The sequence below is a fragment of the Manacus candei genome, unplaced genomic scaffold, assembly GCF_025592945.1.
Source record: "Manacus candei isolate 608988 ecotype Guabito, Panama unplaced genomic scaffold, ASM2559294v1 h1tg000014l, whole genome shotgun sequence".
In the NCBI taxonomy this organism is placed as follows: Eukaryota; Metazoa; Chordata; class Aves; order Passeriformes; family Pipridae; genus Manacus; species Manacus candei.
In genome coordinates, this window is record NW_026138062.1 from 7,994,787 (window position 1) to 8,066,875 (window position 72,089).

At 35.2% G+C, this 72,089-nt stretch overlaps 1 long non-coding RNA gene across 1 annotated transcript; it reads right to left on the reverse strand.

Moving 5' to 3' along the window:
• Positions 1 to 35,729: 35,729 nt before the first annotated feature.
• Positions 35,730 to 50,951, reverse strand: LOC127467613 (uncharacterized). Its single transcript, XR_007903220.1, has 3 exons — positions 50,689 to 50,951; positions 49,620 to 49,679; positions 35,730 to 35,834 (listed from the first exon to the last, which is right to left on the reverse strand). It is a non-coding gene; the product is annotated as an uncharacterized LOC127467613 (long non-coding RNA).
• Positions 50,952 to 72,089: the final 21,138 nt, after the last annotated feature.

A 72,089-nucleotide genomic window follows, 5' to 3' on the forward strand; every position in this document is an offset into this window, starting at 1 on the left:
TTTCTGTGTTGCAGACTGCAGGGCTAGAGCCCCTGTTTCCTACTTTTTCTAAACAGTAAAGGAAAGTTTGCATAGAAGAGCTGCACAGAATCTGTTTGGCATATTTGAAATGGATGACTTTTTGAGTCTGACAGTTTCTGTGCAGTTCTTCTATGTAATTTTCTCTTAAACATTGTCAGAGCAGTAGGAGCCAAGGTCTCCAAACTCACAGTATCTAAGGCACTAAAAGCAAATAATCAAAAAGGCTTTTCCAATCTGTTCCTATTGAAAGAATAGTTAACTCTTCTAGAATGGCTGTAGCATATAAAAGCAGTAGATAGCACAATAAATTCTTCATTGATAGATGCTTGATGACAATGAAATTATGTAAAACTATCTCCTGCTGTGCTATACATACACAAGGAATGTTTGTACATGAAGAGCAGAAAAAGTAAGGTTATAAAGTATGGTAAAATAAATACACAGCTTCTAAGAAGCTAAATGAATCAAAGCAATGTAAACTCTGAGCATTTGACAATTTGATCTCTCTATCACCCTGAGCAGCATAGATAGAGGGGAGGTTTAGGAAAAAAATGAAAATCTGTAAAGGAACATTATAGCATTTGTTCACACTATGAGTTGTCAACAATCATGCATAATTTAAGATTGCAGCCTCTAACAATTTAACCATGCTTTTCTCTGCTCGAGGAGCTGGATTTTCTGTGTCCCTGATGAGATTATATTGCCCCTAGCAGCATCTTGTAAATAACCCATACTATCCCTCCACAGAGCCCAGATTTAGATTTCACAGATTACTGCCCTAAATTACAAGTGCTGGTCTGCCCTACTGTCATAGCAACATTATGTGATCCAAGTTTGTTAATTAAAGAAACATTGTGAAAATACAAATAGCATCAAAATCCCCTTTGGCATGTTGGCATATAATGTTAAAATTATTAAACACTATATCAAAATGTTCTTAAAATGTAGCAATCCCTTTAGTCTTTTTTCTCTTCTTTCTGAGGAAAATGTAGTTTATGTAATACTCAATACTATGCACAATGTTGTCTTGGTGTTAAAAGAGAGTGATTCCAAATGTCAAGGGGATTTTTGCAAGGAAACATTACATTTATGTGAAAGAAATGGGAAACAATTGAGGATTTCAGCAGACAGATGACTGGTACATTTTATATAATTCACAAAAGAAAGAAACAAACGAAAACCTAACCAAAGGCAAGCCACCCTGATCCTAAACACTTGTCTTATTTTTAACCTTGAGACTTTTTGTCTGTTTTTTTTTTTTTTTTTTTTAGTGGGAAGGATATACTATTATAAAAAGAGGAGTCCTTTGTGAATGGATTTTTTGTTGTTGCTGTTGAATGAAACTGAAGTATACAATATGACATGCTCTAAGAGTTCAGTCCTTAAACTGCCACAATAGTGAACAATTTTCTCTTTGCATCATGATTTTTTTTTCATTAGAAATGTTTTTCTCATGTGCAACATGTTGGCAAACTTTGGAGTAGAGGGTTGGTCGAAATATTAGATTAAAAACCATGAAAATTCAATTAAATTTGTGCTTACACAACAATATTTAGGACATCAAATTAAAATAGTACTACTACCATTAAATTAAGAAACCTGAAGCAATTAAGAAAGATGTCATTTTTGAGTGATCTTGTGATTGGAAACCAGTAGAAATTGAGAAATCAGTATTATGAAAAGGACAAATTTCAGTCTCACATATGGAAGTAGATTCATAATTACTGTATTTATTAGTGACATTATTTTTTAATGCTGTGTTCTTATAATGAGCTCAGAAGCTTTGCTATTTCATAGAAATATTCACTTATTCAAAAACAAATACCAAACAGGTAAATGTGAGCTCACACAATCTCACACAATACCAAAGAGCCGTGCTGTGACAGAAATACTATTTTAAGGCTTTCTTGCTTCCTGCTCTGTACTACATACTAAAATAATTACTTTTCTGGAAAAAAATCTGAAATTATATAAACTATTTTGTAATCCCCCCACACACAGTTTCTCAGAATGTGTACCAGTTTCTGCCTGCTGGCTGAGGTATCAAAGTCCTTGAAAGGAATTATCAACATCAAGATGTCCCACATTTTCTCCAGGATGTACTATACATTAGCACAGCCTGAAAAATTTCTCCTTAAATCATCTTAGGTTGTAAAACCCAGGCCACATTCTGCTTATGTTAATCACGAAACCCAGTCTGATAATTATTTTATTGAAATCACTACAGCATTCAATACTGTAGAAGGCACAGTGACCTGGAGTGTTGTGTGCCCCTTTTGTTTAGTAACTCAGCAAATACTCCAACTCATTCAGGCTGCAGGATGACACAGCTCATTCACTCAATGTGAAAATGAAAGTCTGACCCAGCATCTCGTAGGTGGATGCTTAAGTCAGAAGCTTATAAAATTGATTATAGTTGAAGAGCCAGAAGATTGTTCTCTCTTATGCTACCTTGTTGAAATACCTTCACTTTTCATGGGCCAGAGAACAAGACTATGACTGTATATTCCAGGAGCTAAAATATGTCTTCTCTTGTCCAGAAAAAGGACACAGGAATGTTATGTTGTTAAATAAGAGAGATAAGGATATATCTCTGGCTTTCAAGGATACGTAACATAGATTATCTTATGTTCACATTTCTGTTCAGATGCTCCATTTTCTAACAGGTGTGTCTCAGTGGCCCAAAGAAGGTCAGAAAGCAAGCTAATGACTGTGCAGTGTCAGCAATCATGGCACTCAAGCTCACTTTCTCTCTCTTACTTAATAGCATAAATATACCCTCAGATTCCCTATAAGGCTCAAAAGCATTTTAAACCAATCTTTATTAAATATTCAGCAAAGTAAGTATTTTCCATAAAACTGGGTATTAAATCTCCTAAGATATATGGATATATTCTCCCTCTGGTAAATGTAATAATTCTTAACAAATATTTGATAAGAAGGTTTGGATGCAAGTCAGTCCAAGCATTCCTCTGAGATGCTGAATATTCAAGTCCCAGTCAACTACAGAAGTAAGACCTTACCCTGGCTTTGCCACAACCACAGCTGAGTGCTCTGACCCTTAGAACATACACATAATCTTTTTCTAGCTTACACCTGAGAAGTGAGTGATCAAAATGCCTCTGTCTCAGTAGAAACAACTATAGCTCCAAGTTTTGTTTATAACCCTGATTGAGAAAGACAGAACTGATGCTTCCTACTCTTCAACTTTTCCATTGGAGAGGCTGTGTGGCCAATTACTTAGATAGAATATTTCTAAATTTTGCACTTAACAAGCCACTTCCACATCAAAATGTATTTCAGATATCCACAGTTTAATAGGTCTTTTCATTTAAGAACCACTGACCTGTTAAACGTTGTTGTTTCAGGATCCTAGTGGTTAAATTCTCTGTCAGCTACACTCCCCCCAAACTATTAGTTATATTATTTTTTCCCTATAGCAGAAGAAAAATATTTAATAATGTTTTTCAGTGTTCCAACAATGTTTTGATTTAATTTTTCTAGTGGTTTCTCAAAAAAATTTGAAATTCCTTTTGTACCAGACACCAAAACCAATTTGAGTTTTTCCACACCCCCTCCCCCTGCAGAATACACTGTTAATTACCAGGAGAATTAAACTACAGGACATTAATGTGGGAAATGACTACTGAACACTTTTGTGTTAATCAATTCAGAATAAGTAATGAATCCCTTAATCTCCAAAAGACTAATTTAACAACAAGGACATAGCCAAAAACATGCTGGTCTAGGGACCACTGACTTGGACTGATATACCTTGTTTTGCATCAGTGAAATCTAGACCCTGTAATACCAGAGAGAAATCACAAGGCATTTGTACACCAGCAGAGTGCAAAGAGTTTCAAAAGACAAGGATTATTCTTCATTTAACACCACCCCTGGCTATGCCTGCATGTATATTTCAGCTAATGCAGCTTCTTTACAGCTCTTCTTCAGTTAATGTATTCTGATTGAACCAATCTACAACTAAGATAGTAAGAAGTGATTCTCCTATGATTAACTGAGTTCAGAATATCACAGTCAGCATAAAGTATACTCCATAGAAAGTTTTTCCTCACAATTTTATCTTGTTTAATGCTTTTCAGTGTTTTTTTTAATTCAAGTATTGGCAATTGAAATTGTCATGAATTTTCTTGACAAAAAAATAGTGTTAAAAAGTTTGCACAAACAAATCAGGAGAACTTAATATTTTAAATGGATTAAAAAAATAAATTAATATTTTTAGAAGGCTATCTTTGCTTCTACCTAATGTTGGAGAACATATTATTGAATTCACTTTCATAATTAATTGTCCCTAGTAAATAATTTAATTCTTTTTCTACAATTTGATAGTAAAAAAAAAATGATTTAGCCATCTGTGTGCCCAGGTGGTTAAGAAGGCCAATGGAATCCTGGCCTATATCAAAAATAATGTGGTCAGCAGGACTAGGGAGAGAATTTTTCCTCTGTACTCGGCACTGGTGAGGCCACACCTTGAGTACTGTGTGCAGTTCTGGGCACCTTATTTTAGGAAGGATGTTGAGGTGCTGGAGTGAGTCCAGAGGAGGGCAGCAAAGCTGGTGAAGGTTCTGAAGCACAAGTACTATGAGGAGAGGCTTAAGGAGCTGGTGGAGTTTAACCTGGAGGAGAGGAGGCTGAGGAGTGACCTCATCACTCTCTACAACTACCTGAAAGGAGGTTGTATCCCAATGGGGTTTGGCCTCTTCTCCCAGGCAACTAATGACAAGACAAGAGGACATAGTTATAACCTGTGCCAGAGGAGGTTTAGGTTGGATATTAGGAATTTCTTCACAAAAAGGGTGATGAGATATTGCAATGGGCTGCCCCAGTGATTTCAGTGGTCTTTTCCAACCTAATTGATTGGACAAGAAATTGAAAATAATTTTACCTCATTACATTGCAAGATACTAGAACTTAAAAACCCCCCAAAATGTGTTATCACTGAATACATTTTATAATTGCCAGAGTTGTATCATCTTGTCCTTTATTTTTTTCCATTTAGCTTTCCAGTTCCAAAAAAACCCAGCATTTATATCAACATCCTTATTGTCAGATCTACATATTTTTTCTATTTTTACAGAACAGAAATATATACCTTCAGCATTGAGCTGTCATATTTGTGATGTTATGCAACTTCCATAAACAAATTCATACCTTATGACATGATGCTCAGCAGCTGACGAGGGGAAGGTGTGCCTGGAGGCCATTGCTCAAGCATTGGCTGCATTTGGTTGGTTGGTGGTGAACTATTATTTTCATTTGCGTTACTTGTCTTTCTTGGGTTTTATTTCTTTCTCTTGGTATGGACAATTTTTATATTTCAAAGCTAGCTTTGAATCTCTGTCTCTGGAATTTTTATTTCTAGATGCAACAAATAGCTGAGATGAGCAAGCTGTTGGGCTTTGTAACACATCCAATGAGTTTTTGCTGGCCAGGAAGGTGTCAGTCAGGCTGGGATGGGTCAGGCCCTATTACTCTTTGAAAGAGGATAATCCTCAGTATTGCTGAGTTTCCATCTTCTGATTTTCTGTTTTTCCCTTAAAATTTTTGATTTTTTTCATGTTAGTCTTTATCCTCTTCAGCTGCTTAAGTACCCACACTTCAACAGTGTCACCATAGCTTGCAATTTTACATTTTCTTATCTTGCATGGCTCTAGTCTAGGTACTTTCTCCCAGCTTAGCAGTTTTCCCAGATGTCTGAGCCAAGGTTATACTGTTGTGCTATATGAAGACAAGGTCACAAACAGCTGAATCTCTGACAGGAGGTTTGCAATTTCATTTTCTTCAGAATAAATAATAAAGAAACCTTAACCTCTAACTTAATAAAACCCAATTAATCTGGGAGAGGGAAAGGATCTCCAGGGAGATTAAGTCATATGATAATTAAAAAGCTCAGAAAATGCTTCATTCCTGACTTCAAGCACTGAAGTAAATGACTTGCATTTATCTGAAAGAAACCCACCTGGTAATCACTTATGATGGAAATCTAAGACATTTTCAGGTGTACATAAAAATTGAAAGATCCCACTGAGGCAATTCACTATTGAAAATAAAAAAACCCAAGTCAAAAAAAAAACCACCAAAGCAAGTAAGAGCAACAACACCATACACATACACAGAAAAAAGCTCCTCACTCTAAACATACCTGAAATAACTTTGTCTAGAGTTTATTTACCTAATGTACTTGAGAAATGAGAAAGGATAGGATAAAATAGATATAAACACTTAATTAATGAAGACAAAAGTTTTAAAATATGACTTTTAAAGTTCTTCTCTAACAGGTGTTCCTTTTCTTAAATACAGAAAATTACAAAAATAAGAAAGGAAATTATTTTTTCACACAGGATGAAATTAATTTCATGTAACTTCCACTGTTGTAAAAGCTGATTTTCCCAAAAGGGGCCTTGGTGGAATTTTCATCGCTCAGTCAGCAGAAGACAACATAAAATTGTATTGTTGAGTTCTTTTTGCAAGGCAAAAAAAAAAATAAATGTATTGTAGGGTGAATTAAGGTAAAAGCTTATGGATAGGCTGAAGAGTTTAGACAAGGAATCTAAATTATGTGAAACATTCTGACTTGTAATAAAAAAATAGAAAAATTATGCAACTAATCTAAAAGGAAGCATTTGAGGAGTTCAGTGCTCCTGGCTATGCAAATAACTTCAGAACCATATGTATTTTCCAACTACAGTGAAGAACTGCAAACAGCCACAAACAGTAGACTATAAATTACTCACGACTACTAGACTAGTTGTATGGACTACTCCTCAAATTTCCAATGGTTCATGTCCTTACTGGGGTCATGAGTTTACTTTCCTTCGTGTTTACTACTTGTCACCATTCCAAATTTCCCTTTTTCTGTGAGAGCCTGAAAGTTTTGGAACAGGCCTTAAATATCAGTGCTAGGGCTTGTTTAGAATTATATTTTAAAATACACTTTTTCTAGTAATAAAATAAGGACAAGACATTTATTCTCTTATATCAGACAAGTTTTTTTCAGTTTATACTTTATTCCATAGCACACTTCAGGCACAGAACCTTCATTCATAATTTTTGATTTGCAGAATATAGGTTGGAGACAGTCAAATGTGGTCTATTTAAAATTGCCCCATGGTCTTTATTAAGGTAATTTGACTTAGCTGAGAAATTATCCCCACATTATTAAAAAATCCAATAAAATAAATATAATTTACTAAACTGTGAGAAGATATTATTCCATTAGGAACTTGGATGTCTCAGACTGTGAAACAGAAGATCCTATTTAGCCCCTTGATTAGATAATATGATAATCTGTTAATATTTCAATGTTGTATAGTTGAGAACTAGTGACTCTAGATGAATCTATTCGTTGATTGTCTATTAGCCAAATGAGAAAAGTGTGACATTCAAACATAATAGGAAAATTGAAAAATATTGAATATAAAATTTTAATAACTCCAACAATAAGTAGATTTTTGGGAGGGGGGTAGGGTGTTGACTCCTACTGCCCATCAATGGCCACTTCACTGACTCTGGGACTGTCAACCAGCATTTTTATTCTAAATAGTATTCAGAATATTAGTGTGATATTAGTGATTGGATCAGTAGCTCCTTCCCAAGAAATCTGAGTCAAGCTAGATTCTCAGAAGAATCTAAATAGGCCTGAGAATGACATGAAAAGAAGAGCAAACTGGCAGCTTCATTCAGCTGGAAGCTTACAGAGGTGAGAAGTGGGGTCTCCAGAAAACCGACAACTACTACGGTTAGATATCTGACTGAATCTCTCCTCAGTGTGACAAAAGGAAAATGCAAAACCTGCTGAGCAAGAAGTAAGTTGAGTGACAAACGACTGAAAAAGTTCTGCTGTCTTGAAAACAGTAACCTTCATCTCTGCAATCTTTCCAACCTAGTGCTGAAGTCTCAAGTTAGATTGTACCATTTCTACATAGTCTGTAGGTCTTAGTTAAATTGTACCTTAGTTTTGGCACCATCATGGATGTCACTTTCTCCAACTCTCTCATAATTTCCACAGCTTCATTTTTGAATCCAGAAACCTTTTCACTTCAGTAATCTTAAGAGAAATTATTGCAATTAGAACAGCTCAGCTGCTGCCAATCATAGTACAGGTTGCAGTGGACTTTTTCATTATTTCAGTGTTTAAACAGTAGATTGGAATGTGATTGGAATATTTGGGGCTGGAAGTGGGATTAGAGGGGTTTTGTTGTGGATTTTGGAGTATTTGTTTTTTGGCTTGTGTATGGGGGGGGTTACCTTTTTTTTTTTCTTTTCACTAGCTAATCACTTTAGAACAAGAAAGCATATTTGGAGTGAATCATCTAATTGTCTGTTGGTCTGGGCTTGGTTCTCATCATGGCACAGTCTTAACACCATGAACAGGGTTTCCTCTGTGTGTAATGAACTAGAAGCACACCAAATATGTTCCACACTGAAGTGGACATTGAGTCTACAGCAGGAGATGAGAGGTTGGTGGGAAGCTAATAGTGTACTTACTGTGATAAAATGGATATAAAAAAGCAGCTTTTCACCTCACACAATCACTCCTATTGCTTTGCACAATGTGCTTATATAAATGAGTTGTAAGACATAAACGTTCCTCAGCAGAGCAGAAGTCCATAATGCACTCAAAACATTTCTGATCTCCTGTGACATTGAGCACATTCACATTGCTGAGGGGAATGAGCTCAAACACAGGAACTCTGATTGTTCAAAAACTTTAGCTGCAAATTTACGTCCTACTTCTGGTTTTGATGAATACAAGTAGGGCCACAGAGACAGCTCTGCTGTGTAGGGAACCAGCCTTAGACAATGTGGTTGTGAGTCAATTGCTGCCAAATGGCCTCAGGGCAAAGACTCAATCCCTGGTCTTCTTTTATTTAGCAGAATAGAAAGAGTTATAGAGATTGTGAGTAGGAAGTGAGCTACATGTCTAGCCCAAAAATGACTCTGCTGCTCCCTTGTGCTGTTAAGTCTATTTGTAGACCTTTGTGCAGAAAATTCAGGATTTTTTTTCTCACATTTGAATATTATTTATGAAGATGAGTTTATAGATCAGGGAGAAACAAACAAGAGCAACAAACAAGAGCAAGAAATGCTTTTATATGCAGCTCTTAAAAGGAGTGTCCACAAAGTTTCTTGCAGTTTTTTTCCTATTTACAAAACACATTCTATATTTCACAGAAAGAAAGGTGCAACTCACTTTCAATCCTTCCAATTCCATCCTCAAATCCTATATGTAGTGGCATTTAGTAACCTCTTCTTCATGGAGCAGCATAGGGCAATCAGTTCTTTGGAAAGCACACACCCATTACTCCTCATTGTAAGTAACCTTTTTATCATGTACACAGCCTTTTCTCATTATTTTTCTATCTAGAAGAAGCTTTTACTACTTGCACAGAAAAGTTTTCTCTCTGACCTGTTCTAACAAGCTAGCGGAGAGAGGGCTGGCAATCCTGTAAAACCCATGAGGCAGTGTCTGTTCCATGTTTGTAGAAAGAAGGGAGATGAGGTCAAGAAAACATTAGCTATAGACAAGTGCTAGCAGATGCATGTAGTCCTTGTTGGGTAGAGACACATACTGTGACTGGATAAATATAAAATGAGATTTTAGCTGCAGAGCAACCTGCTGTTGGAGTACAACTGGAGATAGTCAGAAAATGCCGTGTTTTTACCAGAGAAAAGCTAAGCAGGTGATAGGGCTGTGGACCCACTGGTCCTACCTGAATGTCTTTGATTATGGCAGTGGTCATGAGACCAACTCTGACTCCTGCCCACGGGCATATAGTCTTTCAATGCTGAGGATGCTTCAAAGGAATTTCTCTAATATCCATTTGTTTGATTTTTTTTCTTGGAGATATTCTGGCACTACATGTGACTTGTTAAAGAGGGTGGTGGTTAACTCCTGATGTGGGTGCACCCCACTGCTAATGTTGACACCTCATGTCTTCGTGGAAAAGCTGCATGGCGACACATGAAGACAGTCTTCAAAGTAGAGCTATCTAATTGTACTGTTCAAACAGGATCTGTTGAAATATTGACCAATGGGCTATATTCTTGGTGAAAAAAACAAGAATATTGTAGGTCACTGAAAGCAAAAGAATTGCCTTTTCTACCTGTTTAGTCTCACTAGACACTAATTCTTTTACTTTTTTTTCTGCTAAGTATGGGCAAAAGGAGAGAAAGAACCATCTTCTTTTGTGAAAAAACATCAGCAAAGAGAGGGTATATGTGTCTGGAGGCATCACATAGTGAGGTGGGGAGAGAGAGAGAAGAGAAAAAAAAAACATAATCCCTGTGTCCTAATCCCTGTTTGAACCAGTTCTCCTCTTCTCCTAGGAGAAAGAGCAAAAGCAAATGGAATAGGAGCTAATGCCTCACTTCTCTGTGTCAACAAAACAGTAGTATCTGGAACAGTTTATAGGCAATAGTTACATAAATCAGCAATCTGAGGAAATTCACAACACAAATATATATCCACTCTCTTGTTACATCACTAATATTTCAATGTATTTTAAACAAAATTGGCATTAGATTTGATATTTAGACTTGCTGCAAATACATATTCACACCCTAAAAATTCTATAAACATTAAAATACATACTTGACAATCAGAATATCATTCTTATTTATGGGAAATCAAGAAACAACCATATGCAAGTTAGAAATATACATTCATCTTTGATAACATAGATTTTAATGTCATTTCTGTATGCCAGAATGCTAATTACTAGTAAAATTTGTTATTTTTACATGTCTCAGAAGGAAAATTAAAATATAAGTCCTACCTTCAGGGAATAATCAGAGAGAAAAATAGCGCAATATGCGATAGGTTAATTTTATTATTTTTTTTAAATTAGCTCATGATATATACCTCTTGTATGACCAGTTTTCAGTTTTTAAGAAATTAAGTTATTTTGTATCCCAGTCATAAATACACACTTGATTCAAGGTCTGAGGATCAATAGTTCTCTATGAGATTGTTCTTTTGGAATTCCAGCCTTTCCTGGCAATATAGGAAGTGTTCTGGTTTATTTTGGAACTTGGGTTTTTCTTTTAGAAAGGTAGTTCTTAGCAGGTTTAATACAGATGGAGTCAATTTGGTTTTTCTTGTACAAAACAATAGAACACTTCTGGCACACTGAAATGTTTTGACCATCCAGAGGTAGTATTTGAATACTGCTTTAAGATTAAGTTAGGTAACAATTCACCATTAATTATAAAAGGTGACCTGAGAGATAAATCTTCATGTTTTATAAAAGCCTTTAGGGACTTGTTCATCAAAGTTCCAACTGCAGGAAATCAGCCTGCCTTAGCTACCTTCTACAATAATGCACATATTTAACACCTACTCACACATGGTTTATTGAGTTTTACTTAAGGAAACAATTTACATGTGTTATGTCTCAGGAATAGTATTGCTGTAATTGTACTTCAAAACAACACCACAATTAACTGAACTGTTCAAGATAACCAAGCTGGAATAACTGATGGTTATAAGTTGCAAAGTGAGCTCCATAACAGAAATCATTAAAAAGAAATATTTCCACTCTATTGTTTCATTAGTCTCAAATAGCTCAATCTGTTCATATTGTAAAGCTCAAGTACAGGAAAGGGGATGTTCTTTACTTAAAGTGAGATACCTAGTTTATTGGTCATTCACAATCTTAAGCATAGTTAAACTAATGATATAAACAATGAGGGTGCTCTATGAGCTTATAAAACATAGAGAAATTGTCCCCTACACACTTTTATGGCCGACATGTTTCTTGACTCACGTAGCTGTCTGTACAGCAGTTTTACTTCAATATATTGGGATAAACCCAATATATTTCTTTAATTTTTGATCCCAATCATCTTTTTTATCAGTGTTATCTAGCCCTCTCTCTAGGTGTAGGAGACACATTCCACTGTTGGTGAACATCACTACTCACATTGTAATTCTTTTTTCTTGATTGTGCACACACTGTGGGCTACACTGTAGTTTTGCTAAATGGTTCTGTGCTAAATGGTTCCCTTTCTTGGTATTTAAGAGGCTGGCACATCCCTGGTCTTGTCCTTGCATGCCGTATGGACGTAGTCATCATACATGTGCCACTAAGGCTTGAGAAACTTGTAATTAATAAGCAACATTAGATGCTAACATTTCTAGATTTTAAATTTCGATGCTGTGAGATGTCCTTGCTCTCTGACTTCTTTATACCTGAAGAAGTATTTCTGGAGGGGCATATAACTGGAGGGGCAGCACTTTCAAACCTATAACATGAGTTGTTACCTTTTTCTCTGTTAGCAGACTCACGTGAAAAGAGAATAATAGAGAAAAATAAAACTAAATAAAATAAAATAAAATCTTTGAATGATGGTAGGAAGAAGATGGCATTTGTAAAAACTTTCACATTATATATCTAAAGTTGTAAAAGAAGGAAGGTAAAGAACAAGGAAATGGGAAGGGAGAAAAAAAGACTGAAAAAAAAAGACTAAAAAAAAAGAAAAAAAAAAAAACAGAAGAAAAGATAGAATAAAAATAGGAGAAAAAAAACAATCCATAGCCAAACAATGCACTGTGTTCTCCCAGAGAAAACAAAGAACGTATTGCCTTCAGAAAAAAATATAAGGACATCTGCCTACAAAACCAGTATGAGCATGGAGAAAAAATGAACCAGCATACTTGGGAGGGGAAGGGGTGGGAGGGGAGGGCAGGGCAGGGTGGGGAAGGGAAGGCTTGGGAAGGTTTGGGAAGGTTTGGGAAGGGAAGGGAATAAGCTCTTAAATCAATAATTCATATGCCATAACTGGAGTAGGGCCATGTTTATAAAATAAGCAGGAAACACCCTCTCCTTCAGGGGAAGTATATTATGATAATTGTCTAGAAACATGGTAGAATTGCCACCACACACCTATTAAATGCTTTATAAATCTCCTTACATTACAGATATGTCTTTTCTGGCTGCAGGAGGATCAGTCAAGAATTGGACTCTGGCATTACTATAATTGATAAGTAAAAGGTAATATTAAGAGCTGTGAGATTAATTTCGGTACATTCAGTAAATATTCAATGCAATACAGAACTGTTATAGAATCACAGGACTGAATTTGTATTTATTTGGAAATAATTCTTGAAAAGCTGATGAAAGACACTACATTTACATTGCATCAGTGCACTACAATTTTAGGTAAAGAAAATAGTGTTTAAGCAGAAATTCCTGTCAATCCTTACAGCAACATTATATGAAAATAAAACACTAAAGTATAGTTTTTAGTGGCCCACTTTCAATTTAGTCAGAATATGCAATGATTTAGCAAATATTAGCATATAGAACCCCTTATACTAGCTTTTTCAAAGAGTAAAGCAGCATCCTCCCCAGAGAACGATCCTCCTTTGCTTCTCTGCAGTGCTGCTTTTATTGTTTATTATTATTAGTCTACTTCCTCAGACTTAATTACTAAATGTTATTAAAATAAATAACACAAGGAAAAGAAAAATGCTTGCAGATAGATGGGAATACTGGTGCTTTATTTTTCTTCCTTTAATGGACTACTCCTTTCAACGGTATTTCTACCTCATTTTTCAGTGGTATGAAAAAATCTTATGTTGGTCAAACTATTCAAAGAAGAAAGCTGGTGTTGTCTAAACTTGATTTTAATAATCTTTTTGAGTACTGCTGGTATAAATGACTCATAGAAGGCTTCTACTTTGATTCACATTCATACGTAACTTTGGGAAACTTATTTTATTTGACTGTTTTGTTGATTAGATAACTCACAAAAAGGTGTGAAAAAAATCTACATTTCTTAAAAACACACTCCAAGCATATTATTAGAACATCAAACACAGGGTCTAACATCATCCCAGTTTCCAACAAGGATGGGAAAAATGTCTCCAGAAACTACAGGCCTGTCAGTCTCACTTCAGTGCCTGACAAAATTGTGGAGAAGATTATTCTGGTACACCTGAAAACACCTGAAGGACGACGCAGTCATTGTCACAGCCGGCACAGCTTCATAAGAGGAAAGTCCTGCTTGTCAAATCTAATTTCCTTTTACAACCAAGTAACCCACCTAGCTGATCAAGGGAAGGCAGTTGATGCATTCTTTTTTGGATTTCAGTAAAGTTTTTATACTGTCTCTTACAGAGTCCTTCTGGACAAAATATTCAGCATAGAGTTGGTGCAGCAATTGGCTCACAGGTCGAGCACAGAGGGTAACATCAGACTGGCAACCTGTCACTATTGGGGTTCCACAGGGCTCTGTCTTAGGTCCTGTGCCCTTCAACATCTTCATAAATGACTTGGATGCAGGACTTGATTCATATTAAGTAAATTTGCTGATGAGACTAAATTGAGAGGAACTGCTGACTCCCTCAAAGGCAGGGAGGCCCTGCAGAGAGACCTCGACAAATTAGAGCACTGGGCAATCACCAACCATATGAAGTTCAACAAGGGAAAGTGCTGGATCCTGCACCTGGGAAGGAGCAACACTCAATGTATGCATTGACTGGGGAATGAGAAACTGGAGAGCAGCACCACAGAAAGGGACCTGGGGGTCCTGGTCAAAGGCAAGTTGAATCTGAGTCAGCAGTGCCCTGGCAGCCAGGAGGGCCAACAATGTCCTGGGGGCATTAGGCAAAGCTTCACCAGCCTGTCAAGGGCTTGTCCCACGCTGCTCTGCACTGGTGCGGCCTCACCTTGAATATTGTGTGCAGTTTTGGGCACCACAATATAGGAAAGATATTAAACTGTTAGAGAGTGCTCAAAGGAGGACAACAAAGATGGTGAAGGGCCTTGAGGAGAAGCCATAGAACAGGTAGTTGAGGTCACTTGTCTTGTTCGGTCTGGACACCTCATAACTGTCTACAACTTCCTCATGAAGGGAAGTGGAGGGTCAGCCACTGATCTCTTCTCTGTGGTGACCAGTAATAGAACTCAGGAGAATGGCATTAAGCTGTGTCAGGGAGGGTTTAGGATGGATAGTAGGAAACTGTTCTTCATCTCAGAGGGTGGTTGGGCATTGGAACAAGCTCCCCATGGAAATGGTCACAGCACAAAGCCTTCCAGAGTCCAAGTGTTTGGCATATGGTGTGATTCTCGGGGTTCCAATTCCTGTTCAGGGCAAGGAGTTAGACTTCAATGATTCTTGTGGGTCCCTTCCAACTCAAAATATTCTATGACGCTATTATTCTGTGGTTTATACATTTGTAATTTTTTCCCTGTAAAATTCTTTGGACTTTTACCTGAAATGCTTTAACAGAATGAAACTGTATTACAGTAAAGTATCTTTCTTCATCTTGCCAAAAATTGTATAGTGTCACAGACACTTCCATAAGAGCTCTTAGATTGAAGTCAATGGGCAGCATAGAATCATAGAACCATAGAATCATTTAGGCTGGAAATGATCCTTAAGATCATCAAGTCCAACCATTAACCTAGCACTGTCAAGTCCTCCACTAAACTGCATCTCTAAGTGCCACATCTACACATCTTTCAAATACATCCAGGGTTGAGGACTCAAACACTTGCCTGGACAACCTGTTCCAGTGCTTGATAACCCTTTCAGCGAGAAATTTTTTACAAAATCTAATCTAAACCTGCCCGGTACAACTTGAGGTCGTTTCCTCTCATACTGTCACTTGTCACTTGGGAAAAGAGACTGACATTCACCATGCTACAACCTCCTTTCACATAACTTAAGGGAGCAATCAGGTCTCCCCTGAGAATCCTTTTCCACAGGCTAAAATCCCAGCTCCCTCAGCCGCTTCTCACAAGACTCATGCTCCAGACCCTTCATCAGCTTTGCTGCCCTTGCCTGGACACGTTCCAGCACCTCAATATCCTTGCTGTAGTGAGGAGTTCAACACTGTACACAGGATTCAAGGTGCAGCCTCACCAGTGCTGAGTACAGTGATACAATCACTGCCCTGGTGCAGCTGGCTACAATATTTTTCATACAAGCCAGGATGCCATTCTCCTTCTTGGCCACCTGGGCACACTGCTGGCTCCTGTTCAGTGGCCGTCGACCAACACCCCTGGGTCCTTTTCCACCAGGCAGTTTTCCAGCCACTCTGCTGCCCGCCTGTAGTGCTACACGGGGTTGTTGTGACACAGGTGAAGGACCCAGAACTTGGCCTTGTTGAACATCATACCATTGACTTTGGCACATTGATCCAACCTGTCTAGATCCCTCTATAAAACCTTTCTACCCTCCAGATCAACACATCCAGAAGATCGATATGTGCTCCCAAGGTACACTCAATCCCCTCGTTCAGGTCAGTGATAAAATTATTAATCAAGATAGGCCTTTGTACTGAACGCTGGGGTACATCACTTGGGAATAGTGACTGACTGGCTGTCAGTTGGATATAACTCCCTTCACCACCACGTTCTGGGCCCAGCAAACCAGCAAAGAGTACACCAGTCCAAGCCATGAGCAGCCAGCTGGTCCAGAGAATGCTGAGAGAAATGGTGTCAGAGCCTCTACTCAAATCCAGGTAGACAACCTTTCCCTCATCCACTAGGCAGGACAAATTGTCATAGAAACAGATCAGGTTGTTCGGATAGGACCTACCTTTCCTAAACCCATGCTGACTGATCCTGATTGCATGGTTGTCCTGTACATGCCATGTGATGACACTCAAGAAGACCTACTCCATGACCTTCCCAAGCATCAAGGTCACACTGACTGACCTGTAGTTCCCCAGATCCTAAAAACTCCTATGCATAGTAATTAATTTTGATTATAATGCTTGGTTATGTCTAGGTCGGAATTTCAGTGTTTCAGTGTTTTTTTAAGTGATAATACAATGCAAACTATAGTGCTATTTTCTTGTTATTTGGGTGCTCTGGAATAATCGTGTAAAAGTAGTTCTTATAAAAGTAGTACTTCCATAGGTTTGTTGGATTTGTAAATATTGTCTCATTTTCTTAAATTTTTTAATGTTAATTTTTTTTTTTGTTATTGTTTTTGTTTATGTTAATGTTTTAACCGCAGAAGCCGGCTGAAAGATGAACTAAGCTACAAAATACTGCATTTTGACAGCTGGTGTCATGCTTATATATTAATGTGATCTGAGAGATAGAGCTACTACAGGGTTTCTTTATGATTTTGACCCAGAGAAATAAAAAAAACTTTATCTGTTAGCTATAACTTAGCTATAGAAGTACTTTTAAAGTATATGATCGAAGGACATCAGCATACAGCCTGCTAGCATACATAACACACTTAGGTGCACATGTTCTAAGGTAAACAACATGAAATCTGGCATCAACTAGGAACAAAGGTGAGAAAAATAACCACAGCTCTGTCTGGGTGAATAGTATTGAAATGTAAGATTATTGAAGATACAATAAAATCCGAGATTCACACTTGAAAAAAAAAGCCGGACCACTTAGTTTCCTATGTATTCAATAGAAGTGTTTCTTCTGGCTTTTCTTGTATCTTAAAGAATTTCACAAACTCAGATGAATTTTCCCTTAGACACTATTTTATTTCTTTCTTTACTTGGAATGTTAGTCTCAGACTCATGCTGCTAACTTTTAAATATTTAGAATTAGGTAAATTGAATCATACCTTTAAAGATTTGTTTCTCTACTGGAAAGAGAGGAACAAGTAATACCAATTCCTGTATTGATTCACCATATATGGTTATTTAACATCCATGGATTTGAGGCCTGGATTAAATTAAGAATTTGGGGGTTTCTCTATGACAACCAAATTGAGGTAAACACCTCTGCAAAGCAATTCAAATCTTAATTAATTAGTCATCTTATTTCTCTGCTAAGTACAGAATGAGTCTGAAATGATTAGACTCTCAAATGTAGTGCATTGAAATAGAATAATTCTCTACTCTTCATATACACACACACACACAGAGAGATATAAGCTGTGTGTATATATATATATATGCATATTCATATGTATGTGTGTATCTATATGTGCTTGTATATGTATCTCTAAATTTTCTAATCTTTTCTAATCATTTGGGGGATGACCAGTTCTGTGTCTCCCAACCAGACAGAAAGGGTCAGTAGAGGCAGATATACAGACTGGCTTCTGCTGCCACATCATCCTGCAGCCTGGACAATCTAGACTACATAACTTATCAAGGAGTCTATGTTATGGTAGATAGTGACATGCCATAACAAATAAAACCCTATCAATTCCAGATAAGAAACCTGAAGGTTTTTAATAACGTATTTCCATTTGGGGCCTAACAGGAAAAATATTTTGGACGGTTCATTTCTGCATACACTAGCTACAAAAAAACCCTCATGTACCAGTGGTTTTTTTTAAAAAAGAACACATTACTAAAGAAAAATGAAAGACTGTGAAGTATTTCAAAGCTTTACTTATACTGATAATATATATAAAAGTCACATAAACCTTCATTGAAGTTTTGTGTTTTAAGAAAAATTAGTTCTGTGTACTATATTTGTAATATTTCAGTTTAAGGAGAACACACCATTAAAGCAAGTTTAACTTATATGAACTTAAAAATAAATCAAAACACAGGAGATAAACCCCAAAACACTGAATTGTAGTTATGCAATCCATGTCTCCTCTTGCAGCCCTTGTCTCCTTCTGCTTTTGCCAGCAGTTACAGTAATACCTAAGTCTTATTTAGAGAGCTATCTATATTTAAGTAGGGATATTACCCGCTCTTGCTAGTACAAGGCTGATTTATCAGTACATATTTTGTTTCAGTACACTCATGAAGCCTTTTTTCCACTAATGAATCCTACAGACACAGAATACAAATTAGGTAAAAGTTTTGCAATGAAATGTAAAAACTATTTAAACAGAGTAAAAATGCATACTGAATAAATAGCAGAAAACCAGATCTGTCACTGAAACGTTCAAGCCTCTTATATGGAAAATGAAAAGAACATGAAGATTTATGTATGGTATTTAACACTTCTTCTGACTCTGAGCAAATTTTTCAGTGCTGTGTTTGGATAATATTAGTGAGTTGAAAGACTCTGTCTCCACTGAAAGTGGTTTTCAAAGAAATTTTTAATTTGATTGAAACCAACAGGTTCATAAGTCTTCATCAGAACTCCTTACTGTTTATTTTCTTCTTGCAGTATATTTTGCCTTTTTTGGGGATTTTCTATAGCATTCAGATTCTTGCTTTGCTCTTTCTCTTTTTCTCATTGTGGAAACGAAGAAGCTGCCTTAATCCTCAGCAAAGAACGAATCATGGGTGTGTATGACTTATTTATTTATTCCACCTAACTTTTGGCTTCCTATCTAACCAAATTAGAAAGACAAACTACAAACTAATTTCCTAAGAATCATTTTCTGAAGTAATCTACCCCTATCCATTTATCAGAGTGAAAAATTAACCGTGCAATCTGTATGCTAAAAACTAGTGTGAAAAGTTACATAGTGTGAACACTTCTACCTCATAACTGATCTCTTTTTAGTAGTCTTTTTTGAAGGTAAAACATGAATTTAAAAGAAAGGAGGAGATTTCTGAGAGTCAGTCAAAATCACTCACAGAGTGTTATGCTCTAGTCCTAAAGACTGAACTAAATTTATTTTTACAGTTCATTCTGGATCTCTATTTATTTACATGCTCATAATCTTTGACCTTGCTTTGTTTCCTCCAGATAAAAATCTCTCCATGAAAGGAATTTCTATGAGAGTAAACATATGGAGAAACATAATCGCCTGATCTTCATATGAATTCAGATTTGCTTTTGTGAGAGTAGAGTAATACGATTCCCTATGACTGTGATTTAATTTATCCTTTCTCCTCGGGGGATGTACTTGCCAAAGTCAGCTTTCCTACTGAAAGTATGGAAAAAAAAACATTTTACTTAGCTAAAATACTTATAATATCTTAAAACAGCTTGTAGCACAGTGTCCAGCTGCTACATATTTAAATCAGCCTTGAAATTACCTGAAATTATTCTTATTATAAAAAGTGAGAGTGGAAATACAATGGAAATGATAACGTAATTGAATAAGTTGCTCCTTTCTTGTTATATATCTAGAGCGAAAAATGCTACTTTTTAAAATAGATCATGGTTTATCTTCTTTTGATATGATGAGAAATCATGGCTATCCTAAATTTAGAGAATCACCAAGCACATTCAGAAGTTCTAACAAGAATGTTTCTTTAAAAGCTGAAAAACTACAAAATTATAACAAAGGATTTTTGTTTTTTAGAAGGTTTTACTGTTACTTGATGTAAAAAAAAAATCATATAATCAAGTGCTATAGTAAAATTATTATTCTTTTTGAACCAATACTATTAACAATTACTATGTTTATTAACACTTAGATTGTTTTGAATCTTAGAATAATTGCTAATCAATGGGATATCTCTTGTAAGATTTCAAATTTACATCTAAAAATGCAAAAATGGATTATTAACATTCATGATATTATGACTCAAATTAATTGTATATTATTTTATCAGCTGTTACAGTGAGTTATGACAAGGTTAAAAGGGAGATTGTGAAATAAAATCTACCTGTAAGGTTCCTCCTCTTCTCTGGAATTTTGTTAATGAATAATACTGTTCTCTTGGATAAATTTTTGGTCCTCTGATGACCAAAATACCTTGGTTTTCCAGACATTTCGAGATTGATTAGATATATTTCAAAGAATTTCATGAATTGGTGGATAAGAAATTCAATTGTGTATTTTATAAGCCACATGGAGAGGAAGCATCTGCTTAAAGATTTTTACATTTCTGTAAAAATAATTTCCTTTCATCATGTCGATACTTAAATGAAAACATATATCCTTAGAGTATTCTTGGAATATATATTGGAAAAGTAAAAAATTATCAACATCATAAATAAAGAAAGGAAATCATGTTTAATGAAAGAATTACTGTTCTTAATGCAATACTAGTATATCATAAGAAGACTTTAAAGATAATGAGGAAAAATAGTAGGATTTTGTTCACCTTATTTCCCTTATATGATACCTTGCTTTGTGTCTCATTGAATATTTTTTCACATTACTGGGCAAATTTATAACTGCTTTCAGATGTAATGATATAAGAAAAGTTAAATGAAATCCTGTTCTGCATTATTAATCAATAGCATTTCTTGAACTCAAATGGCAAAATATTTTTCTTCCTTTTATGCTGACAATAGCTGACAAAATAAAAGTAACTTGGCTTCTGTTGCTCATGTTCTTTTTTTTTTATTAAAAGTTTATGATTTTCCAGGGTCTCAGATAACAGCACCCAAAAACCTTTGTAAGACAATGCTTAAGAAAATTTTTGAATGATTAGACAAAATCAAAGGTAGATTCTGAGTATATGTTTTTACTATTTGTAGGTTACATGTAGTACCAAAATTGAAAGAAAAATATTACATTGTAAACGTTTTATTTGCTATGCCTTATAACTTTAAATTGTTCCTAAAAATATGTAAATTGGAACATCTATTGAAAATACTATTTTTCTCATAATATATATGCAGATTAAAAACACTTTATGAAATAATTTCTGGTTATTTCCTAAACTTATAACTGTTGTCAACATTGAATTTTTTAAATTATCTATGAAAACTACTTAAATGACCTTTTGAAATTATTTTAATACTTATCTCTGTTCTTAGTTATCTGTGTTCACTTCTGTAAGGGTAAGAATAAAGTGATGATGATCTTTAATTTCAAAGCTAAACATCTCCGGAGCATTTATGGGTTTTGAAGTTCTCTCCAGTTGGTTAAAAAAAAAAAAAATCTCATTGTAATCCTGTAAGAATAATACTTAATAACTATAGTAAGAGTTACAACAAAGCAATTATACCCACAGTTCCTAAATTGCATGTTTGGTAGTTCCCTCAGCATGCCTTCTATAACTGTTTTTCTCTTCAGGATGGACTTGATTTATTTGTTTGCAAGGTGACATAATCAGGTTCTTAACTAGGAAACCCATTGTCTTCTTTGCAACCTCAACTGTTTTGAGCGGTTTGTGACTATTGTTTTACCACCTGGCAAAAAAGGGAATGGATGGAATTTAGACAGTAACCTAATTGGAGTCCTGTCCTATCTATGAGAGTTGGAAATTTAGCAAGGAACTTATTTTATTTGGAGAAATATATATAATATGTATATGTATGTGTGTGTGTGTACATACATGTACATATACATATATATAAAGTGATGCTTGTCTTAGAATTTCACATAAAATAAGGTTAACACATGTTTATTCTCTTTGTAATGTGTGTATCTGTAGCACATTATTGTTTACAAGTCCCAGCATTATTAAATATATTTTGTATGAAGTATGGAAAAAGATATGTTAAAGAAATTGCTACTTATACTAATGTTTTTTGTTTTTTTTTTTTTTAATTATTATTTAAACCTATGTTCACAATCTCAAATGCATTTTAAGCTGTAACAAGTACCAATATGAAAATATTTTTGCATAGATTTAATGCACAAACATTGATTTCCTTCTTGGAAATACGTTTTGTTTGAAGTCTACGTTGAAAATGAGTGTCACAGAATTGCAGAATAGTTAAGTATGGAAGGGACCTTGGACATCATCTGGTCCAACCACCCTGCTCAAGGATGATCACCTACAACCAGTAACCCAAGACAGCGTACAGATGGTTTTCAAAGATCTCCAAGTATGAAGACTACACAACCTCTCTAGGAAACATGTGTCAGTGCTTAGTCACCCTCACTGTAAAAAAAAATTTGTTTCCTTACGTTTAAAGTGAACCCTCTGCATTTAACTTTGTGACTGTTACCTCTGGCCCTTTCACTAGACAGCACTGAAAAAAGTTTGACTGAGTCCTCTTCTCAACCTCCCTTTAGGTATTTATATTCATCAATTAATTGCCCCCTCCCAAGTATTCTCATCTCTAGGGTAAACTGTCACAGATCTCTGTCTTTCCTCATAGGAGACATGCTCATTCAGCTCACTGTCTTGTCATCCAGCCATACATAAACATTTTTCTATATGAGGATCTTATGGAAGACAGTGTCAAAGGCATTGCCAAAGTCCAGGCAGAAATGCTCTCCCTCATCTACCAGGGCACTCCAATTCCTACCAACAGGGAAATCTATGTCAGACTTAGACACTAGCAGAAGAGATCTAGGTGCTGTTGAACTTTATAGTCCAAAAGAGAATATGGAAAATGACACTTTACACAGTTTTTGAATAATAGGTAGAATACTCATAACAAAAATACATGATTTTTTTTGACGCTGCTTGGACATTTAGAACCAGAAGATGAAATACTATGTCACACTTCTGAAGATATTTGTCTGTTATTTGATTTTCCTGTTGTGCTTTACTGAAATTGAACTATTTCCATATTGCTGTCAGGCTATGTAGGACAAAATGAGAATTTTTCTCCCAGAGTTTGCAAAGAGTTGGATAATTGTTACTAGAGATCATTATCTTCACTTTACTAATGAGGAAGTAGAGACATACTTCTTTCGCTGAAAATCACAAACTTGTCATTATCTTTTCCTAATGTTCATTTTTCTAGTTAGGGTAAAGTGCCTCCCTCAAAAAATGCCTCCTCTATAGATACTAAAAGTGTATCTATAAGAGGAAAAGTATACTTGGATTTGTATTCCTTTTCTGCATGAATGATAAGGTATTTGCAGATGCCTAAGCCTGTCTCTCAGCTGTGCAGGCAAATGCTTCCTTTTCTCTGTTCAGCTGCTGTACCTCATTTACTGGAAAAGTAGTTACATTTTAAGGGCTTGTTTTGGGACAATTGACTGGTTTATTTCATAAGTAACCATATATGTATACACATATATATATGTATTATGTAAATATATTTTTTCCAAAACAATTATGTGAATTTTACTGAAATTATTTTTATAATCTAACTAAAACAGTAGAACACATGAGTTTCCAGTGCAGTTTAATCAAAAGTGCAAATATTACTGAAATTATTAAAATTATACTGCAATAGTACGAGCGCCCATTTAAATGCGGAATTGTGTAGGACTGCTTAGATCATATAATATAATTCTCCTGTATAGGTTTTGTATAGTTCTTAGTACTACATTTTAAAATAATTATTAAAATGAAATCACATGGCGGAATTAATTGTTGCAGGGAAATCACAGAATCCCTTCAAGATATCTGGTTTCAACCCCTCTGCTGTTGGCAGGGAGCAACCCACTAGATCAGGTTGCTCAGGACCATACCAAGTCCTATATTTCATTTTACTTCAGCAATAATCTATGAAAAATCTATGTAGCATCAGAGTCACTCAGTGTATATAGGCTAGCAAGTCTTAAATCTATAATGTACTAGAGGAAAGTGGAGAAATAGTGAATATAGTGACAGCATGTGGCTGCACTCTGCTGGATTGCAGGTGTTTAATTTAGGTGGAAGCCAGACCACCCATCAAGATGGTGAGTTATTGTAATTCTCTGCTGTTTCCTAACATTCAGTGCAATTGTGTTGATATAGGTATCTCAGGGTGATGCCACCCAGTTGTTTAGATTCTGAACTATTCCTTCTTTGATATTCATCTGAGGTTAATTCATCTAGTCTTGGTTTTCTTTGAAATGGACAAAGTTTTAAGTAAAAAAATGTTACTCTAATACAAAAGCAATCGATACCTAGCAAATATGAGAAAATATGAAATTTAATTTTTTTTGTTAGTTTCAGAGTAGAGAAATAGACACTTCTTTGAAGGTTTACTTATATTTTCTCAACCTTACCAGTATTAAAATAGAATCAAAGTATTGATACATAATAGAAATAAGAACTTTCTTTTATTTCATAGGAATATTAAATGGACAGGACTAATTTTTAGACAAGTAGTAGTCGCAGAATAAGAGTTGGAAAAGTACAAATGTAAAGGTGAAAATACCCTTTATAAAATCCTAGTCACCTAAATATAATGAAAGGCAGAATAAGAACCAGACAGTAAGTAGCCCATACATAACAAAGTTTGAAACAATGTATATTGCTAGTATTGGTCTTTTACTCTTTACCCTTTAGGGAAAAGCAGCTATAATCTTGGAGAACGATAGAAACAAAGATGTTTAAATCAAGTAAATTAGATTAAAATTATGGATACTGGACATATTGAGAAAAATGTAATCATAACTACTACAAATTTCAATTTGTACATTTGTACTGAATGCTATTAAATAAAGAGATTAAATTCATCTGTCTTTAAAATATTCCAGTTTAAACTTCTTCCTATTTCTAGATTTAATTTTACTCTTCTGAGTGTGACTCTTAACATTTGCCAACTCAGTTATCTCTTCCCGGAATAAGGAATTTCATGTGCAATCAAGTGCAGAATGTTGTATAATGTATGCAGGCATCCCTGCTCCAAGCTTTTTATTTCTCTTCCTAAGTATGAGGCAAATTCCATTCTTCCCTCTAAAGTTAGAAACTCTGACACTAAAAAACAAGGGAATAAATGGTCCAAATAAGAAGAGCTACATTCCCATTTCTCCAAGACCAAATGAAAAGATAACTGAAACAAAATGAAGTGGATTATTTTCATCTTTATCAGAAAAGATACACTGAGTGTGTTAAAACTATTTTTTAAACATCCTCTCTGTGGATTACTTTAGATTTTATTTTTCATCGGAGGACATCGGTGCTTTGAAGATGTGTAAAGCTGAGGTTCCGTGTATTTTTAGTAATTTAAAAGTCAGTGAAACCATACCAGAGGGTTGGGATTCTATGCTTGAATCCTGGCCAAATTCCATTTTAAGCAATCGCACTCTAGATACTTCAATTGGAGTTGCTGCATGCTATTAAGCAGTTCAAGTGCTTCATCTTGGAATATTTCACTAGTGTATTAAATTATCATTGTTTGTTCTTAATCTATGTATTTAGCTGACTGGTGTTCTCAGAATCACAGAATTGGTTCTAGAATCTGTAGTGTCTTGGGAGACTTTAACGAGAAATATGTAATGAAATCTCTTTTATTTCCAACATTCCATAAACTGTTCACAGTATTTATTGTTTAAAGACTTTAAGTGAACTTTAAAAAGCAAAAGAAGAATACTTAAGGATTTTTAATTCACAGTGAAGTCAATTAGCCTCCGCAGCTTGAAAATAACTCTTTGCTTAAAAAATTACCTTCTTACGTACAAAATTTTTGAGAGTAAAATGGAAACAGATGTATTTGAAAACAACAACATAGCATTAGTCTAATTGAAATCTTGAAAGTTTAATGAAAAAGTTCTTAATAGTCCAATCCTACATATAGAAAAAAAAATCCATTACAAAAATTATCTTTTTAGAGAGGAAAAAAGATTTTCATAATAACAGTTATACTCTTTTGCATCTATGTTTTCTCTCTGTCATTGCATTAAATCTTCTACTACTCCTCTGTGTCTTAAAGTCAGCACTTCCAGCTTTCTCCAAGAAGACGTTTGAGGGAACCTACAGTAAGCCATCAGCATCCAGAGTTCCTCACTGTGAGGAAGGAGGGTGGTGATGTTGGAGATAAGGTTTATACCTCCTTGGTCCTGAGCCTACTTTATCCAACCTTTATAATTTAACACAATCAATCTCTCGCATTTTTTTATTGGTCTGCCATTTCATGTTATGCCCTACCCTATCCTATCCTATCCTATCCTATCCTATCCTATCCTATCCTATCCTATCCTATCCTATCCTATCCTATCCTATCCTATCCTATCCATCATATCCTAATCATTAGAGGCATTAAATTAAGACAACTTTTTGTTTCTTGTAAGCACTTCTTCCAGATCTTTCTGCTTATCCTAACATGTTTGATTTTGATCATGTCTGATCCCAATTATATTGAGACATAGACCCAATAATGGGTTAAATATATTAATCCTGTTTCCGACTTACGTATTAATATGAGGTATGAATATCTCTTTTCATATTGTACCAAAAGAGACATATTTTCTTACAATTTATTCTAGGGGGGTATTATTTTGTTTTTAAATAGTATAATTGAGTGTTAGAAATAAGAAAAAAATGTTTCTTTACAGTTTCGTAACTATAAGATTCTTTCATTTTTGGTAGAAACGTGAGAAAGGAAAGATAAAAAAAGAATCAGCTTTGCAGAAACAGCGTGTGAGGTTGTTTATTTTATTTGTTTGTTTAATTTTATTTCATTTGTTTGTTTCACCCAGTAGATCTGATTTTAAAGTTACTTTCGTTTAGTTGCTATTCCCATAATATAGTTTCAGAGATTCAAAACTCTGTGGTATTTAAAGAAACTTATGTCTCCCTCAGCATCAGCTAATCAATAGATTAATCCTAATCAATAGATTAATGGGTGCCATAGAATGAAATATCATATGCAATCATCTGAAAAATCATTCTCTAGCCCCAAGAATACACAGATCATTTTCAAAGTCTTAATAACATTTTCTCGGTATTATTTACAGTAGTTAAAAATAAGATTTACGTAATTAGAAAATATGTAAAGACAAGGTGAAGTATCATGTATATAAATGTTTGTGTAAGATTTTGCAGATTTAATAAAAAACCCACAGTATTTACTACGTTGCATTTTTGCATTTGGGGGAGGCAAAGGAAGTGGGATCTATAGAAAAATGAACATACAATAATTCTAGACTTTCTGATGCAAAAACCAAAGTGGTTTTTGGTCACACAGTTAAAGTGGCATAATGAAGCACATGGACCTACAAGTTTCTCTTTGTTTGGTTGTGGCGTTTTTTATTATCTTTTTTTTAAAGTTAAATTATACTTTAGGGATATGTAATACGATGTAACATTTTCATTCCTTTTTCTTAATGACCTATGGACAACTGAATTTGTCTCTACATTTAGAAGAGATGGTTTGGACTGTTTCTATCATGAAAAGAAGAAAGAAAAGAAGTTCAGGAGTGATGAAGAGAAATCTCTTATATTGGCATGCAGAATTCAGGCTAGAAAGCTTACTTATCAGTTTAATTGACCTCTGTTTGTAAACCTGGTGTGCACTGAATCTACTGACTTTCATTGTAGTGACCAGATTCTGATCTCACTTGTACTCACTGATGCAACTCCTGATTAATACTTCCCTGCCAGTCAAGCTCATAAGTTCTTTATTAATTAATTGCTTTCGTATTATTTTTTTTCCATTCTCAAAAACTGGATTTAACTCTGCACACTGACCATAGACTATCCGATATCTACCAGGCTATCCTGTAAGTTTCCCACTAACTCTGTAATCAATCTTTTTCTATCAGCTATGTTCTTTCCTAAATTTTACTACAATTGCAAGACAGCCACAAGTATTTAGTTTGGTTATATAGTCTTTTTCTCTCTCTTGGATTCTAAAGTATCTATAGCATAGGCAAATAGCTCTGTTTCTGAAAATAAAATGCAGTGACTTAAGTTTGAAGGTGAATCCCACATCTAATAGGATGAGTCTCACATCTAGCATAAATAAAAGCTGAAGAAACAGCAGTGAATCATAAAGATTACTGGTGGAGAGACATAGTAAATTGCCTCATTCATACGAAAAATATGCTAGTTCAATTTCTACCACACCATTCTTCATTGTTTTTCCCTATATAGATTTTGAATGTGTTTTCACCTGATTGTGGAGAGCTACATTTTAGCAGAAAGTGATGAGTAGTGAAAAGTTTTATCTTTAGTAGAGGCTTCTAACACTGCTGTGCAATCAACATATAATGATATGAGGGAATTCACAGACTTTTAAACAAATTTGGAAGCCAATTTAGATAGGCATTAGGAAGTACTCTCTGCTGTACCTATACCATTATGCAGAGAAGAATATAACATTTATTGGGTAGGTAAGAAACTAAACAAAAGGAAGCCTGATTTTGTAGTCTAGTGCCAGAGAGACTGCCTTGGGAGGGAAAAGATCTTTTGTCTGTTATGTTCTTCCACTTTTCCTTATGAATTTTATTCAGTAACTTTTAAATGCAAATGCAAAGGAGTCCTTGAGGAGTAGGAGGATTTCCTTAACTGGGAATCTAGCATGTATGGTACTAAAGAGTTGTTAAAATACATGTACAACACCGAAGGGTGTCACAAAGGTTCCACTGAAGGTGGGCATAGACTAAGCAGTTATGTTTTGTGTAGGCTAAACAATGAGAGCACAGGCAGGACCATATTCATGCAGAGCAGTTAAATGGAGGCAGAAAATCAGGACCCCTGTGAAATCTCAGAAGTGAGGTGTTCTAATATTTTCGACTCATACAGATCTAGACTTGACCTCTCCAACCTACTTCTAAGCAATCAATAAAGCATCAAGATGCTTTAGAAACAAACAAACAAAGTGAAAATGGATGAAAGAAAAAGAAAGAGAGAAATAGAGAAAGAGAGAGAGAGAGAAAAAGACAGAAAGAGAGAAAGAAAGAAAGAAAGAAAGAAAACATACAAACCCCTAAAACAAAACAGAGAGAAAGTATATCTTTTAAATGTTCCCAAACCTGATATCACCTTCTTAAATGAAAATATAGGACTTAATTAATGGATGGAGTTAATATTAAACAAATAATGATAATATTTATTATTTTTAATAAAAAGGTGGAATTTACTTTATAACATTTTTCCTTCATAATTTAAAATCACCTTTCAGAATGAATTTTTATTCTAAGAAAGCATACATCCCACAGCTATAAAACTTCATAAACTATTGCAAATTACTCCTTGGTTCTGCTCACCCAACAAACTGTACTGTATAAGTGTTGATTGAGTCCCAGGACTTCTTTTGGAGAAAACCTTCAGAGTGTTTTAGAACAAAATTCAGGTGTAATTGTGATGACAATTAAGTACAATGACTGCTTTCAGCATTCTGTGTATCTCAAACACTGTGCAGCTTTTAACATTATCCCAGCAGTCTTTGAACACCATCACATGCCCCTGTGCTACATTGTCTGGTAAGTGGCTATTTCACAGTATTCCAGACAACCTCAACTGCAATGAAAGCAACCCCCAAAAATAATAGATAAGCCATCTGGGAAGGCCTACAGGGCCATTATATTTAATTTGCAGGAATACTTTATAAGTACTAGATATTGTGAGTGTGGCAGCCTGCTGTGAAGGTAGTGGCTACAAATATCTCTACACAATTGGACCTGGGGGAGTAGAATCATTAACCACGTTTAGATGTATAGATTTCACTGTGGCTTTCCATCCGTGTACTACTGAGGAATATGTATGTGTGTGTGGTCCTGTCACTACCCGGGACTGCTTTTATGATTTGGTGCTGAGGTGGGGATCAGTGCTACGCTTTTGTACATTTAAGTCAGGTAATGCATGACCTGCTGCTAAAACTGCACCTCCAAAGACCCTCTGGTAGTTTGCGCCAGGTCGTTTGCACAAATGTTAGCACTGGGAATGAGAGCAGGCTATGGGACAATATAGACACAAAATAAATAGATACAAGATGGCTGTGAATCAATTCGGATTACACAGAATTAATGTTGGTCAGACAAATGAGATTCTGGAAATCTCTCTGTGAGAAATAGAGGATAAAAAATATCCTCTGAGGAAAGTTCAAATAATTTTTTTCAACTTTAAAAGATCATATGCCCTGATTTTGTGCAGTAACAAAAGTCTTTACCAAATGCGTATAAGGTCCTTTGCAACTTATGTACAATAATACCTTGCTTTTTTTTTTTTAATATTTAACAAGAAAGAAAATGTACAGAGCTAGATGAGCTATAGAACAATTTACAACTCATTGATTGGAACAGTCTTGCACTCTGTCCTTCTGAGATTCAAAACACAGACAGAAGAGCTCAAAGTTAAAATAAAATTGCCTTATTCATATGAATAATTCTATATTCAGAAGTCCTCCTGAGGATTATTAGAAGAAAATAAGAACATCATTATGAGCCATGTTAAAATGGAGGTGATAGGTGATGGATTAAACAGAGGAGAGAGGTCAGAAGTGAAAAGTGAGAACTCTGAGTCATTTACATTAAAATAGTTGGAACCATGAGGAATTTATGCAGAAATATCACATCAGAAAAGAAAAGTAGAGGGTCACAAATTGGAAGACAATCCAGTGAGAGAGATGTTATCTACCTTAAAGTATAAAAAATCTACCATTGTGAAACCATGAGCCCAAACCTCTTAGCTACAGAGGCAGATTTTCTTTTGCATCTTCTTTTATTTGCCTGTGTATACTATGTTACAGATTATTTTTCTTCAAGAAAATATTGTCCTGTACGCTGACATACAATTTTTTGGTCTTTGTCTAACTCATCCATGATGTGATAGATAAAAAGTATTGCCAACTTGTGTGCCTTACTTGCAGAAGGAGGTGCTAGAAATTAGAAGAGGGATGGACGGAGAGTAGTTCTTAGAACAGTGACCCTAGGTCTATTTGTTAGTTATGCAATGCCCATAGCATTAAGATTAGTTATCAAAAAAAGGAGAAAAACCTGTTGGATAATGAAAACACTAGAGAAATATTTTGAAAGGGATGAGATTTTTACATGCCAGTGTTTAAGTACAAGATTCACTGCAAGTGGATTCAATAGGAGTGTTTGTACAGTATTGTATCCATAAAGCATGTCCTCCATGACACAATTACAAATGTTAAGGGAAATGGATTTAGATAGGTAGGAATGTCAACATTCAAATCACTATAAAATTAGATGGAGTACAAAAGAAAGGAAACCACACAAGCAAGCATAACAAACATAACATGGAAATTCCCTATGGACAAAAGTAAATATGAGAGACAGCGAAATTTCAAAAAGGTTCTGATCCAACAAAACTTAGGAAAAGATTCATCATAGCTAGAGTTTTAATACTGAACAGAAGCTGATATTTTCAGTGTGTACAAAATATATTTGTACCAACTAAAAAAAAATATTATTCCCATATAAATAGCCTAAAATGCAGTAGTGGCACAATGTACTTAAAAAAAGAAAAGGTAGAACTTATATCAAAATGAGTGTAAAATGTATTGAGCTTGTCTGTCAAGATTTTGGGCATGGAGAGGGTGGTGGTGGTGGTGTCTGTGTGTGGTACAGAGGTGGTTTCTGTGACAAATTGGCAGAAGCTTCCCTGTGTCCAATAGAGCCAATACCAGCTGGCTCCAAGGCAGATCCACTGCTGGCCAAGGCTGAGCCCACCAGTGACAGTAGCATCACATCTGGGATAACAGATTTAAGAAAGGAGGGAAAAAAACATGCAACAGCAATTACAAACAGAGACAACAGTGAGAACATGTAAAACAACAGACCTGCAGACACCCAGGTCAGTGAAGAAGGAGGGGTAGCAGGTGCTCCAGACACCAGAGATTCCCTTGCAGCCCGTGGTGAAGACCATGGTGAGGCAGGCTGTGCCCCTTCAGCCCATGGAAGTCCAGGGTGGAGCAGACATCCACTTGAAGCCTAGAAAGGACCTTGATGGAGTAAACTAATGCCTAAAGGTGGCTCTGACCCTGTGGAGGGTTTTTGGTGGAGTAGGCTTCTAGTAAGACTTATGGACCCATGGAAGACACTGTGCTGAAGCAGGTTTGCTGGTAGGACATGTAATCCTATAGGGGTCCCATGCTGGAGCAGTCTGCTCCTGAAGAACTGCACCCCATGGAAAGGGATCCACTCTGGAGGAGTTCATGAAGAATTACAGCCAATGGGAAGGACTCACATTGGAAAAGTTCATGGAGGACTGTCTCCCATGGGAGAGGTCCCATGCTGGAGCCTCTGAGGAGGAAGGAACAGTAGAGACAATGTGTGATGAACTGACCACAGCCCCCATTCAAGTCCTTCTAGCCACTGCAGAGGAGAAGGTAGGCAAAATAGGGAGAGCTATTAAGTCTGGGCAGAAGGAAGGAATGGAGAGAAGGTGTTTTAAGGTCTGCTTTTATTTCTCATTATCCTACTTTGATAATAAGTTAATTTCCCCAAGCTGAGGCTGGTTTGACCATGACAGTAATCTCTGAATGATCTCTTCCTGTCCTTATCTTGACCCATGAGAATTCTGTTATATTTCCTCTCCCTTGTCTGGTTGAAGACAAGTGATAGAATGGCTTTGGTGGGCACTCGGAATCAATTCAGGGTCAGCTTATCTCATAAGCACAAACCTTTATATGCAGCTGTATATTTCTTCTTGTCTGATATGTGCATTCCAAAGGGAAAGTTGTTTCCATGATCTTTCATTAGGCTGCCACCATTTTTCATATCATACTTAGGCATTCAGTTTTACCCTCAGTTAAAATGGTTTTGGTTTTCTCTTGTTCTCCATCAAATATATGTGACTTTCCTAGGTCACATAAAAGCTCAGTAAGTTGTGCACATCTCCTGAGGGGACAAAGTCAGGTTTTCAAAGCCCTCATGAAAAACAAAGAAATGTTGGCGTCCCTTCACAGATAAGTCTTCATTAGTACTGTCTGATCTTAAAAACACCCCAAACAGTCTCTGAGCTACTCAGCAGAATCACAAACCTCCTGTCTCTTCACAGATCTCTCATTGACTTTGTCTTTCACACACATTATTTCTCAGTACTTTGATCCCCGTGTCCTGAGTTCACAAATTCCCATATATATCAGACCTTGCTCTCATCAGTTTTATTCCAGACAAGTAAGGTTTGCCTTTGGTATGGCTTACAGAAAGCATTGAAAGAATAAATATTTGTCTCAGTTTAAAGAGACTGGAGTGTTTTGCTAAGGAAAATGAGTTATGAGGTAGACCGAACTCTTCTCTCCCAGCAATTGTAAATCCGAAATTAAGAGGCTTCAATCAAGGAAATATGGAAAAAGAAAGAAGTAACAACTCTTTCCTTCATTTTCCCAGAAAACAATGTAAGGGCTGGCAACATTTTATCTAATCCTTGAGCTTTTGCAAGCTTCTGTCCTGAGATTTCCTACTGTTCTATCGCATTGACAGCACTTTTTACAGCTTAGCTCCCACCTACATAGGCATTGACACTCTGGAAATGCAGTTCACAGACTTGTCTCCAAAGACCGAGACACTAGACCTATCTTTGTACAGTCAGTAAAAAGTAGTGGCTATGTATGCTGAAATTTTATGATTTTCTAAAAACATGGTTTTGGATTCATTTGGACAAGGTATCTTATAGGATGCATGAGCATACTCTGGTTAAGATTCAGCAGCAGACGTATCAGTCTCTTTTCTTTGTCTTGTAATATTTTGCCCAATTTATTCCTCAGCGTGTATTTTCATACAGATATTAATATTCTGCCACAATTGTCTGCCAAATATCCTGCTGATGTTTCTAACAAAAAAAGCATCTGACCACGGGAAACAACGCCCCATCAATAATTTTTGCAAGTTCCCTTTCATTTCACTAAATAAGAGTCAACCATTAATTCAATTTGAATCCTATACTGATAAAAGGCAATTATAAAAGAGACTATTATTCATAAGTAGAAAACAAAAATTCCCAAGTATGAAAACTCTTTGTTTTCTACAATGTCAGATAACTCTCAGTACTAAAGACAGTTTGAATAGGGGTAAGTCTTCATTTTATCCAGCTATATAGGGGAGCCACTCAGCAGATATTAATTATATTGGAGAAAATCTAGTCTGATTGCTGCAACCTGTGAATGGATTTAATGTTTTATTGTTTCAAAAGTGGGGTGAAATTTTAATCTTGGCTTTTGAATTGTAGTATAAGTTTAATATATACAGAGTTTGAGATCCAAAACAAAACACTGGAAAATCAAAAATCTCCCTTATCAGTTCCTTACCCAAGGACTATGCTCCTTGCAAGTATTTGAAAAGAGAAAATACAACCAGATAAAATAATATGGACATCAGTTAAAATTACCACGGGAAAGGACTTTGTAAGTAAATAAGCTAAAATTACTTCTGTGACAACATTTTTTTCTTATCAATGAAACAGAAGATGGAAAATATTTGGTAGTATATGCCAATTTCACTGATAATCATTTTCCTAGGCAATCATAAAAATTGCCCAGCAGGCATGTGTTCCACTGAGTGCTGAAGCCCTAAATGATCCATATTCCAATACATAAAGATGAATTTTATTATGCACCTCATGGAACTCCAGAAAGACAGTACTGAATAGCAGAAATTCTCTACGCCTTTGAAATTTTTCTCGTCATTCTAAAACATGTTAAACTTGTCCTAATCCTTTATTTCAGTGTGTCCGTTACTGTTGCTGCAGTTCAGAACTCTCTCTCAGATGGAAGCTTTTGGCTTTTTGGCAGGTTTGTCAGCATGCTGTCTCAACTTTCCTGCATAAGGTGAGGCAGGAATGCCTGGGATCCATGGAGAATCTTGGTTCCTTGAAAATATTATCACTGATAAGGTAGAAACTAATTTTCACCTGGGAACCTCTTTGGAAGACTTAGTGTTGAAAATGTAAGCTAACACAAAATAACTTTATGTAATAGATGTCACCAGGGGAATCGCAGTAGGTCAGTTTGCCAAGAGACCACTCCGCACCAAATGTTTTTAATTTCATCAATGGAATGCACTGCAGAGTAGAAATGGATTTTGTGGGCATCCATTTTCCTTTCTGATCTTTTCGCTCTGGCTTTTACACATACACTTTAAAAATAAATGCTAAGCACTATGCATTGACAGCTTTAGATTACTGAAGTATCTTCAAATTTGTCTGTCTTGCAGAAAGACTAGACAAGCAATTCCTAAATAAGTTGTTGTTGTGTTTTAATCCAAGCTGGCAACTAAGCACCACAGAGCAGCTCACTCATGCCCCTCCCACTCCCACCCCCACCTCCTGATATCCATTGGAATGTGGGAGAGAGAAAAGTGACAAAACTCATGTGTTGAGATAAAGTCAGTTTAATAGGTAAAGCAAAAACCGCGCACAAAAGCAGAGCAGAACAAAGAATTAAGTCACCACTTCCTGTGGGCAGGCAGGTGTTCAGCCATCTCCAGGAAAACAGGGCTCCATCATGAGTAACCATTACCTAGGAAGACAAACGTTATCATTCCAAAGAGCCCTCCTTCCTTCTTCTTCTCCCAGCTTTATAGAGTGAATCTGTGGAGGAACTAGAGAGTCTAACCTAGTCTACTACTTAGTCTAACCTCAATTCCTGGGAAAAATTATGGATAAGGTTACAGTGGGTACTATTGAAAGGTATTTAAAGAAAGAAGGGAGTGAACAAGTAGCTTTTGGTTTGGGAGAGTCTCGGTGGAGGGCACTGAACTGGGGGCTACCGTTCCTAAACTAGAATATTCTCCCATATACTAAAACTGCCTAAACAGTCTAGATTAATATTTTGAATTGAGATACTAATTTCATTTGCAGATAACTGGCCAGCACAGAACAATCACATAAATATATATCTGTACCCAAGTCCAAATCAGATTTGTTAAGTTTCAGGTTAATAGCTCACACTTTTAATTTTCCTCATATTCACTTTTCCAGTAGTCCTATGTGAATGTTTCACTTGCATCCATAGTCCTAGATGACATACTTATTTCACAACCCTGATACAGTTACGAGAGAGGTTTCATATCACATTCAAGTAGAAAGCCAAAGCTCCCCTAGTTGTAAAGGATTAGTAAGGTTGTTCAGTCATCTGACCTGTGTAGGTTCAGCACAGTACTCCAAACACAGAAAGACTTCTGTTTTGCTTTCTCTTTCTAGTCTCTACTCAAGCACTGTAATGCTATTTATATTGAGAGAAATATATTAACATCTCTACAAATTTTTCAAAGACAGGAGTATTACATAGCTCTAGACCTGACTGTGGGCTGCAAGAAAAAGGGATAACCCTTTTCACTTTTTAGCCTTCTTGTAACTGCTTGATCCTTCTATCTTCCTTGCATCAGAATATGCCATGAAAAATTATTTCCATCAGAAGAAATGTTCAAACATTTGTTTCAGTGAAGGGCTCCAAGACACAGACAACTTTCTGCATTCTGTAAGACAAAAACTTTTATTCTGAAAAGGACTTCTGTTTTCCAGTTCAATGTAATGTATACTTTTGAAAACCAATTAAAACATAATAATAACATATTCAAAAATTCTCTAGTCTATTAAACAGTTGATTGTACCCACAGTCTTTTAAGAATGTATTTAGGAATTTACAAAGTAAGTTAACACCAGTATTAGCATGAAATTAATGGTCATTTCTCCTAATGAATATCTCTTTAATGTACATTACTGTTTTCATTAATCTCTTAAATTTGTTGTAATAAATCTGTTTGCAACTCATTATTGTAGTTTAAAGTCTCTACCCGGGTATCTACAATAGATTTACCAAATAAAATTTATTATTTTATTTTCTAATTTGTTCTTTTTTTTATTGTTGTTATTTTGGCTACTCTACAAAGAATGAAACAACTTTGTTTTCTGTTTAAAATCTTAAAACAACACTACTCAAAATGACACAAATTGAGCATACAGAAACTATGGAAATGGAAATAAATGGGGGCAAAAAAGTAGGGTCACCTTCTACTGCTGTTAGTTAGCTTAGACTGCATACTTTGTCAAAGCTGCTTTCATTTCTTGTCCCTATTACATTTATTTTCCCCTTTGCTACTTTTCATCTGTGCATTTGAAAACCTTTGTTGTTATAAGCTCACTGTTTTTCCAGCAGATAACCGACATTAATAGCAGCATCATACCATATTGTGCATCACAATTCCTGAAATAAGGGATATCAAAAGGAATTGCCAGCGGCCCTTTACATAGTAAAGAGTATTTTGATTAGAAATAAACCACTTCTGACCAGTGCTAATCTGATCAGAACAAAAAAAACCACAAAATCACTACGTTTTCAAGCTGTGTAACTGTTTCATGGATGTCAACAATATTTTATTATCTTGATAGTGCAACTTGGAAGCTAAACACTGTACAAATATTTCATAGTTTTTTAATTTTGCTTTAGAGTTTCACTTTTGTTTTCATTTTTATTGTCAGTGTTCCAAGCCTTGAAAACTTTTGGGACATTTATCAAGTCCAATTCTAGTTTGTTGCTTGTGAAGTGAGGCAAGGTTGTTGAAATTTGAGAGATTCAGCTAAGAAATTGATTCTATCTAGAAGAACATCCCTTTCAACTAGAATCTAACAGTCTGTGATGATTTCTCACTCCCCAGTTCTGAGTTAGTATAATACTGGTTGTGTCACTCCTATAGGCTCCACTAAGAGTCATCTGTACATGACACATTAGTTACTGTTTCATTCCTTCTTAGTAGTGTGGCCCTTAGGAAGCTAATTAAGGAGTTCATCACTTCCAGGCATGGATATCTGGTGTTTTTAACTAATTTTTTTCTTTTTTTTTTTTCTGAGAAAGTAAAACAATATATATACAGTGTCTCTGCAATCACTTGACAGAGAGTCATGTTCATTCATTATGATCCTAGTTAATAAAGCTTATATCAGAGCTGTCCTAAATTGCACTTGCATTATTTAACATTTGGAACTGACATTGTCTTCTAAAGAACATATTCACGGGTACGATTTAAATTACTCAGTTTGAAAATCAAATTATTTCAGCAATTTCTCATTTCCTCTCCTTCCAAAGAGACTCTTTTATTCACATAAATGAATTATACTTGTCTATACTGAAAAGCATAATTCTCACAGAGAATACAATATTCTATTCTTAAGTAAATTTGTTGGAATCTAAAACATGATCGATAATTTGTGGGGGTTTATTGTGTTCACACACCTTCAGTTTTATTTCTTTGTCTCATATTTATTCAGCCTTTAAATTCTAATAAGTTTCCTCCTATGAAAGAGATAAAGAGCCAGAACAAAGAAATAAAGTATCACTTCAAAAGCTACCTGTGATATTTTTAGGCAAAGCAAAGCATTTGAAGTTTTAATAGCATAATGATCTTTAGTAGACACCAGCAATATAGTTTGTAAGCTGGAGTGACAAGATAGAATTTGGAAGACATCTTATCTATGATAGTTTCATGTAGGTAAGATAATTTACAGCCTTTGAGATTATTTTCTTAATTTGAAAGAGATCGATAGAGTCACTTGGATTACTACACAATATTTACACTGAAAGTATGGCTATTACAGCACTTAATATTCTGTTTATCAAATTCTAGTCACCTTTTAATAAGAAGTTCCATGAAAACAGGATTGGTTATATGGAGAAAGCAAGGCTGGGGTTGTTGACAAAAATAAAACATAGTATATGGATTACTACCTGTCAGTGATGCCGCTTGTACCTAATTCACATTGTTATTTCCTTTACACGCGCGTTTACAAAGATTTTTCTCTGCTTTCCTTATTAAAACAGACTTATTTTACTTAGACTAGGTATCCTGGAAAAAAAGTAAGTTGTAGATATTGTTCTAGTGCCTGCTGCTGCTGCAGTTGTTACTGCTGCAATTACTGCTGCAGTTTTGGCTTTTAGCCAGCAAAATTTCTTGAAGACTGCGTTGAAGTTGCCATGGGCACCATAAGATGATATATGAATGAATCACTAAATGGTCTTTTGGTCACGTTCAGATATTCTGTGAAGGAAAGGTGAGGCCAGACTTTAACAAGGGCTTTGTAAAAATATTTTAAAACAAACTAGTAAAATGCAAGATGTTCTTCCAAACTGTCAAACACAACACGACCTTACTAACAAAAGTTTCCACCTCGTATTGTCTTAAAAAATCACTGCTAGAAAACTACTAACTAGAAGAGAATACATGAGAAAAAATGAGTCCAGACACAAAATAAGAAAATAAAGGTCATGAGAGAAAAGCATTAATGTTACTAATATCACTGCAAACCATCTTGGCACCATAACCGATATGATGATAATTTTATTTATGTGATCACAGATTTCACTTATCTTACTTGGTGCTACTTATAATCTCAAAGTTTATACTCAGTATGCTATTCTTCCTCTCTTTTGTTTGCTCACCTATGTCTATTTCTGTTTCAAATGTCTCAAAAGGTAAGGCTTCAAGTAACTTATTTTACTGGAAAATGCTCTACAAGGTCAAATGGAAGGGGTGGAAAGGATATTCACTTATTAACAAGATGTCTTCTGACATAGCTGATATATGAACATTGCTCAGGCAGTTAATTGCTAAAGAGATTAAAATTCCTTGAGTTCCACATACTATAATCAGTCTAGATTGCAGATTTCAACCTTGTTGAATGTTCCATCCGCAAGACTAAACTGGTATCTTTTGTTTATCAGAGAGATCATTTTTTTGTTAATGATAAGGAAATGCATTTGTAAAGACTTTGAGACAATATTATCTCAAAGTTCAATTTCAGCCTCTAAGTTGATGCAGTATTCCCAGGGTAGCAAGAAGAATCAATATATTTTTGCAAACAAAAGTGAAGAAAGATGCTGATAAATAAAGACCAATACAGTATTTTTCTAAAATAACAATGCATTAAAATTACTTTTGCAAAATAACTTATTTCAGAATTTAGATTCATTCCTTGGATCATCACCATTTGTTAAAATTAGACTCAAGTATTTTAATTTCCATATATCTAATTGCAACATATTCACTGTCTTGCTCTGCTGATGTTAATATTCTGAAATACTTTAGTTTCCTGTTTTACATTTAACTGTTCCAATAACTGTGTTGGGTTAGTGTAAGGTCTGTTAAAAGTGCATGATAAATCTACTTTTTTTATTTATAGATTATGATTACTTGCAAAACTGTGCAAAAAGATATTGGAAAATAGAGCTATCTCTATGACCTATTAATTGCAAGGCTCCGGGAAGTTCAGAGCACTCCTACTCCTTCCTACTCATTACCACTTAGGCAGCCAAAATCCCACGTGCCACATGCACAAGTCAGCGATGAACTCAAATGTGATTCACTTAGGTACTTTCAAATAACTTTCTGCACATTCAATCACCATTTTTATAGAAGTATTAAATGCTTATAAAAATTCAGGAACAACAAATAAATAAAGCAACATTTAAGCAAAAAAGTAAGATGAAATAAAAAGAGATGCATAAAATATTATGTAAAACTTAATTGTTTGAATTAATATTACCTAAAAGTATCATGAATAAAGACATTAAGGTATTTTTTTGAATGCTTAGAGTGTATGAAACCCTAAGTAGGACCTTCTATCTTTTACTTTACAGTGCAATTTGAAATGCTTTGTATGTAATCTAAATATTTTAAGGAAGAAAAAAGTGAAAATTTCTTCTAAAAAAATTAAAATTCACCCAATATTGGACTGTGATATACAACTAAACAAAGCAATCTTTTACAAACAGATAAACAGTGCAAAGAATTACTATTTATTCATGTATTATTAAAGACTCCAAGGATTGAATATCAGTGGCCTTAATTATCCTACTTCAAGGACAGTTAGGTAGGATTCTAGTTCTATTATGTTAATTAAATAATTATAATAATTATAATTTCTTGAGAATGTTTCTGTCTTTGTTGTTGAAATACAGAAAAAGAAGTAGCACAGCATTGTGCAAAACAACTCTAAAAAAAATTTGAAGTCAAGGAAGACTCAGAAGGTTACAAGTCTAGAACAAGTCAACAGTATTAGAGAAGAAGGTATCATCCATTAAAAAAATAAAAGTAGAAATTCTGTGATGATCATTTCTGATCTAACCTACTATACTTTTGTTTTAGAAAGGTACGTATTTTTTGAGGACAGGTGGTTTAAGACAGAAATTGAGAAACAAGTCAGCAGAAACCAAACTGTGGTGAATAGTTTTTAAAAGTTTTAAATAATACACTTCCAGGAAACAAAGACACAGTGTAGACTGACTCTTTAGAGATTTAGGCAACCCATGATGCATTGCAGGTCCTCTCATACTACTTGCTGAACAAATAAAGGTAGTTAATGAACTTGTCAACACCTACTATGTAAACACAATTAAGTCCTGTGAACAAGGTGTCACCAAATTAAGGAGTTATATTTAGCTGGGTGTCTTAAATTAATATTTTAATTATCCTGGAATATGACTCTCCCAGAAAATTGTTGTGTTTTGTAAATATGAACAGCAATGCTTTCAACACAGAAGCCATGGATTAGCATTCTAACACTTGCAACACTCATTATTTCAGTAATATGCTTTGCAAATAGGCCTCAGGTGTGTAACCCATTTTTCTGCTCCAAAATATTCATATTTTGAGATCTTCCCTTTTATTTAACACCACAATAGAAAAGGTAAAGCTACAAGCCATTTCTAAGACTGGGCAGAATCCAAGCATATTTTCTTAAAATTTACATTTGAATCTGTTTTTCACTTCATATTTGGATCAAGTACTGACTCATTTGATCAAGTCACTACTGGAAGTCTGTAGCAGAGCCAGGATGCAAATTTACCAAGAACCACAATTTTTCCCAATTCCAGCCTGATCACAAGTATGTTTCTTTCTTTGCTTATTTACTTATTACCTTATAACTTTCTCCATGTCTGATTCATAGTAGAATGTCAGAGGGAGGCATTAACTCTGTTTTTATAAAAGCCATATCTGCTTCTGCTTCTGTTAGCTCTGATACAATTGCAATATGTGGGGATTACAGCTACACTACAATCTAAGGCAATCAGCAATGTTTCTTTCGTATACTCTCAGTCCTCTGCTCTGGCTGCAGTTGTGCGGGGCTTTTTTCCTCTTCTTAAATCTTTTATCCCAGAGGCACTAACACTGTTGCTGATGGGCTTGGCTGTGGCCAGCAGTGGGTCTGTCTTGGAGCCAGCTGGCATTGTCTCCGTTGGACATGGGGGAAGCGTCTGGCAGCTTTTCATAAAAGCTGTCCCTGCAACAAGCATCATCTCCACCTCTTACCTTGCTGCCATAACTTTGCCACATAAACCTAATAAACAGAAATTTTAAAAGACCTCCTTCTACAGCAAGGAGGAAACTAGGAAAGGTATCTCTCAGTGCCCAGAAAGTAGTAGATGCCTTCATGTAAAGAACAGAATCCCACTCTAAATATCTCATTTTGGGGTAGGCTCAACTAAGTTTCATGCAGTCTATTGTCACTCTACTGATCCTGATGGATGCTTGGACACTAAGCGTGGACTCACCTACAGTGTCTTAAATCTGGACTATATATAACATGTAGATCTATTTCAAATACCTTCAAATGTATTTGAAATGTATTTCAAATAGGCAACCTTTTAGAGAAGAGTTTCTGCATCCTCCTGTCCTTCGACTTCTTTCCCTTGTAAGAACTCACCAGAATGCTTCCCAAGGGTAGAACTGAGCTGCCAATATAGAGGGTTTTTTCTCTTTTTGTTTTTGGTGACCTTCAGTGTTTCACCTGACCGTACTAGGATTAGATGAAAAGTCATGAGTTTGTCAGAAAGTCATTGTTGTATTTGTCCAACTTACATGAATATCCTTGATATCTTAAGAGACCTCAAACGACACTAGACATCTACGTGTGGACTGCTGAATCCTGCCCTTACTTTCAGTCTTACCTCTCTACTTCATTACTCTGGTATGATAAGATTCTTGTGTAGCTTACATTGCTTTTATATATGTGCATGGCCCTAAATCCACATCATAGTTTCATAAACATTTCTAAATATTCACACTGGAAACTTAGGGCTGCATGCTTTTTCTTACATTTTCTTATAATTATAATAATATGGCTTTTCAATACTAAACATATATTTTAACATTTTGAAACTATTACCAGTTGTCTAGTACATGAATTATTAGCTAGTCTTTATTACAATATTCACTGTTATCTAATTAGAGGTAGTTTTACCCTCGAGAGCATATCCCCCCGTGACAAAAAGCCATAGAAAAATAAAGAGCTTTTTTATTTATGGACAAAATACTGTGTATTGTCTAGATGAATTTCTCTTTCTAACAAACTTTTTTCTTGCTTCTTAGTAAGCAATGGCATATACTGGGTAAATAATGATGAGTAAGGAAAAGATCTCAAGAAAACAATGAACTGATCTTGCTTAATTTAAAGAAGCAACTAGTCAAATGACATATGAAAAACACACACTAAATAATGTTATTGAGAAAGCTAGTTAGAAATGTTTAATTTCATTCCATAAAGGTAAAGGAAGAAAGGATAATTCATATTAATGGAAATGAAAGCTGCTAAAAGCAAGTAAAACTCATAATCTTTTGGGTAGAATTTATTACTCTAATTATAATCAATATCTTGTCAGGATTAAAAGAATTTTACAGGGACTACAGAAATATTACAATAAATTTTTTATAAAGAAAAAAACTTCAAGTTAATTTCAAAAGCCCTTTTACAAATGAGATATTAGTCTATGCCAAACATGGAAAGAGTGCCATGTGAACTATAGGCACCCTTACAAAGTGATAGGGAATAACAATGCTCCCTCACACTCCTTTCAACTGAGAAAGTAGATTTTTACATTGCCTTGAATATGCCAGGCTGAAATCTCTAAGTAGTGCAGCAGCCATCATGAAATGTTATCAGCTTTCTAGCAAAACATTTCTACCTTAAAATAAGGAGAATCAGGGGCGAACTGAATCTCAGGAGGCTGACTTTTTTTTAATTTGCTTGCTCTATACTTTGTCTAGGGTAAAAAAATCAATCTCTTATTATTATTACCCCTAGTAATGTTTAGGAGAATGCATTTTACTCCATACTGTGATGCATTGTCATAAATTTTCAGAGGACAGTTGTAGTTGCTCAAGATATAACAAAACCACTTATATTGTAACGCAAGGGGAAAGTTAACTTTTGCCTCTCAAAATATGAGAAGGAAAAAAAAATCCTTCAAAATTTTTTTTAAAAAATGACAGAATTATCTGAAGTATGACTTTAAAAACTATTATGAACTAACACCATTATGACATTAAATTTTTAATGATTTGTCACTTTCATGGGCCTGAACTTATTATTAATACATGCTTGTAGCATTTCTTCCACGACAAAATTTCTCTGCTTCTTGGGGTTTCTGATTTAATAACAGAAATAAATATTTCTAATTATAATAATGTGGTTTATTTTTAAATTTTATACTTTACATATTCCAGAAATCCTTTTCTGATCCACTTTTTAGGTAACCAGCCATTGTTAGATGTTTTCATCCTCCTGTAAGTTGATTTCTCATCCCATTAACAACAAATGTTTTACCCTAAAATGGGTCATGCTAAGACCACAATTATATGGTTTTGATGTTTAGTTATTATTGGTATTATTATTTTTATAATCTGCAAAATAATAATAAATTAAAGATAAATTTAATACTTCCATTTGAATCTCTTTCAATTGTGTTTCTCAGTGGAAAACCCAAGTGTTTTTAAACATTTCATATTAAGGCTAAGAAAAGTGTCATGTTAGGAGTTGCTATGAGAAACTGTGATAAAAGAAACATATGGTACTTTTGCAACTCAGAATGCCCCTTTGACTGCCCTGGGCTAAAACTAGTAAATGTATAACAAAAATAAAGATTAAGAGAAAGTGTAGTTAGCTTACTGATGTACCATTTTTAACAGAGTTTTTCAAAACTCTATGACATATCATAAAACTAAATAGGCAGATAACACTAACTTGATCAGAGACAAAAACTGACAGCTGTATTACGAATTTTATTCCTAACATGATTTGGTTTTTTGGGTTTTGGTGGGTTTTTTTTGAGATACTACCTTGATCATGGTACTAATCCACCGTTCCCATGGAAAAGAAATCCTGGTACAAATAGGAGTTGCAGTACATGCAAATAAGTCTTCCAGTCTAGAATCAGGTGATATGGTAAAACATATCAAACCATATGTTGACCCTAGAGTACCAATGGGGCCTAAGCTACCTATCATCAGCAGTAATATGTCCCTCTAGTCAACAAGAAAGAAACAATTTTTAACTCTGCTTACCTTTTTTTACTTTTAGAGTTATACAACTTTTTTACTTGCTTGATCTTGTCTCTTGATGAATGTTCCTTACTTAAGCCACTCTCAGGATTCTCTGCTTCTCAATTAAATTTCAGATTACCAAGATCAGTCAGATTTGCCCATAATGACATAAAGGGGACCATACATAAAATTAATTAGGGGCATTCAGTTTTAAAATAGACAAAATTTTACTCCAATTTATCTTCTGCTCACAACTTCCCATTAAAACTTTTGAGCCTTCATGAATAAAACCCTGAAATAAATAGTTCAAAAATTCTGGGACATCAACAAATTTCAGCAGCCACACATGAACATACATGGATATTTTCACATAGTGTGCTAGTGAAATAAGATCAAAGTCCTTTGAAACTTCTCGGTTATCTATCTGGTTCTTTTCTCAATTAGGCCAACATAAGATCTTCAAACTGAATGTTTGGATGCTGCCATATACAGTGGTTATATTTGTCCCCCACGTGCCTACAGCTCTAATTGTGAGTATGTACAACAACTCTAAAATGAAGAGTCTAGTACACTTTTTAGATCTTCTGAATAAACTAAATACAAAGATAATCACCAGGCTCCTCTACCTCCTATGTCATATATCTAGACTCTGCAAACATGCTCTACATGTGCTGCAATGAAATATATAAACATTTACAAAAACATGTTCATTTAAAAAGAGATTATTGGAGTAGACTGTCTGCACCCTTAGTGTTCAAAGAGGCTTTAATTGTCCTTATCCAGCTCAGTGTGAAGTCTCCACCTACTCCAATAACAGCCAGGATGTGAAATTCAATTCTCTATAATCTGAGGTGTCCAACTTAGCTGTACATGTCTACATTTGAGCTGACTGACCTGGCTTTTTTAATAATCGGTAGAAGTCTGGAGTATGATTCAGTTCCTTAACCACAACGTCTTGTGCTATTTGAGAGGTACTGGAGGATCCCTGAGTCACTTTCTACTTTTGAAAGGCATGGGACCTCTTTAAAATCTGTGATAGGTAAAAATTACTAATTCTATTTCCCTTGTGTTTTGTCTTAAATGTAGCTAGACTCACCACAAAAGTACTCTTGTTTTAAATAATCCTGTCTTATCATGTATCATATAGGCAGTTTTCATGCTTAAATGAAAATTCACATAGTACTTAAAAGGTCAGTATTATGATATGAACTTGTGAAAATTTGTATCAGTACCTTCCTAGAGATATCTTTTCACCCAGACCCGAGTGGTGGAACAGTCATTCCCCTGTACAAGCCTCACACTGATTACTGATATTTAGATCCCTCTTCTGCAAGGCAAGACTTGAGCTGGACTCCCTATGGGTTCATTTTGTCTCACTATATTTGATTGCTTTAAATGTTATTTTAATCACCAATACAAATTATACCTTAAAACAATGAACTGGATGCTGCTCAGTTGTTTCTAGGCATTTAAAGATCTAGTTTTTAGAACAGAAGAAAAGGGCTTGCATCTTGCTGCTGCACTAGGTTGGATTACAGACAACCCAAGAACACCGCTTACTGTGGGTCGGCTGAACTGCATCCCATTTGGCACAGGTTCTGGAGACTACAGACAAAGTTGGTCAGACAGCAGGTGTCCATCAGCTTTTTTTTTTATTCATACTGTCTTTATGTGTCTGTATTTTCTAAATTACTATAGAGTTTTTAGCCCCTCTTGTGCTGAAGTCTTGTAAAAACATTTTCTCTTTGTGGTACAGTGTATAACTTGTTTCATGCTGAGACAGAAATACAAGGAGAAAATTGCTTCCAGCAATATGTTTCCACTTCAGACCCCTCAAGTGTTTGTTGATTTAGGCCTATCTATACTAAAATGTAAAAAAAAAAAAAGAAGGTAGATTTAGCTTTTTTATTATTTTATTTTTCTGTTTGAAGTAGATTTAATTTGCTCCAGTGGTTAAGGTAAAGGTGAAGATGAAAACAAAAACTGTTTTATAAAAGTAGTTCAAAAATTATCTGGATGATAAGTAGAATTTCAAAAGTATGTAGTTTAGACTCTGAATTTTTGGGATCAGAATAAGCAGTTGTAACATTAAATAAAGAGTTGACAAATATTTAAAATTTTATTCCTTTTTCAATCAATGCTTTCTTTTTTTTTTTTAATAAATTCAGGTAGTTAAATAAGGGACTAATTTTTCTATTTCCCCTCATGTACTGAATGTCTATCTTGTTATGTCAACATATTGCCAAGTAACAGATTCAGATAGCAATATTCACGTCTAGAGAGGCAAAGCGAGTTATAGAACAGCAACCAGGGAAAGCTATAGAACTTGACCCAGTGTACATAATTTTGAAATAAAAGTCTAAATATTTGCGACTGAGTTGCCAAACACTTTAGATGGGCAATTCAAAGTTCTCTGGAGCTGTTATTCCACAACTAATTAGTTTCTGCAGTGAAAAGAGTATAGTTTTCTTCTGCCAAATACAGTGTTTCTGCAGCATCTGATGGTATTGACATTACCAATTAGATATCGTTCTAACACACTTGCAATTCACCCATATGTCCAGTAGGCCTCTGTTACACTTGCCCAAATCAATAATTAATCAAGACCGCATCATTTTCAATAAAGTTCTCTTGCTTTTTCAATCAGAAAGCAGTAAAGATATGTCAAAGTTTATTCTACAGTGTATTCTTTGAAATGACACAAAAAAAGTTGTTTCTTTTGATAACAATGTTTTCTCTCTCTGTTTTTAACACTGTAGACACTGTTTAATACTAGGTCCAAGGTTAAGGATTCCTATACAGAGCAGATTATGTTTTGACATTTACAGTAGTGTAATCAGTCTGCATCTTACCAAAGAACAATTGTGTAATAGTCATGTCCAAAGAAGAGCGAGGAAGCTGGTGAAGGGTCTGAAGCACAGGTTTCATGAGGAGCTGGGGCTGTTTAGCCTGGAGAAAAGGAGCCTGAGAAGAGACCTTATCACTCTCTAACTTCACCTGAAAGGAAGTTGTAGCAAGGTGGGGGCTGGTCTCTTCTCCCAGGTAACAAGTGACCGTATGAGAGGAAATGACCTCAAGCTGCATCAGGGGAGGTTTAGATCGACTATTAGGAAAAGTTTCTCCACCAGAAGAGTTATATAGCATTGGAACAGGCTACTCAGGGAATTAGTTGAGTCACCATCCCTGGATATATTTAAAAGACATGTAGATGTGGCACTTAGGGACATTGTTCAGTGGTAGACTGGGCAATATCAGGTTTATAGTTGCACTCAATGATGTTAAAAGTTTTTTCCAACCTTGATGGTCCTATAATTCAATGATAGTTGTTCCTGAGAGAGTTAAGATTGTGAAGATATTCTGACAAATAATTCTTTCATTTTTCATCGTGAGTGCTCAACATCAGTTACAGTTCAGCTGGAATAGGTTGTACAGAGAGTTTGTAGATTCACTGCTAGTGGAGATTTTCAAACCGCAGCTGGGCCTGACTCTGAAAAACCTGGCTGAACTGCAAAGTTAGTCATGAGGGGAAAAGGAGGGGCAGGCACTGATCTGTTCTCTATGATGACCAGTGACAGGACCTGAGGGAATGGCCTGAAGTTCCAGGGGAGGTTTAGGTTTAGGTTGGATATCAGAAAAATGTTCTTCAGTTAGAGGGTGGCTAGTGATGGACTCCCCAGGGAAATGGTCACAGAAGCACTGACAGAGTTCAAGAAACTTTGGTTAGGAATTTGGATCAAATGACCTCAGAACATACCTTCGAGACCAAACAAATTGTATTATTCTATTCTATCTTAGAAATCAGAGCAAAATCACACTATTATGTAAGAACTTACAAAAAATGTTTCATTCTTACTATTAACCCTTTAAGGTAATATTAGAAGAAATTTAATTTTTTTCCTTTCATTTTTTCCTCAACTTTTTTGCTTTATCCAAAGTAGATCTAAGGTCTGTATGCTTGTGATAGAGTTCAAATCCCAGCCACAGAAACTCACTCATATTTGAAAAGAAAGTTCATCTCTAGTCTAAACCTAAAATTCTGATTATCCCAACTACTGTAATGTGAAGAGAGAAACCAGTGAACTTTGTATTTTTTGCTTAAAATCCAAATGCAGATTCTGTATCTGATACTTATTGCTTTGTAAACAAATATATTTTAAAATATTTTATCTTTAAATAGAAAAATATGTAAGAGAGGAGGTAAAGAAAGATTAAGTCCTATGAATGTTTATATTATTGAGATGGAGAAGCAATTCCACACTTCACTCAAGCCTTTTCTACTAAACATAACAGTTCTTTCAGCATCACTTTTTGTAGGATAGACTGAATTCCAGAATGATTCCCTGAAATCCGTCTTTGTCATCAAGGAGTGATGAAAAATCTTGTGTGTGCATTTGTGTACAAATATGTACAGATTGTGTACACTTGTATGAGTGTTTGTGTACAGCTGTCTACATTTGAAAAGATTAGATCTTCCAGCTTTAGCACTCTTTTTGTTATGTTACGTGACAATTGGGAATTTGAATGTAAGAATAATATTTTATATTGGTAGATATGAAAATTTTTAAGTTGCCAGAGATAACTAAATCAAGTAAATCAGAGTGAAATCTCCAGATTCAAGTAATGTATAGCTATAGATTAGGTGTGTTTATACAAAATTTTGTCAGTTATTTTAATAGAGCAAGGCAATATTCAGAGATGATGTAGTTCTATGAAGCTTTGCACTCTAAAAGAGGTTGCAGAATTCTAAACTGTCATAGAGACATTCAGTCTTATGTGTGGAAGTGACTGCCTTGTAGGAGGGACCATAGGCTAGAATTTTTCCACAACTCTGTCCCTGCTACTCAGATCTTTGTGGTGGATTAAAACTTCTAATACTAAACAAATATTCCTATATAATATTTTCAGTCAGTTTTAGAAACTACAATAAGATGGGCATTTTCAAGAGATTGATCTGTCTTAACATTAGATATACTTAAGTGTGAGCTAATCACTTTTATTTTCTGTTATATCACTTAACTGCAGACTTCTAATATATAGAAAAGTAGTAAAAAATTCAATTACCTCTACCATCTGTGGTGTGAAGGAGGAACTTCTGAATGGTAACCTATCTTAATCCAAAGACAGTTAAAGATTTTTGTCTCTGGTGGTGCCTATTTCTTGCATAGATTAGGAGAGGAACTAGTATGGGGCTTTGTTTTCTGCTGCAAACAGTGTTGACAACACAGGGTTGTTTTAGTTATCGCTGAGCAGTGCTTAGACAGCCAAGGCCTTTTCTGTTCCTCATACTGCCACACCAGTGAGGAGACTGGGGGTGCACAAGAAGCTGTGAGGGAACACAGCTGAGACAGCTGATCTCAACTCACCACAGGGATATTCCATGTCATATGATGTCATGGTCAGCAGTATAACTGGTAGGTGGAGACTGGCAGTGGCTGCCATTGCTCCAGTACTGGCCAGGCATTGGTTTGCTGGTGGTGAGCAATTGCTTTCTTTTGCATTTCTGGGTTTTATTTTCCTCTCTCTTCATTGGCTTTCTTACTTCAGATTTTTTCTTTTATCTTTTTTATTTTTTTCTCCTTTCTTAAACTTTTTTTTCTCAACCCTCGAGTTTTCTAACTTCTACACTTCTGATTCTCCCCCATCTTATTGTGGGCAGTACTGAGCAAGCAGTTGTGTGGTGCTTAGATATTGGCTGTGGTTAAACCACTACATGTGCAAAGTGAAGACATTGATTGTTCCATAGATCCATAATATTTAGAGTTAAGGGTGGATGCCTGAGTTGAAACAGGGGAAGTTAGCCACATGCAAGGGTATGTTGAAATTGTCAGCTCAAAGACTCTGCAAGGAGAAAGTTGCATTTAGTGATGAAAACAGATTATTCTGTCTGTAACTAGCATTAGAGAGTCTTACCCTTTTGATACCAGATGCATATTATTTTCGTTTATACAGCACCATGAATTATTTTCTTTCAATTTCTTGAACAGTTCAAAGCCATATAGCATGCATATGTCTTTTTTTAGTCTTTGAACTTTTTCGAAAGCTATTTTGGACTGTCATTATCTTTCCCTGTCGAAACTGTCAAGTTGCATTAAAAATGAAACAACACATTTCCTTAGAAATATGGTACTTGTTGTTATGAAAAGGGAACAACTTGACCTTACTAATGGGTCAGCAAGAGCGTTATCTGAGTGTTTTCAGATATGGAAATGTACAGAATATTTGTTATGACCTTTTCAGATTTCAGGTTCATATTATTGGTTGAGATCACAAATCAAGAAATATAGAAATTTAACAGAAGTAAGAAAAGAATCATATTTGTATCTGAAGTTTAAAAGAAAGTAAATTGCTTAACCAGTTAAGGTCACCACCTATGTATCTGTATTTGATGAAATGGTAAATTAGCTTTTAGTAGTGAGCCACCTGAGAAAATACTTCTTGCTTTTTCAGTTTGCTTCACTATTGAAGTTCCCCTACATTATTAGTGGAAAGAAGAGGCATGATTAAGAGCTTAAAAGAGGAAAGTTTATTTTCTTCTTTCGATCTACAGCTAGAAACACTGTGGAAAAGTCACGGAATTATTTATATTAGAAAGTTATAAATGTGTTTTTAATGGAAAAAATAAAGAGCATGTCTCTATGTTGCTGTGCCTTTTTAGGCAGTGGAGTCTAGCTTATTCTTCAGCAGGTGTTACATATGCAAAACTTGTATGTGAAGCATAGCTTTTATTCCATTTTAGACTCATGGAAAGAAAAGTAATTAATCATATAAACAATGAATTTCCAGTCTTCTTTTTGCTTCAGCAGTAAACAGTTAATGATGCAAACTAGTCTTTCAAAACAGATCATGAGCAAGGAAAGCATTTTGCATATGGTGTGCATTAAAGAGTATGTTACATGCATATGTTGATGTACATATATACAGACATACATATATAACATATTATAGAATATGTTTAATATATATGTACATACACACCTATATGGAAAAGACCTTTAAGATCATATGAAGAAAAGGTAAAAATATGTCATGTTATTAAGCTTAAGAAGGGGCTGCTGCTCTGTTGTTCAGTCCAGGTATGAGAAACAGAAATAGGAGAGGAGTGACTTTTTTCAGAGCTGTAGTTGAAGCAATGCAACACACCCACCTGTATTAGGCCTTACTTTACAAGGTCAAAATGCTCATGCTGAAGTCAGTAGATAATACACTGGGCACTTGCAGGGGTGGAGTGGAGCTGTGCTCATTCAGTGTATAATTATAGTGAATAAAGAATGACTCTTTCAAATCTGACATGTATTCCTCCTTGAGTGTCTGATATGCATAACCCTAGGATGATGGATAGTACACTGGCTATAGTTGACTATATTGACAAGGCAAAAAATATCGAAGAAAGACAAATTTCAAATGTAAGTCTCCACCCAGTTTTCTGAGACAAGATTCTCTTCTGAAAATCTATCTTTATTTTCCAATTTTATTTTTTAATAAAATAATTCTACGTTTCTATATTAAACTGTCAGTGTCACAGAGAGGTAATTCAAATATATTTTATATGCCTACAATCTGTTCATTGGCTTGTTATGTGTTTTATCTGTGCTATTCTGCCCCAAATACTAAAAAGTAAGTGTACACTGCTTAAGTTTATTATGATTTTAGTGCAGCTCTTTTTCTCTTTTTCTTCTGTCCTTGTGTCATGGTTTGAGATAGCCCCCAAATCCAATTCCCTAGCTCCATTCCCCCTCCCACATCTCAACTTAATGTGAGATGGGTTTTTCCAGACAAAACACACACACCAGACTCAAAGTGGGGGAAAGGGAATATATTACAATGACTATACAAATAAATACCATATCACATTATACACATGATCACAAACTATCTCTACCATGACATATGTATTTACAGTGGATCAGATCTCTTCTCCCCTCCAAATAAAAGTCCAGGAGGGAAAGAAGGACAGATCCCTTCCAGTCCTAAGCAGCAGCATCTTCTGAGGCAGCAGTCTGTCTGTCTTCTCCACATGCAGCAGCTGATAGCTGGATTTCTGCCAGCATCCACGAGGGAGGTATTCAAGCCTCTCTCGGCCCCATCGCCTCCAACCGAGGGGTCTTCCGTGGGCTTCGTAACCCCAGACAAGGTCGTATCACCACGTCATATCACGAAGACACAGGGGGGTCTTCGTGACGGTCTGGTATCTCCAGGAGACTCAGCTCCTTGCAGGGCCTCTGTGCCCTGTCTCTCAGGCTGCCACCGTGGCAGCAGTGCGAGGGGGGGAGAGCCAAGGTCAACTCCCCCCGCATTCTTCTGGCCGTCCCGGTCCAGTTCCGGGACGTTCTGAGCTTCTCAGCTCTTCTCTCACTCCGGTGCTGCATGTCTAAAACTCTTCTCCTTAACAGGACTCCATCTCCCTCTTCTCCAAGAGGGGTCTCAAGGGAGTTTTAGGGGATCTGGTACAGTCTTACCCCCAGAACTCTGTCTCTCAGACTGCTGGCTCTCTTTCTCCTCGGCTCTCTTTCCAGGAGTCTTCTCTGGTGCTGCATGTTGTTTCTGCTGCTCCTTCAGTTCAGGTGTTATCTGCTCTGGCTCTCTGCCACCGTTTCTCTGGTCAGTGCCGGCTGCTGCTCTGCGCCCATGGAGAAAACATCTCCCGGCATAACTACAGGCACCTAGCCCAGCTTTATGCTGTTCCAGGTCCCTGCAGCCCCCCCCAGCCAGGGGCTGGGAGGCCCCAGAGGGCCCGAGGGGCTCAGAGCCCCTTCCTCGTGGCTCACAACATGGCCACCTCTCCTCAACAACCAAACTACAACTCTTCTTTTCCGGTGAGCTTGTGAGATGTTGACATTTTTGCAGGAGCGCCCATTGGACAGAACTCCAAAACTTCCAGGGGTTTCCACCCCTTGGGGTCTACCACTTTTCTAGCCTCTGGGGGAAAACAAGATTCAAACCATGACACCTTGTCTTTCATAATATTAGATTACATATCATAGAAATGATTTTTTATTTTTAAAATGCAATGTTCATTTAAAAACCAAAATGTACTCAAGATAGTTGAGAAAGGCAATGTCATAACAAGGGCTATAAAGAATCTTTACCTGCACACAAGAATTTCCTTCTCTGAATTAAAGACTTGTGTTTCTTTCCTTGATTCTGCCTCCCTGTTGAATCTTCTGCTGTTACTGAAGCATCAGCTGTTTTCTTGCTTATTTGTGCTACAAGTATATAACGACAGCTGTTCAGACGGTGATTATAGTACTCTACTGCAAAATTGTGATGAATAATCAGTAGAGCAGACTGAAAACCAGAAAAAGGTACTATGACAATGCTGCTGGTTTTTGTGTTGATTTTTTTTAATTTAGGTTTGAAGAAAACTAACCTCCTCAGACTGGAAATAACAACTATTGTAAATGTAGCAGCCATTTTAGCATACAGCACTAGGACTTGATTCTAAGACTCGAGTAAGTTTTCTGAAAAATTCTTGATAACAGTGATGTTTTTAAAAATTATATATTTGTCTTATGAAATTAAAACCATTTCTGTTCTTTGCATCATTACTGTGGAATAAATATTCTGGACCAAATTATTTATACAATCAGAGATAGGTTTTCTACTCTAAAACAAACCTCGTCCTGTAGAAGGCCTAATTAGGTTGTGCATACAAAAAACAAATAAAACAAGTAAATTACAAGACTGTATAAAAATATAATTCTGAATTAAAATGAATGTATAATTTTGATTTAGCCTAGTTCCTTAAGTAAACAAATTTTATAGACTAAGGAATGGATTGAAGGTATATGCCTACCTGTAAAATATGTTCGTTTACATCACCCTGGAAAAGAAAAAAACAACTTCTGGATTTAGAAAAATTTAAATGAGGTTAAAAAGTATTGAAGCAAAATAATTGTCTATGATTTTATAAAGAACAGCTTGCCAACAAGGAGATGGGCAATTTTGTTTCTAATATATTTTTTTTTTATTATTTTAACAGTTGAGTATGTTGATGTATTCTTTGAAAGTATGTTGGAAGTTTACATGGAGATAACTCAAATTTAGAATATGGTCACACGGACAAGTTTGACACCTTTAAATTTTCTTGAAGTTAATTTTCCTTATGTAAGAAGCATTCTTAAAGCCAGTCTGACTATTTTTTGAAAGTAACATACAAGAAGTGGTTTTTAGTCTTTTGTTGAAAAGCTGAAAAGATCAGTGCAAGTTTCCAAAAGCACAGTGATCATTATAAAGTAAAAAACCACTAATTTGTTAAATAAATCACTGATTTATGATATATGGAGGTGCCTTTTTTAAGGAGCATGCCAATAAGTTAGATTGTGATACAGAAACATCTCTGATGAAATAAATAGTAGACACAATTGCAAATAAGGTAATAGAAGAGGATGAGATGGCTTCTACTGACAAATAGAAGTCCTTCCAGAAATATTTTTGTCTAAGACATTCTAAAGCAATAGACAATGATAATGATAAGTTATTAGGTAATGGATAAAAAAGAGGGAGAGTTCTAGATGCTGGTTTATGATCTTGCTTGAAGCAAAGAGTTTCTTTAGTCCAAAGCAGCTGCAGAAACATAAGCGAGAACTCAAAAATGGGAACTAAGAGGGTTCCCAGCTTAATATACAAACAAGTATGACTCCATATTATTAATCGACAGTTCTCAATAGGAAGGAATTCTAGTACACAAACTTCACGGGTGAAAGCACAAGGAACAATGTACTAAATCCTGAAGCCAGATCAGAATAATCGTGAGATTCAAGCTCTAATCATATGCAGGTAAAAAGCTGGAACACCTGAGGCAAGTTCAGTTAGAAAAGAAACAAAGATATGTCAAACACTTTAACTGTTGACAGTTGTCCTTGAGTTGTTTATAATGACTCTTCACTATTCATTCTAAGTGATTGATCACCCAAGTCACAATAGTTTCTGAAGCCTCTTTTGGATTAATGAAACAATTCAAATAGAAGAAACAAAGAGTAATGAATAGTAAATATACTCCAACCTTTGGTTTAAAACTCATCAGGTGGTTAAATTCCTTCCTCAAACTGGCACAAAGAATTTAGCGAAGGTCACAGAAAGCCTACGACAAACTGGGACTGCTGCTCAGTTTTCAACTATGAGACATTTTACTTTTTATAAAGCTGCATGTCACAACCTTATGTGGCATTAAAACTGTATGCATCTTTTGATACCGAGATGTAAAATTAAACATTTTTTGTTGAGCTTGTTAAGTCTTCCAGTGTGGAAAACAGGTGAAGTCAAATACCAAAAACTACACATTGCTGCTGAAATTCCATATATATTTTAATTGTGGTGTCTTATTTCTTGGAAGACAAGTTGTTTATTGTAGCTTTCAAAATTATTTATACAAATATAAAAATAATTATAAAAATCTAATTTTAATGTCATGTAACTATAATTCATTTATTATTTAAATTATTAGCTTGCTAGAGGGAATCTACTTGTCAAATTTCAGCTGAAATGAAGTGATATGTACAAAACTAAGTTGCTCTCCTTTTTACTGTGTGATTGCTCAAACACATTGGGCCTGAAAGATTGATCATTTCCTGTCAAACTACAAACTACATTATAACTTCAGACTATAGTTGTTTGTATTATCTTTTATTAGTATGTAGAAAATTCCTGCTTGCTATCAGAAAGGAAAGTTCCTTAGAAATATTGAAATAATTGATCAACTAGCATCTTTTATACAAAGTCATGGTTGCTGTTTAAAGTGGTACTTAGGCTTGAACAAATTATATTGTGTTACATAGAAATCATAAGTAATAGAGAAAATACAGTGACTACATATATTTTTCACATGAGAATTTTCTCGTCCTTTACCTATCTCCTCTGCTTGTTAACTGTGTACACAAAACTCTGGACACAGAGTCAGAAAAAAAGGTAACATATAAACAGCCCATTAGCGGGAAATTAATGAATATAGTTAAGCATCTCTGTAGTACTCTTTACTTACTCCCATAGCTCCCCTGGTCTCATGTTCCTAATTAGTTAAATCTAATATTCTTTGAAAGCGACTCAAATGTTTTTTTATTTGCCTGTACAAATGATGTATTTGCACCACCAAACTGTATAGCTAATCAGTCAGCTGGATAAATAAGAATGGTAGCTTGTATTACTTTGTATCTATATCTTTTTTGAGCCACCAAATGGGAGAATTACTTTTCCTGCTTATATTATTATAGATGATTATTTACATTTCTTTTCTTATTTTGAAAGTTATAAATGCTTATGAAATGTAGCTATTTGAATTAACTTTATTTATTAAAAAACAAACAGAACAAAAATGAAAAAACAAAACACCAAAATTTAAAATAAACAAACCACCACACATCAAAAAAGAATCAAGCTGTGGAAAATTGTGCACATCTGCCTTTATAGTAGAGGTGGACCTTTGTGAACTTCTCTGTGTACCTCAGTCTTTGTATTTCACTCTTCACTTACAGACATTTAGGTTATAAAATATCATGTCCATTACTTCCAAGGGCTATAAATTAAATTACTCAAACAAAATAAGATGGCATTCAATTATATACTCCCATATCACTTCAGGAATCACCACAGCTACCGTAATGTCATAATGGTTGATGTAGTTTATGAGGGAGTGTGGAAGACAGGACAGCACTTCACAGTAATTTCATTCAACAAGTTGTTTTCCCAGGGTGTCAGTTAGTCTTAATGTGGAGAAATTAGAGTATTCAGGGAGGTACAAAATGCTGCCTGGAGCTAGATGTGTTGCTCTTGGTCTGTTTGCTTTTTTTCAGCTGATGCTGCAGAGTAACAACAAATAAGTGAAAATTTGCATGCATTAAATCGAAGAAGGGAAAGGAAATCTCCTTGTCTGAAATAAATAAACAACTGACTGTATTCTCTCAGGACAGAACTCTTTTTTTCTGTCAGTTTTTGTGTCAGAAAGGTAGGCACTTGATTTCAGCTACCTGAAAAGGTCAAGACATTAGGGAAGAAAAAGTTAAGTGTACTCCAATTCAGTGAGAAGAATCCTGAACTCTTTGATCCTACCTAAAATAAATCCCTGAATATAAAACTAATACTTCAAATCACTGATGTTAGTTTCATTACCCTATGATTCCTTTGTTTTCTTTAGTTTAAGTATTCAAGTCCATGAAAGGTAAATCCCAAACTATTATGCTTCAGGTAGATGTACACTTTGGAAATAATTCTTTTTCCTGGAATTCTTAAAAAGGAAAATTATCCCAGATTTTTTTCTGAAGAATATTGACCTTTCTCTTTTTTCACTTAATTTTTGTCCAAAGGAAATAAAACTAACATGAAATGGGGGACTGGTCTAATCTTCATTTCTGGTGCTGATAAATCAGAAATAGTTTTTAAGATATTCAGGAAATGAGAAAAAAAAAATATATGCCACAGAAGAAGTTTATGCAGCAGTGTCTGGTTTCTATTTTGTGAGTTTCTAGATTTTCTGAGAACAAGGTCACAGAACACCTGGAAAACTTTTAAGAAACTTGAGAACTTCTCTTGCTGTCAGGTAAGGATGAGGCAAAGGGAAACACAATGGGGCTGTCCCAAGAAATCTGTAGCAGCTTCTGACAAACATGACCAGCTGCCCTAGATCCAGGGCACTGGGAGCCTTTATTGCAGGCTTCCTCATCAGGGAGAGTCAAGCACCCTTTAGCCAGTGCTCAGGAGAGGACTATTTATAAATCAGATCCAGGACACACATCTGTGACAGATGAGTCAAAGAGCTAATCAACATTTAATTTTACAGTACAACTATCAGAGGTTGGGTAGAGCTCTGTCACCTGATGTGGTGAGAAGCGTAAAACTTCCACCTTTTTCAAGGTTGCCCTAGCTAGCAATCCAGGTGGGATCAAGCTGGATTACTCATCTGTTTTTTAATGGACTTGAGAAATTGTTATGCATCAGTAACTCTCACAATGGATGACTGTTGTATATGTTGATATTTTTCTACAGTTTATCTACCAGACACAGGCAGACCTGTTATTCATCTATACAAATAAACTTAAAACACTAATAACTTAAAATGTAGTTTTTCTCATACTTTTGTTAATAATAGCTAATTTAAAATTTATGTTGGTTATAACAGATGAGGTATAGAAAAAACATGAAGTCATATTTTAATGCATTTATGACAGTAAGAGTTACACCGTAATTGAAAAAAAAAGAGTAATTCTCTTTGCATTCTCAATACTGTTGTACTGAGGCCATGAATGTAGTATAGAACACCCATAGTGTGAAGACTCTGGGGAAAAATTTATTTGAGATGATTTTTGTAGTTTTATTTTTTTTCCTAATGGAATAGCAAGCAGAGTTTATAGAGATGTGAGATGGCAGATTTGAAAGTCTTTTTCATTACTATAAAAAATCTGGGAAAGCAAAAGAATTATTCTGTAGTTCAAAATATCAAGAAATGTGGATGACAAGAATGATCTTTTTTTACTTTAAGATATAAATGTTTAAAAGATATTCACTGTATTTTCCAGATACTGAAGTCTCTTTCACTCCAACTTCACGTACTCAAGAATGCTAGTAACTTTAAACTTTTCTTGTTATTATTTTCCATCATGTGTAAGATTTTCAGCATGTATTAGATTTTCTCGTCATATGTAAGAACCAACAATATTTTATTCAGAATTTTCAGTTCTTAACTCTGTCTTGGAACCTAAACCTTATGTGTCACAGCCCTGAACTTGTGGGTGCCTTAATTTTGCAAAGAGAGCAGTGCGTGCTCCATATGGAAACAGTGAATTTCACAGCTGAAGCTCATATACTGTTCTGCCTTTCATCTACTAAATATAAAAGCTGTCAGAGTGTCTAACAGAAATATTTCTGTCAATGCATAGATGGGAAAAGTCAATATTAAGTTAAAATGAAAGGAATTTCACTTGTAGGGAAAACAAAACAGGATATGTAAGTGGGAGCGAGTGCAATCAGTAATGCTTACATCTACATAATTTGATTAAAAACTGTTAGTTCTGAAAAGACACAACCCAAAGAAATTATTCCAAAAAGTTAGGATGAAGAAGTACTCTTCTGAGAAGACACAAGTATCATTTTGATGATGTTGCATTGCAACTAAAGTAATTATAGCTATCTTATAGCTGAATTGACTAAAATTTATAGCACAATGTGGAATATATCTGTCTTGAAAAAAATGTTATATGCCCACTCTGAATGTTTTTTTTCCACTGAGCATCATTATTTCTACTTAATTTAGACTGGAAAAAAGAAAAGTCATTTGGATAACACTTCCACACAGTCAGACTCTTATGAGAAGAAATAAGTAAACCTAGAATTTTGTTGGAACATCAACGTAAAAATCACATTTCTGTTGTCTTCAGTTTACTCATACATGAACAGGGATATAGATAATGGATGGTAGGAGAGAGAATAGAATAGTCTTTTTTATTATCTTAGTCTATTTATACAAGTACATGGGTAATAAGAAATATCTAAACTCCCCACTCCCCCAAAAAAATTGTTTGCAAATGAAGTTCCTGGAAACTTTGTTAGTGTAGTATTTTTTTCATTATGGCGATTAAATTCAATAGTAATAAGTGATTTAGAAATAGAACTTCAAAAATTTGTTTTAACAAACCTCCAACAATATTTGATTAAAGAAACTTTTAAAAATAGTTCTTGCAGAGATACTATCATTATTTAAACATATTTAGTAATGCAGTATTTGATGTGTATCTGTAGATTTAAAGGATATTTGAGAATTTCCAATTGAAATCTACTGAATGTATATACCAATTCTGAAAATTACACTGCTGTCTAAAATTTATTCCAATACAGCAAAATTTATAGAAATAATGTTAATTGTCACCAATGATATTTAGCTACTATAACTAATACTTACATACATATTGAGACAGACATTGACTGAGGGAAATTATTCCACAGACTTCAAGCCTCAGGCCTTGTATCAAGCTCTAAAACAAACTCAGTTAAAGTTCTTCCCTGGAACTGCAAACTTTCCCAATCTCATTAATGCAACTGTGACTGTGATATGTCACACTTGAGAAATATGGTGCATATTGATACAAGGATTTAAGTCCAATACTCATTAAAAGTAGGATGGTAACATTAAATAGTTGGCAGTGAAACCAGGGAATCTACAAACTGTGATATTTGTAGTGTTAGCAATGGATTTGAAGCCTTTTCTGATTCTCTCAGGCCATTGCTTTGTTAAATATCATCACAAACTAACTGCTTGTTAGAGCATAGACCTCAAAATAATACTGAACTTGTTATACTGGGCATATTGGATTTAAAAGGAAAGAAACTATGTATATAATTTTAGAAACTTTAGATGAAGCTGAGATATTTTTTTAAGGGTGGTTTCTTTTTCCCTTTCTTGATCAAAATAATAATAAAAGAACCCAGTTAACAGTGAGCTAGTCTTCTACAGTTCAATGTTAACATTGCTTCCAAAATGATGCTGAATGTTAATAGAATGGGAGCTGGTATGAGAGCCTGAACAATTGCTTGTACTTTGGGTGATGTTCACCTTGTACATCAAACAATTTGCAAACTCAGTGCATTAAGAAGGGATAATTAAATCATCATTAATTCATGCAAAAAAGTTGGTGTCAAGTTAAAATTTTATGCATAAATTTAGTGTTGTCTCAGAATATTTTCTCAGACTTTGCCTGGCAATGTAAAGAGATATTAACACAGGAATATAAAACCAAAATTTTTACATCAACTAGCCTTCACAGACAGTTGATTGTATTCAGGAGAGTGACATCAGGTAAATCATATTTCCTTTCATTTGCTTCCAGGTTTAATAATATTTTCAAACAAGTATGACGAAATCAAGTACTTGTCCTGAATGTACATATTGCTTAGAAAAATGAAATCACCGATTTAGCTTTTCTTTATCATTTGTTTTCATGCGCCGAGGTTATAGCACTTCACCTCACAAATCACTGACTGTTAATTATGATTCCCATGGACCTATATGGTAGATGTGAATGCACCTCGTCTTATAAAATTAGGGTTACACAGTTCTGCTTGTCTCTTGGTTATATAGCTGTATTTAAAAATGGATACTTATTTATACAAAAACATTATAAGGCATAAAAAGATTTGCCCCAGGTAGAAGCAGCTGCACCATGGTGAAGGAAGTAGTCATGTTTATTGAATGTCCCTGTGGGCTTTATACTAAGAATACAACACTTCATCTAAAGAACACCAGTTGTTAGGCTCAAATTTTTATATGCTGTACTTGTTCTTTAAGGAGAAGATTATAATCAGAGTATTTGTTAATTTGGTTCATCTCTTTGCAAATTCAAATATGAAAATAAGGTAAAATAATTTAAAGATGTTATTATATCATGCCTATTCCAGAAAATACAGTATTTTAGGCTGTGATGGTATCCTTTGTCATCACTGAATCTCTAGTCACTGGTTTTGTATTTTATGCTTTCTTGTTTTCTTGCTTTGAATCCTTTAATCTATTTTTGGTTTCCTATTTCTTTTTTTTCCAAACAGTCTGTCAGTTCATGCATTTAGTTTCTGAATCAGTTCATATGTAATATGTCTTTAAATATGGAATTTAAATATTTTCCCCACAGTAATTGGAGGCTGGCCTTTCACATTTCATTGGTAGTCTCTTTTTTTAACATCAACATACAGCTTTTATGATGTACATAACCAAGAAATAATTCATCTTTGACATCAGTGACGAGTGAAATCTGCCTTTTTTTCACTGTAACAATACCTTTTGTTGTAAAGTGTCATCCACTGTTCTACTAGTAGTTTGATTCATTGCTGAAAATATTAAAATGGATATATTTATGAAAGTGCCATGGATTACTTATTCATATCAGCATTCAGCTTTAAGCAAATAAGCAACCCTTCAGCAATAAATGGGAATATTTATATAATTAAATTAAGTACCTGTTTAAGTGTTTCTTTGTACAAAACAAGTTCTCAACACTACAAAAGATCTCTCCCAGGATATGTACCCCCACAAGGTACATGGGACACACCTCAACCAGCTTAGCAGTACACAACATGGGCATTGCATTTATACTGTTCTTCTTAGGCTTTACTAGTGACTGTCAGTCTGTCAGTTGAGAGAAATGATCTCTTTCAGAGTACTATTCACCTAACCTAATTTAGGCATCTATTTTAGGGCAAGATTAATTGTCTTATACAAGTAGCTGATTTCGTCCCTTGAAGGTAAATAGACTGTGTTGATTAATATATATAGTAGTTGTCTATATTTGGTCAGAATACCATCCAACATATCTCTGCTACAAAATGAAGAGTCTGAGAGTAACTCCACATGAGTTAGTTCATATAATGAATAACACAAGTAGTATAGTTAAACAAGCAGTGTCATTTAGCTGTACTAGGCAATGATGCTGTAATATGGCTAAATGATCTCAAAAACCTGAAACTTGTTCATTCAGAACTGGTATAATATTTTTCAAAACAATTATGTAATGTAAAACTACTCCCCTTGTATCATACCTCATGCATGAAAATGAATATGGAAAAATTATAAGTTACAAAGAAATGTTTTAATTGCCTGTACCATCAGGGGAAAAACTTGAAAGAAACATGCAAAAAAAAGTACTTTAAAGCAAGTTCATCCTGATACAGGAGTTAGTTCTGCATTTCCATCAAATTTCTGTTACTTAAATTTAATTTTGTAAGAATAATTTAGGTTTTTGTTTAAAGCCTTTATCTACTAAGATGTCTGCTTAGATATTTATATAAGCAAAGATGTGTGATCAAAGCAAAGTGGCACATCAACCTTACATGTTTTAAAAAGGTATGGAATTATTTTACTGTTATTTCACAGATATTTTCTTATTTTGTGTATTTCAGATGTAGTTCCACAAAGTATTTACTCAAAAAGAGACAAGAAAATAAGGGAAATAAGAATGATATTGTAATATTTTTTTCTGTCTTTGTTGTTAAAAATATTTGAAAAACACTGCAAAATCTGAATTTGGGACAAATACTAGTTAGAGGACTAAACATCTCATGCTGTATTCATTTAAACTACAGAAATTTCACTGAAGACATACAAACTACTTTACACTGTTGTGTAGTGTTGTCAGGTTTCATAACTATGGGGTTTTTCCACATTCAATAAATACATCATTTCAAATTTTTGGATATAATAGTTACTTATGTCTCCAAGTTTATTCAAATTTGATGTCTTTGGAATCTATTTTGATGAAAGGTTCTGGATGTGAATTGTGGAGGGACAAGCTCCTTTACAAAAAAATTCTATGTCATCCTCCCTTAACTGCACTGAGAAAATTCAGCCTATACTTACTTCCATGGAAAAAGTTGGCATTAGATACAACCTGATAAAACTGTAGAAGGGGCAGTTTCTTCCTCTCTATGTAATTTCCTGAAAGTTGAAAGCTTCCTTTTAAAATAGAATGTAATAAATTAGTTATCCTCTGACAAAATCAATTCAGTGAATAGAACATAGCACCTTTTGATGATTATATTAAGATTATAAATATCTAAAAGGCAATGAGTCCCAGCTTTAGTACCAACTAGTTACTGATGCTTAATCCATTTCACCTGAACATGCTCAATGGGGTTTATAAAACATCACAAGAAAGATGTCAAAGGCATTATAGTTTACTTGTCTTTATTCAAGGAACCACTTGAGATACTAATATATCCCTGTCTCTCAAGAGGAATCTCGAAGATTTTTCCTTCCTTCTGTACTCCAAAAGTTATTAAGCTTGTATGAAGGAGAGTCATGATTGGTGATCCTACTACAGTAGTTTCCTGAATCAAGAACCTACTACACTGGAGGATGACCCTTTAAATCCAAACATACTTCAGAATTTTAAGACAGTTTATAAATGGAGATTTAAAGTGGCTTTTAATTATTTTTTTAAACATTAAAAAAAAATGCAAAGGCAGTAATAATCCCTTTTGTGTTCATGCTCTTTCTAGTTTATTAAACCCTGGTCAAGGCTCAAAGTTCCAAGGTTTTTGAAGTAGCACTTAAAGCCACATTAAATGGCACTGCTTTCTCTAAAGCTTATCAGTGAAGTGGGTGTTCTCAGATAGAAAAGATTTCTGACATTTAGTTATTCTTTCCCTCATCTATTCTTTGGTCAATATTCTCTCTTTGTCAAAGTAATTTTCTTCTCATTGGTCTGCTTTTGTCACTGCTTTAGCAGTGATTTTTCTGTGGTTTTTTTTTTTTTTAAACCTTACATTTCATTTTATCAGTTAGGTATAAAATATAAAGCTACATTTGGAATAAATTCAATTTTTCAAGTATCTGATAAGTTGTGGAGGAGTTTGGTACCTGAATGATGTCAGTAGCAAAAGATTGCTTTGCTACAGGCTTTATAAATTATGTAGAAGAACTTTACAATTCCTGTAGGACCTGTTATAATGCTTCAAGCTGTTTTAAGAGTTTGCTCAGATAAAAATAAAATATGAAGGTGGGAGTTCCTTTTCTCCCAGCATTCATAGTGATCACATTTAGTAATACATATTTCTGAGATAGATTTGGAAAAAAAAAGACAAACACAGCTAAATCACAGGTATTGTCACTTGAGTAATTAGTATTTAGTTTAAAGAATAGACACAAGTGACATTTTAAGAGTCCAGTTCTTATCTTGAAAGAGATAACAAACATAACTCTCTACCCTCCAAAATTCACAAAATATATACAAATTACATAAAATCTTGGGTTTTTTAGTGAAATGTTTAATCTCTCATCTTTAATAAAAATATTCCAAAACCTTCAGGCTCACACATACCTTCTGTTTTTCACTATCCACCGTTTTTGAAAGGACTGCATTTCTATACACAAATATAGTGGTCAAGGACATAGTTAACTCCAGCCTTTTACTTGAATCAAGCTTTCCTCTCAGTTTATGGGTACCAGCTCCTGTTATCTACTCATAATTAACAAAAAAATCAGTTTCCAAGAATATGTATTTTTTGAAAGAAATTAAGATGTGTAAACATAGGTGCCTAACACCATTTTGAGATGCACTAAGGTACCATAGATATCTGTATTGTGTTGACAAGTATGATGCAGAACTTAATAGATTGCGCAGTTATACTAAAGAATAATATCTCACGTTGCCTAGGATGATATTGATGTTTAGACAACTGAATCTTACACTTTTTTCAATAAATTAAAAACTCTTATAATGAGTTTTTTCAGAGCATAATTTGAGTTCTGAGATTTATAGCACGATGCTCTGTCATCCTTTTTATTTTTATCTCTTTTTTTTACTCCCTTTTTTTTTTAATAAAGTTGCCAGTGTTTGTGGAATAATCACAAATCCCAGAAACACAGAATGGATAATTTTGGGATAACTTTTGGAGATCATCTAGTCCAAACACTCTGCTCAAGTAGGATGATCAAGGTCATGTCTAGTCAGGGTCTGAAGACCTCCAAGAATGATGACCCCAAGTGTTTCTGGACCACTCATTCCAGAAGCAGTTCATTCACCCGCTCCCTGAAGTAAAGAAGTGTTTTTCTTATGAGGTCCTGTCACTGAATATTTTGAAGAGGAGCCTGGCCCCATCTTCTTTACACTCTACCTTCTAGTATTTGCGCAGACTAATAAAATCTACTCCTGAACCTTCTCCAGACTGTGAAATCCCAGCTTTCTGTCTCTCCTTATATGAAAGATGCTGCAATTTCTTAATGGCATTTGTGACCCTTTGTTGAACTCATTGAAGTAACTCCATGTCTCTTCTATGCTGGAAAGCCCAGAAAATAACACAAGAATCCAGATGGATTTCATCAGTGCTGAGGGGAGAGAACAAACTTCCTTTACCTCCTGGCAAAACTCTTCCCAATGCAAGTGATGAGGAGCTTTCTTTCTGCAAGGACACAGAAGGTGACCTTTCAGCAAAGGGGGCTTCTGCTGGCTCTTGGTCAGCTTGTTGCCCACCAGGACCCACAGGTACTCCTCTGTAGAGCTGCTTCTAGTCAGGCAGCTGCCAGCACCTTCTAGTGCATGGGGTTATTCCTCCCCAGGTGCAGGAATTTAAATTTCCCTTTAATGTACATAAGGAGGTTGTTATGGGCAAATTTCTCCAACTTGTTCAGTCCCTTAGAAGGTCAGAATAAACATCTGGTGTACCAAGCACTCTTCTCATCCTTATGTCTTCTGGAGTGCTGAGTGTGCATGTCATGGGATGAGCGCTGTGGCTGGAGTGCCCTGTTGGATGGCTACAGGCTCTTCAGGAGAGATAGCCAGGGCAGAAAAGGCAAAGGGTGACACTGTATGTAATAGAAGGTTAGAAGATATGGAGCTCACAGTTGGGCAATGGCACAATTGAGAGGTTCTGAGTAAGAATCAAGGGACAAACAAATAATGCAGATGTCATCGTGGAAGTCAGCTATAGACCTGCCAGCCAGGACAATGACGCTGACAAATAATTCTTTGAGGAATTGAGGGACACTTCTAAGTCAACTGCCCTTGTCCTTATGGGGGACTTCAACTTGCCAGGTGTCAATACTGGCCTTATGGTTTATGTCAGAGAAACTATGGCTCAGGTAAGCAAATTCATTCTCTTTTTCATCAAGATCATGGTTTTCAACTCATGCTGCCTGAACAGCAATATAAGAATCAGACATAAGTAAAAACTACAAAGGAATAATTAACAATTTATACAAGCAATTCACCAGTAACTTCAAATCTCTCTATGAATAAGAGTTCCCAGTGTGACCTGAGAGGGACAATGGGGTATGGGGTAAATATTAATGGAATGTTGAATTGTAAAGTAGTGGTTTGCTGTCAACAAAGCTGATCTCAGACTACTATCACAGAACTTTCTTCAGTGCAGAATGGCTTGATCCATGCCATGTCTCCTACAATGATTATTCCTAAGATTTTTCCTTTCATCCCAGTCTCTCTTCCTCCAATATCGTGGAGGAGTAGCAAGGATTGAGACAGACTTTATGGAATACATTATATGGTCTCCATCTTCCATTTTCTCAGCCCTCTTGAAATTTTAAGATGCAAGTATTGATGTGTTCATTTTCTTCTATTGAAGTTTGTAATCATATCCATACAGGCATCAAGTAGAACCTGTTGCATTCTAGGGACATAAAATGAGGAGATATTGTTTGGCTGATGTGAAGAAAATAGAGAAAAGAGATATAACAATACCAAAGGAAATAGTATATAGCAAGTAGAGGCCAGTTGAGAAATGAGTGAATGATTTTGCAATACAAAGGGATACAGAGAAGTAAGGGACTGTTTGGAGGACAACTTGAGTTCAAGTCCATATGCTACTTTTCTACAAAGAGTCTAGTCAGAAGTCCATCCAAAAAGAACCACCAAAATCATTTAGATTCCAAACTATGAAAATAAGAATATGCTCCAAAAAAAGATTTTCTGTGTAAGAGACATGTTAGATGGTGCCCGAATGTCCACACTAACATGAGAGATTTCTAGATTAAAAAAAATGTTTTTAGATTTGTGCTGAATTCTTTCTATTCAAAAGATTTACTCAAATTGTCCTTTATGGATAAAGATTTTCTTATTAGTATAAACCTTGTCTGTCGTCTTTATATTAGATTATTGAAATAAATTCAACAATAGGCAAAGAATTAATTTGCAAAGTATACATACTTGCTCATTTACTGTCTTTGACCTAGAGTGTAGGGCCCACATGAATTCAACTAGAATTAATGTAGTCCAGTGATGCACGTTTCTGAAATTTTCTCTTCTCTGGAAGAGAAGGTACATTTTTAAGGGTTGTAGCATAATGGGAACATATTATACCTGAAACTCACTGATCTGCATTACTAAATAAAATGCATGCTGATTACTTCTGCTAATTAACTCATTCCCTTTAACAGCTGTTGGGAACATGCAGTGAAATGTTCCAAGCTAACAAAGCTCCTAAACTGCATTTCCCATCTGCTTATCACTGTCTTCCAAAGTACTGCTATTTTCTATTCTGCTAGAGTATCTGGGAATCCAATTCTTCTTTGTGCTTGCTGGAGATTGCAGTTTAGAAGAGGATTTTAAGAAGTGAAGACTACACTCCTGGGACTATGTTACTGTCAGGTCAAGTAAACTAAGTATGGGTATTGAATGGCACTGGCAGGACAGAGAGATCAAGGATAAGTCACAAAATGCTGAGTTGTTGGTAACGGGAAACACTTTAACTTGGAGAAATCCTTGGGTAGTTTTTTTTTCAAACCTAATTTCTCTGAACTTCTCATTAAATCTCTAAGGTTTTAGCTGTCCGTGGAGACAAATGATCATTCTGCAGGAAAGAAAGACTCATTGAATGAAGTCCCCTGAAACACTATTTTTTTTTCTTCCATTGATCTCTGAGATCTAAAACAAAAGGTACTTCTAATTTTTCAGTTGGTCATCAGTGTACAGAAAAATGTAATGGATATAAAGGAAATGTGTGTACCTCTATTGATTTGTTTTTGACTATACTTCATGCCTAGTTCTTCTTTGCACAATTTACAAGCACTTTTAAATGAGATACTTCTATTAGGTTTGCATTAGCATTCAGCAAAAATGGCTATGACATGCATTATTTTGAATTTTCTGCATTGCGGATGGGTTGTGCAAGGGCTGAGCAAATGCTGATGATTCTATGTGATGATTCTCCCAGACCTTTTTAGGAGATTTTGATAGATCAGTCCCCTACAAAACTAAGTCATAAATAAAATAATTTGGTTTTGAACATTTCCTACACTGGGCCCTAATTGCATAAGTGCTTAAAAAATGTTACTCTAGAGCCGGGTTATGGCTTTATTAATATAATAAATAAATAAATCCATACGGACCCAGCTAGTTGAGGGTTCAGCAACCAAATCCATTTATTGGAAGCAAACAACACCTTTTATATGCACTTCAAGCAACACGTGATTCCATTGACCGATCCCCATGGGGTATCTCACTGCACATGTGCATTGAAGTACATTTGGGACTACAGCTCTCAGAGTGCCTCTTCTAGCATCCCTAAAACATACCTCCTATGCTGTGTTGATATGTTAGGTCCAAAATTATGACTGAAGGATTTTATATTACGGAAAACACTAGTTTTTATATTAAAGACAAGATATTTTTTCAAAAGGTACATAAAATGTTGAAATTAAATTAGTATGAAGACTGTATAAGTTATGGCTTTTAGTAAAAATTTAAGGAAGAAAGGAGAAAGAAAAGATACAAAATAATCATCAGTAATATCTTCAGATAAGAAATATTATGGAAATCATAACTAATCACAAAAGAAGCAGTAACTCTCTAAAATTTCAATGACTTTATTACAAATATGAGACAAACTAAAAGCTCAAAAGACATCCACAAATATTCCTTTACATTTATTTCTCTTTCATTCCTAGATATTCCTAGATATTCTCTTGCAATATCTAGATATTCCCTGTAATTTCAGGTTGAATATCTCAGTTTAAATATCTGAGGAGATACACAAAATATGTGCATGTAGATGTGAACTTATGTCAGTAAATCTAAAAGAAAATTTTTAATTCAGGAGAGAAAAAAGTTTTTCAAATACAAATGAGACATAGCCACACCATTGGGCAGAAAGTCTCTTTCACATGGTACTGAAGCTTCTGAAATTACATGAGTAAGTCTTACTCTTCTCTATAAAAATTTAAATTTAGAAATCAGTTTAAAGGAAGGTGGTGGGCTTGTCTTGGCTAGCTGCCAAGTGCCCATCAGGCCATTCCATCACTTCCCCTCCATCAATAGGAGAGAGGGGAGAAATTACGACAAAAAGCCCATAGGCTGAGATAAGGACAGGAAGATTGCTTACCAATTAACATAATGGCAAAATAGACTCAACTAGGAAAACTTAATTCAGTGTATTGCCATTTAATTGTAGCAGAATTGGATAGTGAGAAATAAAAACAAAACTAAAACCACTTTTCCCTCACCCCTCCTTTCTTCCCAGGCTTAACTTCATTCCCAAATCTTCTACTTCCTCCCCCACCCCAGGCAGAACAGGGGTTGTGGTCAGTTCACAACACTTCGTTTCTGCTGATTCTTCTGCCTCATGCTCTTCTCCTTCTCTGATCTGGCTCCTGCAGAACCTTTTTCCCTTTTTCTTCCCCAACCTTGATATATCCAGAACTGTTTATCTCACATCTTCTAACATCTCTCTCACACATGCTGAGCAGCACGTTTTACCTTCTTAAAAATATGTTATCTCAGAGGCATTACCAATGTCCCTGATTGGTTTAGCTTTGTCTAGCAGTGGGTCTGTCTTGTAGCTGGCTGGAACTGGCTGACATTGGAATAGCTTCCGGCAGTTTTTCACAGAAGTCACCTCTGCATTATGAACACCTCCTCCTAGAAAAACCTTACCATGCAAACCCAGCACAAGGGATTCATCCTGACAACAAATTTGCGTTCCCTCAGGATGAAAAAGTCACAGCTATAATAAAAGATTATATTCCAAATATTGTTGATGAAGGC